At 36.9% G+C, this 70346-nt stretch overlaps 8 protein-coding genes, 1 long non-coding RNA gene and 1 pseudogene across 11 annotated transcripts; 4 read left to right on the top strand and 6 right to left on the bottom strand.

The window, feature by feature from the left end:
* Window positions 1-7454: 7454 nt before the first annotated feature.
* LOC117628101 lies at window positions 7455-8677 on the bottom strand. Its single transcript, XM_034360466.1, has 3 exons — window positions 8289-8677; window positions 8157-8207; window positions 7455-8066 (listed from the first exon to the last, which is right to left on the bottom strand). The coding sequence occupies exons 1-3, from the start codon at window positions 8587-8589 to the stop codon at window positions 7909-7911; spliced, it is 510 nt and encodes a 169-aa protein (XP_034216357.1). The 5' UTR covers window positions 8590-8677; the 3' UTR covers window positions 7455-7908.
* A 913-nt stretch (window positions 8678-9590) lies between these two features.
* LOC117626894 lies at window positions 9591-11567 on the top strand. Its single transcript, XM_034358686.1, has 2 exons — window positions 9591-9924; window positions 10702-11567. The coding sequence occupies exons 1-2, from the start codon at window positions 9794-9796 to the stop codon at window positions 11153-11155; spliced, it is 585 nt and encodes a 194-aa protein (XP_034214577.1). The 5' UTR covers window positions 9591-9793; the 3' UTR covers window positions 11156-11567.
* Window positions 11568-12202: 635 nt separating this feature from the next.
* On the top strand, window positions 12203-13787 carry LOC117628135 (dolichol-phosphate mannose synthase subunit 2). The gene is made up of 3 exons (XM_034360514.1): window positions 12203-12401; window positions 13209-13322; window positions 13420-13787. Exons 2-3 carry the CDS (start codon window positions 13233-13235, stop codon window positions 13570-13572), a joined length of 243 nt encoding a protein of 80 aa, XP_034216405.1. The 5' UTR covers window positions 12203-12401; window positions 13209-13232; the 3' UTR covers window positions 13573-13787.
* A 1413-nt stretch (window positions 13788-15200) lies between these two features.
* On the top strand, window positions 15201-17914 carry LOC117627744 (probable calcium-binding protein CML18). 2 transcript variants are annotated; one of them, XR_004585828.1, is made up of 3 exons: window positions 15201-15734; window positions 15836-16485; window positions 17628-17914. XR_004585828.1 is itself a non-coding variant. In XM_034359974.1 (2 exons), exon 2 carries the CDS (start codon window positions 15933-15935, stop codon window positions 16422-16424), a length of 492 nt encoding a protein of 163 aa, XP_034215865.1. In that variant the 5' UTR covers window positions 15201-15734; window positions 15836-15932; the 3' UTR covers window positions 16425-16591. The 2 variants fall into 2 exon arrangements, 1 of the variants encoding a protein (XP_034215865.1); XM_034359974.1 differs by lacking the exon at window positions 17628-17914 and having other exon boundaries at window positions 15836-16591.
* A 1560-nt stretch (window positions 17915-19474) lies between these two features.
* Window positions 19475-20930, top strand: LOC117627743 (nepetalactol-related short-chain-dehydrogenase/reductase 1-like). Its single transcript, XM_034359973.1, has one exon. It carries the CDS (start codon window positions 19798-19800, stop codon window positions 20608-20610), a length of 813 nt encoding a protein of 270 aa, XP_034215864.1. The 5' UTR covers window positions 19475-19797; the 3' UTR covers window positions 20611-20930.
* Window positions 20931-27053: 6123 nt separating this feature from the next.
* LOC117628309 (plastoglobulin-1, chloroplastic) lies at window positions 27054-30242 on the bottom strand. Its single transcript, XM_034360730.1, has 3 exons — window positions 29553-30242; window positions 27757-27952; window positions 27054-27562 (listed from the first exon to the last, which is right to left on the bottom strand). Exons 1-3 carry the CDS (start codon window positions 30104-30106, stop codon window positions 27251-27253), a joined length of 1062 nt encoding a protein of 353 aa, XP_034216621.1. The 5' UTR covers window positions 30107-30242; the 3' UTR covers window positions 27054-27250.
* Window positions 30243-38731: 8489 nt separating this feature from the next.
* Window positions 38732-39481, bottom strand: LOC117628387. Its single transcript, XR_004585948.1, has 2 exons — window positions 39099-39481; window positions 38732-38992 (listed from the first exon to the last, which is right to left on the bottom strand). It is a non-coding gene; the product is annotated as an uncharacterized LOC117628387 (long non-coding RNA).
* A 3863-nt stretch (window positions 39482-43344) lies between these two features.
* Window positions 43345-53899, bottom strand: LOC117627558 (annotated as a pseudogene).
* A 218-nt stretch (window positions 53900-54117) lies between these two features.
* Window positions 54118-55631, bottom strand: LOC117627557 (UPF0481 protein At3g47200-like). The gene has a single exon (XM_034359692.1). The coding sequence runs from the start codon at window positions 55629-55631 to the stop codon at window positions 54270-54272; it is 1362 nt and encodes a 453-aa protein (XP_034215583.1). The 3' UTR covers window positions 54118-54269.
* A 5937-nt stretch (window positions 55632-61568) lies between these two features.
* LOC117628869 (homeobox-leucine zipper protein HDG5) lies at window positions 61569-67027 on the bottom strand. Of its 2 annotated transcripts, none has more exons than XM_034361421.1 (12): window positions 66888-67027; window positions 66224-66498; window positions 65968-66143; window positions 65749-65866; window positions 65128-65316; window positions 64200-64688; window positions 63926-64027; window positions 63556-63768; window positions 63269-63437; window positions 62905-63173; window positions 62345-62440; window positions 61569-62236 (listed from the first exon to the last, which is right to left on the bottom strand). In XM_034361421.1, exons 2-12 carry the CDS (start codon window positions 66371-66373, stop codon window positions 61712-61714), a joined length of 2496 nt encoding a protein of 831 aa, XP_034217312.1. In that variant the 5' UTR covers window positions 66374-66498; window positions 66888-67027; the 3' UTR covers window positions 61569-61711. The 2 variants fall into 2 exon arrangements, with proteins under 2 accessions (XP_034217312.1, XP_034217311.1); XM_034361420.1 differs by having other exon boundaries at window positions 62345-62443; window positions 66888-67011.
* Window positions 67028-70346: the final 3319 nt, after the last annotated feature.

Raw genomic sequence — 70346 nt, 5'->3', positions numbered from 1 at the left:
AGCCGATGCTTTAATTAAGGTTAGAAGAGGCGTCTGTCCATGCCTAAGGGCATGTCCACCACAAAAGGCTAAGGCAAGGGCAAGGCAAGGGCTGTTATTCATGTGAATAGTGGCAGCCTTGCCTTTTTTTGTTCCACCCCAAAAGGCTAGGGCAAGGGCAAATACTATTCATTTTACTTTATTTTCTATTTTTTTAATACTTAAACCATTAATTTTGTAAGCTTTTTAGATAATATTTTCGGTTGTCATGTGTCACTATTTAAGATAACATTTTTTGGATAAAATTTTCAAAAAAAATTTCGGATAAATTTTTCAGTTGCCACGTTTGTTATAAAATTCACATCTCACTCATCATACAATTGGAATACCTACTCACTCATCATACAATTGAAATATTCTCAGTCCTCATAGTCCGACACAATGGAGTACAAGAACACTCAATCATTGGCGGAGGTGGTTCCACCAGATTACGATGTGGGGGAGTATTTTCCTTTGGATGATGTAATAGTGTCATTATTTCATGCACGGAACGCACCACTGGAACCGACTGCGGGCATTGTTCGCTTGAGAAGCCATGTGTAATGATTTTCCTCTTTTTTGTTTTGCCTTGACTAATCTATTAAAAAAATGAAATTGGAAATGCAAGAAATATATATATATATATATATAAGACATTAAATTGAATAAAACGGAATTATTATTATTATTATTATTATTTTTTACCTCGTTGCCAAGATTTTGACCTCTTTGAACGTTTGTCCATGACCCTCTGGCTTTGACGGAAGAGGCCATTTGTATTTTTGCACAAATGAAATTTTGTAGTAGAAAATTTGGTGTGGAAAGTGAATAAAATTATTAGGTATTTGTAGGGAAAAAAATCCAAAATTTTTTTTGGTATTTAAAAAAAAAAATCAAAAAAACCGTCGGATTTCTGAAAAAAATAAAAATAAAAAATCGGAGCGTCCGGGAAGAGCCACGTGGTGTTTTCCAGTTGGGTTCTGTCATGGATGATTTCGCGCTGACGTCATCGAGCGAAAGTCAAATTTTTTTTACCGTTTTGGATTTGCGCTCGCTGATGTCAGTGCATTCGGGCTGAAGCCTAAGCAAGATCTACCATTGGGCTTGCCGGGCTGGTGGAACACAGGACTTGCCCGAGCTCTCTTTCCTGCGCTGGAGGGCCTCTTGCCCTGGCAAATTGGGCTGCGATGGACATCTTTAAGCATGGCTCGCCGGGGTTAGGAGTGCATGTTGGCTTAGAAGGTGATGCGCTCTGGACGTGGAGATGTGGTCTGGTCCACATAGCGTGTTCTCGGTGCTAGTGGTCAATTGGCTCAGCTGGGAGTATATGCTAACAAGTTTCATTTTAATGTGCCCACACCGAGACAGGTCATATCCTAATATGATATCATCCATTTCAACTATTATCGTACTACCTATTGGTTAATTAGTATATAATTTTATTTTATGTGTTTGTGTTTGTGTGTGTGTGTGTGTGTTTTTTTTTTTTTTTTTTTCAAATTTCTATATAAAAGAATGGATATAAGAATTATGCTAGTGTTGATAAAATATTCTTTAAAAGTGGTAGACCTTGTTTTTCCATTGTTTTTGTAGGCACGATTGTCCCATTCCCCATTACTCGTGTATTTTTCCTAACATTACAAGTTTAAGACAAGGAAAAATCCAAAGCCTCCAATTAAATTTTTTTTTTTTTCAATTAATGGAGGTGTACTATATTATTTTAATTTTGATGTTAGACCGCTCCGTTATTATAACGGTCCTTTGTCATTGGCTGAATTATGAATGCAATCCTAAAAAAAAAAAATTTCAAATTTTTTTTTTTTTAAAAAAACAAAGTATTAAATGTGGAGTTTAAAATAAAGATCAATCACATCACATATATTTGTTAGAGACCAAAGAGGAAACTCGCGTTGCATAGACCACACGTATACACATATGATAGGAATCAGGATAAGCAAATTTGGCTTGGCAGTGGTACCATAGTTCTATCAAGAATGGAATACCTCAGAGATATTTTTTGTTTTCAAAATCTATTTTCTAATGTGGAATAGAGAATGGAATAACTAGTAAAAGAAATTTAAATGCAAAACTTTTTTTTTTTTTAATTGTAGCTATATGCTTAGATATTTGGATTTAGTTTCCTTGTATATAATTTTTAAAAAAATTGGGTTCAAAATATTTTTTTGGTCTTCATGTTTTATCTTATTTTTCAAATTTTGATTTATCTGTTTCCTTTAGCAAACATATGGCATTTAACCGAATTAGCATTAACTAGTTCAAGTAAAGGACATATGACTTGCCAAAATCATTTTTTGGGTATCAAATTTGCTAAACGGGAAACAAATGGTTACTTCGCATTCTGGGTTGCTCTACTCCTGGTGTTCTTCACTGAGGTCCAGGTTGAGGGTTAGTTGCTCATTGTTTCTTTTATGTCGAAAAGTTATCATTCGATAGGATGTCTGACCTATTTTAGTCCGCACCAACGTTCATGTGTCGAAAGTAAAAGAAAATAAGATTGACGTTTGATAGGATGATCGGATGACTTGAGGATCTCTGGCTGTGTCATGCCTCGAATTCGGGGGTTGGTGAAAATCCCGCGCCTGGTGCGTGAGAAAATAAAAAGTAAAATAAAATAAAAAGAAGTCAAAACAGGGTTTAAAATAAACTTCTCTTATAAAAAATAGCTCAAAAATCTTACAATTTTACAATTAATAAATAAAGCTATATCACTTTTATCTAATTCAGCCTTAACTGGTTTAGTCCTTGTCTTGCTCACTAATTCATCTGAAAAATTAAACAGGATGAGAGGTGAGGAACCACCTTTCAATAGGGACATGAGACCTTATCATAGTATATTGAAATAACTAAATTAAGTGACATACAATCATACAGCCAAATATCACATTAATAATAATAATGCATGAATACTCTTCATCTACTCCCGTTAATTCTTATAAATGGACAACAGACCTACACGTCCCATACCATGCTTATACCACTTGGTCCCGAATGCCCATTTATATGAACTAACACCCATCTTAATCATCCCATAATTCCCCCTTTGTTAATCATCTTGTCTAACTCTCTGTCGCCGGTCCCGAATCACCCAATAAAAACCATGTGCACTATGGGATCCCTGAGATCTGGTACCTGCAGAGAGTTAGACTCAACTACACAAAAGACTATTTCCATTACCCTCTTTTCCATCATTATTTTCTCCACCCAACAACTCCAACTAATTTCCATTACATGATATAATTATGTATTTCAGATATTCATATATCTCACAACAATGTAACATTTAAAACATCACTAATGTATATACAAGTGATTCAACCAGTCAAGAACACATAAACATTTCAGGAAAAATCATTCAATTGTGACAAGAATATTAATCAAATAATCATATCACGCATAATATAGTGTTCACCAAATTTAATTAAATCAATCTTTGTAAAAGGCCCCCAAGAAACCCCCTACCTCGACACTAATGCTTTTGCAAGAAATGTAAGACAATTTCCAGTTTTCCACCGCATTCACAAACTCAGTTTCCCATTCTATTTTTCTCTAATATTTCTTCTTCTCTGTATTTTATTTTTTTTCTTCGTTCAAACTTACAAATGCTTCACAACTTGGCTGAAATGAGAATGAAAAACAACGAAATGGAATGGTCTATTTATAGTGTAGTGAATACGGTAGCTACAGTACATGATAATATCAACATTTATGTAAGAACTTAATCTCCAAGTAATATATCAATATGACCTCGCACTCCAAGTCAACAACAGATAAGAAAAGAATTACTATGAAAACACGTTGTGGTGACTCCAATCCTATTCTAATTTCTTCATGGTAAGTTGACAAGGCTGCTAGCATGCCTTGTTGACACCTAACTACCCATTCTAGAATCATTCTTTCGTACTGCAAAAAAAAATATCCCTAAATCAAGAGCTAATTTGCCATCTGTAACTCTTGCAGAAATGTTGGACATGTGACAATAAATTCATATGAACATCGTAACCAAGGGGACTCAAAACTCACACTGTACTTTTTTCATATCCATGGACTAATCTTTGCCATTCAGAATGGCGCACTACAAAACACATTTGCATTTTTTGTTTGCAAAAAAGAAAGGTAAAGAAAAAAGACTTTTTGATAGGAAAAGAGAAAAGGCTTACACATGAAAGGTTGGGTAATATAGTTTACATTTTAGAAGCTTTTGGGTGTTGATGGGTCCATAGCAATGCATACTCCAATTATGGTACAGGCTCCACCAGAAGAAAACCAGGCTGTAAACAATCACGAGTTGATGTCTTTAAGCTCCACTTGTGACTGCAGGGGACCACCATTTTTGTTCAAAATTTTGGACCCAATATTATTTAACTATATCAATACAAATTTATGAAAATGAAACATTTGAAAAATATTAATGTGAAATTGATGGGGCAACAAATATAAAAACCTTGTTTATTCCCTCAATAATTAGCAATGTTAGCCTATCTTTACACGCTAATATTCTTGTGGAAACAGATTAGTTTACAAAATCAACATAAGGAAAAGGCATATTGCTCATCATCAGATTGTCATACTTACAAAGGAATTTGGATAACCTTTTTTTTTTTTTTTTTAATTTCTCAAATACAAAAATACAAGCTTGATTATTCCCCTTGCTAATGCTGAACAATTTCAATCGAGTGGAGACAACTATCACTATACAAAATATTTATATATATGATATCATTTAAAAGAAACGGCATCATGTGACATTTTTTTGGAAAGTGCTAATATTAGGAACACTATAACATTTGACCCTCAAATGCATAAGATATACACAAGCATTGAATGTATATGGTGCTCTTAAAGAAGAAATTTACCTCAAGTGATACATAACATTGAGAGTAAATTCCCTCCAGAAGAGAGGATAGGCTTATTACATTAAAAAAAAAAATACGGGAATTCCCATAAGTAATTGAAAAAATTGAGCGTGAGAGCCAAGCATTCTTAATTGGTTCATTGTAATTGAATTATATATGGATTCCTCAAAATATAATTTTTTTTTTTTTTTTTTTGGGGTTAAGAATAAGCAATAGTATTTTATTGATAAAAAAAAAAAAATACAAAGCAACGATGTGCCAAACATGAATAAATATTCTCCGGTGAGCAAACACAACAACATATTGAATTGATCTGGAGAGAATTACGCACAACTCAAAGATAAATAAAATCTCTGGTTCAACAACTAGAATCACATGTACTCAAACCTCCAATATAGATTCGTTGTGCAACGGCAGAAACGACAAATCTATATCGAAAGCCAAAGCTAAATAGAAATAAAACAACCTAAAAATAAGGCAAAACCACAACAACACATAAACAACATATAAGAAGCATAAGCACCGCTCCACATCCTCTACGACAACTCGAAGAGAGCAATAGCATCATACAAGCTAAACCCATAGTAACACACCGGCTAATTCCAAACTCGACATCTTCTTTGTATGCGTGGACCAAAAGACGACGACTATTTCATGGTGATGACAAGAGAAGGGAGGTTGGTAAGGAGGGGGGCCACTGACGCGCAAAGGAGCCGCGGCTAGGATATTTCCATTTGGTTTTTTTCCTCAAAATGGAATTATGGATTGGGTTGGATTTGCATACTTGATCGAATCTGATTGGATTCTAATGTGGCAAAATCCATTGTAATTGAATTAGAGATGGATTCCTTAAAAGAAGTTAGATTAATTTGGATTTGCAAAGGGCATGCAGTTCAAGTGGTTAAGAGTAGTTATTTCTGAACTTGAGCTATTGTGTTTGAATCTCCCTTCTCCCAATTTCACTTGTAAAAAAAAAAAAAAAAAAATTTGATGAGATTGGAATCTAATATGGATAAGGATTTCTAAAAAAGGTTGAATTATAACCAATTCAAACCCCTAATGAGTTCACGCTCATTGAATCCTTACCGAAACAACATGGTCAATTCAATTCAATTTCAATAGGTACATACACCTAGAAATAGTGACTTAGTTAGAGATGTGAAATTTTATGCACATTTGCATCCAATTTTACAACCCATTGAGATCGACTCCATAAAAGAAAAGCGAGAGAGAAAAATGCATGTGCAAAAATTATCAAGATTACCTTTCTGTTTCACCTGTAAGTATTTCCTTTCATTTCTTTTTTTCGGTTTGCTACCCATCTTTGTGGTTGGGGGCCCTATAACCCGAGGGTAGGGGAAGTGTTTTGTGCAACTTCACCACCACCACCAAGGTGAACAACTCAAAACCACCACATATGCCTCACTTGAGAAGGTTTCAAGCAACCAATCACTTTAATGTTGTGCTTAATTACAAGCCCATACTACTAGACTAGGCCTTCCATTTCCTTTATTTTTTTTTTATAAAAAAAACCTAATATTGGTTAACTTGATATAATTTAAATTTTATAAATTTATAATTCTAAAAAATATACCAAAATAAAAATCTCAATGAATGAGGGTAACAACCATTTTTTGGGGAAAAAAAGCAAAACCCATTTCACCCTATGCATTAAAAAGTCTATATTGATTTTCGAATTATATTATTAAATGAATTTTTTTATATTTCTTTTACAATCTTAAAAAAAATTATTTACACGTGTATCAAAATCAAACTTAATAATTTAATACTCAGCAGTAATGCATGCTAGCATACCTACACTTTGGAGAATTAAAGAGATTTTTGTAGAAATGTCACATGAACTTATATCTAAGTTTCAATTTGTCACTTCAAAGAAAATTTAAAAGAAATGTCACTTTAATTTTTTTAAATTCATGATTTGTCATATGACTTTAACACTATCCAATTTTCCATTCATTTTGAAGAGTATTTTAATCTTTCCATTTTCAAGGGTCTTTCCATTCCCCCTCCAATGTGTTTTAGGGGCGGGTGGGATCCTATGTGATGTGTTTTGGGGGCGGGTGGTGTTGGGATAGGGGAGAAAGGGAGAGAGGTCTTTTTTCTTCTTCTTGAATATGGAAAGACTAAAATACCCTTAAAAATGATGGAAAATTGGATGTTAAAGTTAGATAATAAATCATGGATTTTGATAATTATGGTGGCATTTCTCTTTTAAAAAATTTTGATAAATAAAAACTGAGGTATAAGTTCAATGATATTTCTACAAAAATCTCGAGAATTAAAATAGCAATTATTGAATTCAGTGTACTAAACAGTCGACATTGGCGATGTCTTTGTTTGCAAACCCATGGCACCAGGTCAAATCCCCTTGTGAGGGCGGCCCCTCCCCTTAGAATAAAATATCAATCATTTAAAAAAAATGAAAGCTATAAAAATTTAAAAAGTTTATAAAAGAGTCCACAAAAGTGACAACTTTAACGTTTTGCTATCCACGTGTAAGCAGGAGAAGCCAACACCACAGAAAACTCTATACACTGGCGGTGACACAGAACGCAGTTAATGTATCTACTCCTTCAATTTTCCAGCTAGCAAATTCCGACCGAAACCCGAGGGTGCAGAGCAACGGTCGAGTACGAAAATCCAGCTGCATCCCATCGGGCGCACGTTTACGTCCTTTCATCTAATTAACGCCTCCCTACCCGCTCACTTTAGCGTACGACGCACACGAAATTTATAAAAACAAAAAGATCTGTAAGAATTACGTTATTTCGCTGTTCGAAATCTTTCTCTAAGCGACTGAAGCGCTCAAGTAATATGTTTACACAAAAAATTAAAATAAATTTAAACAAATAAAAATAAAAAAGCTTGCTCAGCAATTGAATTTACACGTGCGAAAAAAAAACTGACGGTGACGCGCGTGCGAGTTCTTTCACCGAGAGCCGATGAGGACATAGTAGAGTAGAGTAGAGTAGAGAAGAGAAGCAGGGAATGCGGCTTAAAAATCGGCTATTTTCCGGTGGGAGCGAGATCTCGGAGGGAGTTTTCGGGTTCCTTGGGTGTCCTGCAAGTTCCTGAGGCTGCGGATCGCCAAAACATCGCTCTTCCGGATATCAATAAATCGGCTCAAGTCGCCGATTTCGTTGTCGGTGGCGTCTACAAAAACGAAAAGCACGAAAAATGAAACAGAAAATAAATTTTAAAAGCGCAAAAAAAATTGAGAACGATTATTTATCTGCATTGTACCTGCGCGCTTTTTCCCTGGTAGTTTCGTAAAGCCATTGAACTGAGCCAAATCTGAAACGGAAACGAAACCGACGGTCAGGAATGAAGATTAAAAAAATCGAGATGAGTGAAAAGCCGTTGATTGAGAGTTACCTGATTGGGAGGGGCTGTGGGAGAAGAGGAAGAGGATGAGGAAGCAGAGGAGGGTGAGGACGGGGATGACGTGAATGGATTTGTGTGGAGCGGTGGGGGGCGGTGATGACAGGCGGTGAGGCTTTGATGCTTTGTGGTCGTCGTCCGCGGAGATTGAAGAGGAGGTGGAGGTGGAAAAGACTAAAAGGTCCTTGTTACTGCGGTTGGGAGCATCGTCTAGGAGCAGAGCCTGTTCCTTGGCTCCGCCATGGGCCTGGTGGAGCTTGGAGCCCGGTGAGCCCCCCAGCGATTGTCTTTGCATGGTCACAGACTTGAATACACAGAGAAGGACAAAGAGAAAACGAAAGAGAGAGAGAGAGAGTGGGTGAAGAAAGGGAAGGAAATTATTAGTGAGCTGTATGACTCGAATCTGGGATTTTTAAATAGGAACTTTATTTTTCTTTTTGTTTCTATTTGTTGCTTTTTAAAAAATACAAAAAATAAAGACATTGTGGATAAAATTTCTTTCTTTTTTCTTTTTCAAATCAATCATTTTTTTTTAAATATTTTTTGTTTATATATTTTATATACAAACAATATTGGAGAGAGGAGAATTGAACCTAACACTTAGATGCATGGGTAAATACAATCACTTGAAATTATTATAATTTACTACGAGAGGGATTAGAACTTAAGTGCAATGGGTGGACTCCCTACCTTTGCCAACTATACTAACCCACATTAGCAATAAATTCTTTCTTGTAAAGTAATATTTTGACGAATGCAAGAAATTTGTAACTCATGTGATTAAGAACAATTACGCTTAAGCCACACTCAAGATCCTCTGTACGTAATCTCCCAACTCAATATCATTGTAGACTGGGCCAAAACAGAGCGGTTTGCCCTAGGTTGTAAGTAGCTGAGTGGGCTAGGACTTGATTTACTTATAAAGGTGAGTTGGAGCGAAATTATATAGTTGGGGTGCCATATATGGACCTTTTATGTGGACTTTCATGTTAGCCACATGATCATTACATTAAACTTAAGTGAAGTTACTATTCAGATGAATTATATTGCTAATATGAAAATCCACATCTATGGTTTATAAATGACACTCACCATAAAACTACTTGTGAGTTAGCCACAAACTGTTTTCCCTAGTGTGATGTATTTTTTATTTTTCTCAATACGTTGGGCCTGAAATTTCAATCCAGACTTAAAACTCTACTGACTTGGGCCTTTATGTAGAAGAGAGCCCAGCCTTACTGACTTCATCAACACCAACGAACGGTTGAGATCAACTTGAGTATCCCTACTCACACGATGACGCTTTGATCGGTGACGCGAAGCAGAGGGAAACTGAGAATGTTGTTGACGAGGATCGAAATTTCTGGCGGCCCGTGGAAAGCTTGCGAGAAACGAAAACCTAAAAACAAAACCATAATAACAAAAACTTCTCAGAGACAATAGCACAAACACAAGCTACGCACAAAGCGAAAACGAAGGAAGGAAGAAAGGAAGGAAGAATGGTGCTGTGGGAGATCACATTAGGAACAGCCTATTTCTTGGGGCTGAGGCGCACTTATAGACTGGCTCTGAAGATTCAGCGACGCCTCATAAGCCCTAAGCACCCCAAGATCCGTCAATTTGCTCACAGGTATTTGTTCTCTCTCTTATTTTTTCCCCCTTTAATATCTCTTTCAAATAGTTGTGATTTGGGAAGAGTTTGATGTATTTAATCAAATCAATAATTCTAGAATTTCCTCTCAATATGAATATAATTTTTGGTTTATTTTGCATGATTTTCTTTCCTTTATCTTTGCATCCATAAAATTGGTTTAATGCATGTTTTGCATCAGTCTCATTCAAATGTATGTGTGCTCTTTCTTCTTCGTGGTTTAGGAATTTTTGTAATCTTAATATATAATTTGTTGAATGTTTCTCAGATCTTATTTTCTTTGATGTTTTCAATTTCCTTTTATGAAATTAGCTGTGAATGGCCAGTGATTACCCCATTCTTTCAGTGTTAAAATATTTCTGTTGGGTAAATACTTAACCTTACGCATAAGTTTCGATGCACCAAACTCTGCAATTTGTTGTTGCTGACATCTCTAAACCCTTCACAGTTCTCATTTGTCTCTTGCAATCTTCATGTAATGTGTTCTTCCTGGATTAGATAAACATTTGATTATTATCCTGGACGTTTTTATTTGAATATTTAGCACAAATTCATAGCTCATCAGAACATATTTTGCATTCAAACTATCAGACGTGTTTAATCATCGGTAGGATCACTGCAGTTTGTTTGTTCCTACGGTCCAATTTTACTTGTTTCCTGTGATACTGCAATAGTTCGTCAAATAATGACCATTAATCATTTGTTGTTGTATTAGTTTATAACTGCTACGGCCATTGTGTTTTCTTTCATTCAAAGGCGAACACGTGCTGTGTTTGATGTAGCTATCAAGGTTCACAAGAGCATACAGGAAAGAGACATAGAAGTTGGTCGAAATCTTGGTAACCGGATCCTACGATGGCTTGATCGGATGAAACCCGAAGCTCAGATTCGGGGTCCTCAGGAAAAACCCCCCACCAGTGCTAGCGTGATGAATAAGGTAAACTCCTCCCACCTCAAAACTCCTGGAAGCACCCAGATAACCAGAAATCAGGAATCCGACAGGCATCTGTTTTCAACAATGACCAATATGTGGTCTAAACCCCTTCCTCCAATTACAATGATGATGAGATCACGAAAGCCTTCTGGGATGATAAACCAGTACAGGCACTTATGCATGAATGTGCCTCAACCGTTAAGATCGAACTACAGTGCAGGTGCGTTTGGGGGAGTTATACGGAAAGATATAATGCAGTGGATGCTGCAAAAATGATGGGGAAATATTTACCCCTATGTGTTTCTTTAGGAGCCAAACAATGTTGGGATCAAATTAAGGAGCAGATAGGTTTTGAGGATATTGGATGCAATACAGTTCCTCTGGGGTTGACTGCTGTTTTTCAAAATCTGCTTTCAGAGAAGTGTATTTGTTTTGTTTTCTTTTTCTGGGACAATTATATGATACTCTTTGTTTTGTCTGTTGTTTTTTGTTCTTTTTGGGAAGCTGTAGTGGCTTGTGGCATCAGACGGCTTTGTAATTAAATTACGGGGATTTTAAATCCTGATTATTGCTTTGTAATCAGTTCTCGCCGTAATTTGGCCAAAGATGTCGCTGCTTCAAAATGTGAAAATTCTAATGGATCACAACATGTTTATCAAACGAATATATGATATGAATTTGATGCTCAGCTAGTTTTTAAGTTGGAGCTTGTACACAAAATTCACATGTTTTTGTGTACTGAAATTGTCTCGCAACCGTCGTTCACCAATTTGTGATTAGTCAACAAATTAATGGACTGATGAAAAGAGTCAGGTTAGAGATTAAAAATGGAGACGTGATTAGGTCAGTTGGTTAAGGTATGTGTGCTCGTCTTATTACATTTGAGTTTGATCCTCCATACAATACACTAGAGTAGTTTAGAATATTATTTTGCCAAGATTGTAATAAATAAAAAAAAAAGAAAAAAGAAAAAAAAGAGAGAGAGATTAAAAATGGAGGTCCATCTTTAGCCACTTCAAATGTTTGAGAAAATTTCAGTATAGTTTATGAAGTTGAACAAGGTTGAAATAAGAAAAGCTTAAAACCCGCACACATAATGAAGCTCCTCAAGCCACAGATAGAAACCATGAAGATAATGATAGACAGGAGAGGCAATGCATCAATTCCTGAAGCCACATTTCGTTTTAATGGATGTGCGTGGTTTACAATGGTATCTTTCAAATAAGTTTTGACAGGCCGTAATTATTTTTTTGTTCAAAAAATTAGGCCGTAACTTATGAGTAAGGTTTTGGGCTTTCCTTCAAGGGTGCTGACCATGGGCTTTATGTTTGGAAAAGAGACGTATTAAGCCGGGGGCATGCAGGGTCTCTCTTCTGTTCTGAACGCGCCAGTCGTCGTCCTTCAATATCTCTTTGTATACGATTAGGGCTTGCAGACAGTGAGAGAGAGAGAGAGAGAGAGGGAAATCGAAATTGGCCTGATAGCGATCGTCGTTGAGGTTGAAAGAAGGACTTTGTCTCGGGTAAGTAAATTTGGTTGTGACAGTGTAGGAAAACAAATTGAAAACTTGAAATCCCAAATTTCGAATTGGGTTCGTTCGGCATTGGAAGGGTCAATATCATAATCCAATGTCCAATCTGTAGCACCAATTGGGGTTTTTGTTTGCTATAGAAAGAAAATCCAATTACTCCATGTTTGATTTTTCAATTGAGTGTGTGTATGCATTTGTGTATCTCATTGAATTTTTAGTTTAGGTGATGCCCTTTATGATTTTGGTCAATATGGTTCAAAAGATTGCATCTTTGAACCAGATGCCAAAAACCTAATGGTGCTTGGTATTGATGGTGGGTTCTCATTGAACCTGGGCGGTTTTGTTAAGTTGCTGCTGCTCTAAAATTTTTGTTGATTGCTACTTTTGAGGGTTTATTATTATTGTATTTTTCATGCACCCTTCCTTTTATATTTTTCATGTTATAAAACCAAATGCTTTGGTTGCATAATTGTTGTATTTTTCATGCACCCTTCCTTTCATATTTTTCATGTTTTAAAACCAAATGATTTGGTTGCTTAGAATCAGTCAGAACTATATTTGTAAATCTGATTTGCTACTGCTTATGGAGATAGCATATTGTTGGTTTGAAATGCTACTGGTTTTGGTGGTGGTATATGGTTCCCTTGAAAGTATAAAATCTATCCATTGGGTTTAGATACAATTTCAAGATGGTTTCCCTGTGTAATGTGATACATGTTCCTGCACTTGTACTTGTTTGTTGAAACTGTTCGCTACTTCATATGAAGTTGCTGATCCTCATCCTCTTTGTAATTGCAGGTAGCAGAAGTCACAGACATCACAATGGAATTGGCAGACAAGGCCGTTGGGTTTCTGTTATCCTATATCAGTTTATCTATATTCACTTATTACACATTTTGGGTTATAATCTTGGTCAGTTAATTACCTGCCTTGCTTCGCTACTTCTTTCTTAAATGCTTCTTACACTTATATTAACCTGCTGTTGATATTTACTCTCGTTGTGTTTCAGCCTTTTGTAAACAGTGATCACTTTATCCACCGGTATTTCCTGCCCCAAGAATATGCCATATTAATACCTGTGTTTGCTGGCATGGTGCTTCTCTGCTTCTTATGCATTTTCATTGGATATGTGATGCTCAAATCCAAAAAGAAGAAAGCATGATACAAAGGGTTGCGATCGCGCAAGGGTGAGCTTTTCTTTGGAGGTGAATCAGAGTATAGATTTTTATAGTCATTTTCTCAAATGGAGCAGATTACATTACTTGTTTGTCTGTATCATTTCTAATTCACCTTTCTACCCTTTTTTGTTTCTTTTATCTCCATAATTGTGATTAAGTGTTCATTTGACATTCAGATATGTGATAGTTCTTCCATATTTCTAAGATTGCAACACTAATTAGACTGCCTAGGTAGGCCTGCAGGTTTAAGAGTCCAAAATCTCATCCAACTCTGTCTTAGTCTCTCTTTATAAACCTTTGAGCCTGTATGCTTGAATTGGCATATATATGTATATGTATATCATTTACAGAAAACTAGGATCAACAAAGTCATATACTCTGGTCTCTAGCTGATTAATTCATTAAATATGACAAAACCCAATACTAATCCTTTTCTAGAAAATTAAACCTGCTTTTGGTAGGCCTGCAATTAGTCTCAGAGGCAGCTTGCTCTGTTTTTTTGCACATGCAAGTAGGGCAGTTGATTTTCTCCTCATAGGCAAAATAATGCATATCTTTATGTTCTTTGCCACATCAAATAAAAGTGAATATAATCAGAACCACTTCCTTTTGAAGTACCTTTTGAGTGTTTAGATTTTAGGTCCCACTTCCCCCAATATCGCTTGTATTAAAAAAATTTAAAAAAAATCTCCTGTCGCCAGTCCCTGCATCACACCCTGCAAGGTTGAGTCCTGTGTATTCCCATTTTGATCCCCAAGCATTACAAGCTGACCTACAAATATCCGATGACCACAAGATGAGAATCAATATTCACTATGAACAAGGCCTTTGTTCTTATCATAAAGTTGAACTTCCCACTTGTATAACTGGTTGCTGCAAAGTTTTTGGTATGCCAAGCTGCTGGGAATGAAGCAATTTATGCTTTTCATAAGCACGACATTTGGTCCGAAGTTTCTTTTACATCAACCACAGTTCAAACTATTTTGGCTTGATTGAAAAAGAGACACTATTTTGGCTTTAATTGGGATTAGAACTAGATTTACAATAGTGCTCCAAATGCTAATATGAATAAGCTCAAAACTTCCCAATTTTACTAACTTCTGTGTTGGAGAGTTATCTGCCAGCACCACACTAAGGCTCTTCATTTTGAGGTTTATTAATTTTGCATATTATTTTCAGAAGATATGAGGTCCAAATATCCACACTCCAACATTGTTTATAAAACAAACATTAGCAATTTAGTGTTTATCCACACTAAATTGCTTGTTAAAAAATAATAATGAATTTTTGGTCAACCCAGATAAATGAAGTAGGCACCAACACCGCCGTCCTCAGTCTTTAGAAATGCCCGACTCCCATTTGATCAATCACATAACATTCCATTGCCCCACTCCCCACCATTTCCAACCTGTAACCTACCAAATCAAAGCATGCCATCATCATAATCAAAACACAAATTCCGCAAATAACAAATGCATCCGTGCCATGACGTGGCAAAAGCTCATTGGCTTCCAAACCATTATTCAACGAAGCAAAAGGCACCCAAAAACTCCACTTGTTTAAAAAGCCGTTGACAGCCAAAAAAAAAAGACGTGCGAGCGCGGGCACCTGTCACATAATTCCCGCGTCTTTCACCTCAATTTCTCGCGTTAGATTCCCCATCAATCCAACGCTCACAATTCTCAGGAAAAATAAAAAGGAATTAATAATAATTTAATCACATGATCGAAACTCAAATTCCTACCACCTTGACCTTATTATTTGATCACCAACAAACATCATCATCATCATCTTTGAGATTTCAACGTTGTGTTATGTGTGTGATTGTGATCGCCATTCAAATATCGGATCCGATATTTGGGTCAAGACTGAAGGGCAATTGATTCGGAGGATCCACCGAAAGAGGAGGAATTAAGTAGGACATGAAAGGAGATGTTGGATTGGATCTTTGAAGCTTCCACCCTCCCTCCTCAGACTCTCTAATCTCATTAAACATGGATCCAATTTTCATGCAAATCACCATGTTTCTACACTGAATTCAATGAAGCTCAGCTCAGCTCAGATCATCGTCGTCTTCTTCAATTTCGATCCGAACCCACAACTTGAATTCTCAACTGACTAACCACAAATCATCAAGAACAGAGAAGTACAATTTGATCTCATTCCCATTTGCTTGTATGAAATTTTCCTGTCCCTTATTCTTTTTGGGCATTGTTTTCTAATGTGGTACGTGGACACTCCTCATAGGTCAAAATAGAAACAAAAGGATCATAACCATCGTACATATTCATCTTTGAGTCGGAGAATAAAGTTAGAGAAACTTTTTTAGCTTTTGGTCGTCCTGATGAGCAACAAGCAGCCAGTGAAGCTAGACGACGAGCAAATCGCGGACCTGCGTGAAATATTCCGGTCGTTTGATCGAAACAACGACGGAAGCCTAACACAGCTGGAGCTGGGGTCGCTTCTGCGCTCACTGGGGCTGAAACCAGGGCCTGATCAGCTGGATACCTTGATCCAGAAGGCAGACACCAACAGCAATGGCCTTGTCGAGTTTTCGGAGTTCGTAGCCCTCGTAGCCCCTGAGCTTCTGTCCGCCAAGTCTCCTTACACGGAGGACCAGCTGAGGCAGCTGTTTCGGATGTTTGACCGGGACGGCAACGGATTCATCACAGCTGCCGAGCTGGCTCACTCCATGGCTAAACTTGGACATGCTCTTACAGCTGAGGAGTTGACTGGGATGATCAGGGAGGCTGATACTGATGGGGATGGCAGGATCGATTTCCAGGAGTTTGCTCATGCCATTACTTCTGCTGCTTTTGATAATTCTTGGTCTTAGACAATTCCCAGCTAGTTAATTCATTTCGGAAATTCCATCCATCGGTTTTCTTTGTTTTCAGGTATAGTTTGTTTAATTTCTCTGTTTCTGCATTCTCTGTTGTTTGTTTTTTGTGTGCATATATTTGACCATGAAGTTATATATGCATCGATCTGTTTAATTTGTGATAGGAATGATTTACATAAGGCAGCCTTCACTTCACTTCAATATGATCTTCTCATACAAATTATAATAGTGGTCTCTAATTAGGAGCATGCTAGGCAATGTTGATGACGATTTAATTTTGAATGGAAGGATGGTGAAGAACTCATGATGGGAAATAATCTTTATTCACAAGAGACCAATGATGAAGCATCTTATCTTTTTGGTCTCCAAATTAATGTTGTGATGTGATTCATGGAATACTTGATGTGGATACAAATTCCACACGTTATGTAAAATGTCTCGTGTGACTTGAAACCAAAGAAAAAGAACTCCAATGCTTAAGTTACACGAAAAGAAATAACAACTTAGAGTTCTTGGACTCAGGTCGTATTCCCTTTCATGACCGGAGGTCTTGTCTATTTATTATGCTGCGAGTGAGCCCGATTGCTCCAATTGGTAATCAATGCGTGTCATTGACCGATTTTAATTCTCATCACCCCTGCCTAGCCATAAACTACTTAATAGGTGGAGTGATCATGCGTGATTTGATCTACGCTTATTCGTTTTGAGCATTTGAATTTAGGATAATCGTGCAAAGTCCACTTGCCCAATGCAGTTGGCCAGCTTAGGTCTGCAAAAGAAGAGAAAAAGGAAGGTGCAAGTTTTTTATTTTATTTTATTTTATTTTTATATAATACAAGCGATAGTTGGGCAGAGGGGATTCAAACACCGACCTCGGGTACATGGATTACGACTCTTAACCACTTGAGCTACAAGCCTCTTGCAACCGTAGTAGTAGCAACAATGAACAAATATATTTATAAACTAAATCAACACCAGCAGCTGGTGTGAGAGGTAGAGGCAGAGGAGCAAGATGCACATACAATTAGTTTATGTAGAGGTGTATGCATGTGATCAGCATAAACTTTGAGGTGCCATTTATGTATTGGGTGGAGGACACAAATCCATATCATGTGGATTCCTTCTACTGCGCAAATGTTATTGTTTTACAGAAGAGAAGATCTTGTTTTTCAACCATGTTTCACCTATTTGTTGCAGGTTAGACAATTTTCCTAGAATGACCCACCAGCCGAGTCTTCTGTTCCAGCATGATGCTCATAGTGCTTCAAGTATTTAATTATTCATGTTCTTCTTTTCTCTCCTGATGATAAACGTGGCATTTGTTTTTTTTGGCAATCTGATTTAATTCCAAGGTTCTGAACTTTTTCTTTTGTTGGATTTCATGGCCGTTCTGGGAACATTGCTTTTATTATAGGTGAGTTGTGTTAATCTACGTGTTATAATACACGTGGATAAATAGATACATGTATTATAACTTGAGCGAATTGATGCACAACACGTGGGGCGGTATATCCGCCAAGTCAAAATTTAATCAATTTCTCCCTTGTTGACTCGTAGGTGTAATTTGAATGTAATCCTAAAAAGTATAGGAGATTCATAATTGCATTAGTGTCGTGAAACGCGTTTTCGACCATTCTTCGGCTTAAATGTCCTAATAGCGTATTGGGCTTGAATGGTATCGCCTTTCCATGTTGACAAAGTTATACAGTTTATTGTCACGCAATCAGACTTTTTCTATGTGATAAAGTTTCTTCTTTGTTATATTATATTTGCATACCTGTAAATGAAACTTGGATTCCAATCTATATTGTCTTAGAACATCTCTTGTTGAGACTAAATTCAAATTTTCACCCTCTAAAGTACAACTATTCATGTATTTTTAGGACTCAAATTGTTTTTTCCTCTAACTTTGTAGACTCATAATTTGAATCCGCAACTTTATTAAATTGTTTAATTGTTAATTCCTAATTTATTTTTTTTATCGTTAATTTTTCTTAACATTATTTTTGTTTCAACATTCATGATTTAATTTTATGAACATTTTGATCTAAAAAAATCCAAATTTTTTTTTACTTAAAGAATTAAAGCAAGTATAACAAAAAGATGGATATTTGGAGTTTGGAATGAGTTTTGAGATTAGATCTAATTTAGATTAATTATAAAAATTATTTGACCATTGGATTTAAAATAATGGTGGCCATTGATTATATATAGATGTTGGAATTAAAAATAAAATAAAATGGGAAACATCAACTTCTTTGGAATAGCTGTTGGTATTTTTTTTTTAAAAAAGGATCAGGAGCTCTCAAAATGAAGCCGTTGGATTTCAACGCCTCTTTCATGTGCCATGACACTTGTCACACGGAAAGGAGGTGAGTGGTCGAAATCAGTATACAGCACAGAGCCTGCTTTTTTTCTCCCTTCACATGGGCTGCACAGCTGGCTATTGGGCTCCACATAAAATACTAGTCCAGGAAAAACTTGGACTGGAATTCCACCCAAAATTTGACATTTCTTAAATTTCCACCCCCCAAAATACATGGATTGAAGAATAATTTTAGACTCAAAACTGAAAATTTGGGTTTCCACCTCTTAAGTTGGAGATGGCCTTAGAACACTGCAATCTGCTATAAAAGTGCTTAATCACTTACGAAACCCCAATTCCGAAATACACCCAAACTTCACTCACAACATTATGATCTATTTCTCCATTGCTCTCGATATGTGTCCTTCAATCAAATAAGGTGCAACGCACACACCTTGTATTCTTTCCAAAATTGTGTAGTACGGAGAAACACTTGTGTGAAAGGAGAGAAACACTTTTATGTAACGGGAATAACATTTTTTGCTATTTCTGGCTAATAACGCAATAATTTGTAAGATAATTTTTTCACGTGTTATTATATTATTGGTTAAAGATAACAAAACAGTATTATTTCCGTTAAAAATAAGTTTTTTCAAGTAAAACGGATATAACACTAGTGCTATATTCGGCCAACCACAGTATTACATACTTAATAACTTTGTCAGCCCATAGTTTTTCTGAGCAGTGGTGAGGCTTGAGGAATGGCTGGCAGCAGCAGCCCAACCTCTCTTGATGACGTGGCCAAGTTAAAGCCACACAAACGAGTAGAGGTGGTTTTGGAGGTCTTCAAATATTTTGGTCGTCGTAGTAAGAAACTATATTTTATGTTGCCAAGCAGCCACTTAAAAATACTGCAAGTCAGTCAAATAGCTTGTATCTGAAATCATTATCTCCTTCATTGTTGAACTTTCAAATTAATTATAAAATTGATGCTCTAATTAAGCTAAGGAGCGTCTCTTAATTTGCAGCAAATTAATCGTAATCCATATACAATTGAAGAAAATGGCGGATCCGAAAGAAATTACCAACAAAAAGCTTCAAGGCAAGGTCGCGATCGTCACCGGAGGCGCCAGCGGCATCGGGGAAGCCACCGCGCGCAAATTTGCCTTGCACGGGGTGCGCGCCGTCGTGATCGCGGACGTCCAGGACGAGAAAGGCCAAAACGTCGCCGCATCGATCGGTTCCGACCGCTCCATCTACATCCATTGCGACGTGACCGACGAGGACCAGGTCAAGAGCTTGATCGAATCGACGGTCAGGATTTACGGCCGCCTCGACATCATGTTCAGCAACGCTGGCATCGGCTCCGCCGGCGAGCAGACCGTTTTGGAGCTGGACCTGGCCATGTACGACAGGGTCATGGCGGTCAACGCCCGCGGAATGGCGGCGAGTGTGAAGCACGCGGCGAGGGCGATGGTGGAGGGGCGCGTGAGGGGGAGCATCGTGTGCACGGCGAGCGTGACGGCGAGCGTGGGGTCGGCGAAGTTCGCGGACTACACAATGTCGAAGCACGCCGTTTTGGGGCTGATGAGGTCGGCGAGTGTGCAGTTGAGCGCGTACGGGATACGCGTCAACTGCGTGTCCCCAGGGAGTGTGACGACGCCGCTGCTGCGGTCGAGTTTTAAGGCGGGTGCGGTGGCGGAGGAGGAGGATGTGGGGAGGTTGGTGGAGTCAAGTTTGAGGTTGAAAGTAGGGAAGACGATCTCTGTGGAGAATATAGCTGACAGCGTCGTCTTTTTGGCTTCTGACGACTCTGAATTTGTCACCGGCCATAATTTGGTTGTGGATGGTGGGTTTATCAGTAGGATAACCTGAAGATTACAGATAGTTTTTTTATTTCTTTCTCAAGTGACAAATGAAAGATCCCAAGGGATATAACATTGAAACTACTCAAGATCCGAAAGTTGCAGATTCCTCATGGCGGAATTATGATGGTTTTGTTTTGGTTTGTCTTTCTTTTTATGGAGTGATGGTATGATTATTCTGCTTGTTTTGTTGAAGCCTAAAAAAGGGAAGAGGGATAGTTATATATTGACAATTTGTGGCCAAATTGATACATGTTTTGTTTAATCAACCTTCCTGAACGCTTGAACTTATGCTTGACTTCCTATTGCCCATCTTTGGGGCTTACACCACAGCCAGAGGCATCTAGACTTGTAATTAGATTTTTTATTATCTCTTTTTGGCTTAGCTCTGTCTGTGTGACATACATGCATTTATCTGTCAGTAATATTCTTTCTTAGGGTTCATTTACGAGTGGTTCAGGGACGGATTCAGAATTTTAAAATAGCGTGGACTAAATTTACCTTACGTAAAAAAACTTATAGAAAATTCGACAATACGATTGAATTTCATTGATAACAAAAAAAATATATAAGGGGCATAATGAGTCTTACTCTTCAAAATGCATCTAATACAAAAAACAAATACAAGTAACACTTATATAAAGTATAATCTATTGAATAATATATAGAAGATGAAAGTATATAGACTAACAAAATTCCCAATTGATAATTTATAAGTCTCAATTGTAAATCTCTAATTGATACTTTATAAATCCTAAATCTCCAAAAGTTCAACATCAATAAATTTAGAGAAGAAAATTAAAGAAGATGAATTTTGAACGGTAAGACTCATTATGACATGGGTGATGGCTTGTCCTGCATGACATGGAGGGCTGATTTTTTTTTTTTGGAACAACAGGGCTTGGGTAACTGAGCAAAGAGAGAATGAATGTTTTTGGCATAATTGGTCCCGTGTGGGGTTAGTTTGTAATTTTTATTAGTCAAACGTGGGATAGTGTAGGGTTGTTAATGGGATTTTATTTGTGTGGGGTTAGTTTTAAATTTTTATTGTTATTAACTTATTGGTCAGACATGTGGGGTAGGTTTGTTAATGGGATTTTAATTGGCTGGTTTTGGGGATGTCAAGTGGGCTGGGCGGTATTATTTTTGTCTACAAAAAATAAACTCAATTAGGCTACAGTCTAGGTTAGCCTAGGTGTAGGATTGTGCCCGGAGTAATTCAAAATATGTCAGAATTACTTATGGGGAGAATAATATTCTTTTCAATATAAGACTCGTTTAGGGGTAATTATAGATGTGATAAAATTATTTCTGGGGAGAAACATCTTCCACGTGCTTCTTTATAAAATCACTTAAAGTAATTATTTGGATAAATAATTCTCCACAAAGTGATTATTGGTCTCTCCAAAATCACTCCCAAATGAGCCCTTGTTATACACATGACTCAAACTATAGTTTTATACGAGTAACTGTTTAGGGGTTGTTTGATAACCATTTCATTTTCATTTTTCATTTGTTATTTTCTTTTTTTGTCAAAAACTGAAAACATGTTTGGTAAGAGATTTCATTTTCAGTTAAAAAAAAAAAGTGAAATCTAGTTTTCAAAATCACCCTTTATTTTAAAACAAATTGAAAGTATTTTCAATTTTCAATTTTTGTTTTCATCTTTTTTGCGCTCCGTGTTCCTTCATTAATTTTACATCACTAAAACTCGGTACCTAGGACATCCCAACTTGGACCCCGTCGCTCGATTCTTGAGTTCAACAGTGACCAGTGCAAACCTCGTGTGGTTTAGATCCAAAATTCACAACAACAAAAAAAATCCTAATTGTGAAATATTCAACGAAAAACACTATGAACTCTCTGTGACATGCACTTAATTCCATTTTCAAGTTCCACATAAAACTGAAATAGGTTACCAATCAACTTTTGTTCACTTTTCACTTCTTTTTATTTATTTATAATTTTATTTATTTAATTTTTTAAACTGAAATTAGTTACCTAATAAGTTTTCAGTTTTTGAAAAATCAAAATTGAAAACTTAAGGGCCTGTTTGATAGCCATTTCAGTTTGATAGCTATTTCAGTTTTTAGTTTTCAATTTTCAGTTTTCAAAAAAAGTGAAAATGAAAACTGAACAAAAGTTGTTTGTTAACTAATTTCATTTTTCAATTTTATGTGGAACTTGGAGATGAAATGTTTTGGAGTTCAATTCTGAATTTGAGATCATAGAATGAAAGTGCATGTTACAATAAGTCCATAACATTTTTTGGTGAATTTTTTGGAATTAGGATGATATTTTTTTGTGTGAATTTTGGATAGGGAGTTCTTGAGGTTTGGATTGGGACCATGGGCAAACACAAGAATCAAGAGGCCGGGTCCAAGTCCGAAGGTCCCAAATACCGAGTTTGGTAACTGGAGTGCATTTCATGTGTGGTGTAAATTAATGAATGAAATAGGAGTGCACAAAAAATAAAAAACGAAAACATAAAATACTTTCAAGTTGTTTTCAAAAAAATAAGGGTGATTTTGAAAACTGGATTTCACTTTTTTGAAAATTGGAAACGAAATCTATTACCAAACATATTTTCAGTTCAAAAAAACAAGTGAAAATGAAAATGAAATGGTTATGAAACCCCTAAATGGTTATCAAATGGATCCTAAGCTTTTGCTTGAGGGTTTAATTTTAATATGGACTTATTGTATTCCCATTTATACTCCATACTAAACCTCTTGTTGTTGAACCCACAAAAAATATATTGAACCTTCCATCTTTGCAATACTTCTGGCATCTTTCGGGACTTGTTTAGTAAACTTTGTTGGACCTATAGGAACTTTCAGATTGGAAATCAGAGGTCGTGGGTCCTACGGGCCTAATTGACCTAGATGGTGGGCCTCGTAGGTCCGACTAGGACCAAATGGTTGGGAGGTGCTTGGGGCTTAGAGGTTTGTTTTAAAATGGTATTATGCTATGAGAGTTTTATTAAATGTTTATGAATTATTATGCAATCGCTTTTACTTTCCAAGCATGTTATATTTTAGCATGAATAAATAATTAATTAAATGCATGATTATATGTTTATATTTATATGTATGCTCGGTGGCTTGAAATCGATGAATCATGAATATTAGTTTTCTCAATAGTATGTTGTACATATTTGAATGTAGTTTGAGAACAGTTTTGAAAGATTATGTATGGTCAAATTCAAGTTAAGGAATGTTGGGATTGATCTCGTTTTAAAAAGGGATTTTTGGTTATCTATTTAAGAACTAATTTTTTGAAAGTTAAGAAAGGATTTGGAAACTAGATTTGTGGAAAAGAGGAATTTTATGATAAGTTTTGGAAAATGGTTTTCAAACCCACCACAGGAGTACCCCTCCTTCCCCTCCCCAGTTGCCCTTGGAATAGTCTAGTCATTTATGACAACGTCCCATGAGTCACTGGGACGCCTGAACCGTGTGGTGCGGGGATTTGCGGTCTCAGGTTGATTATATCTTCCTAAGTCCTGTGAGGGAAAATGACGAATATGCGTTTCAGGCTTATCACTCGATTCTGCGAGGATATGTGTTCTTGGGCTGACTACGTGTACCCCGAGTTCTGCGAGAATGTAACATATATGGTTCTTAGAAGTATTTGAGTTTTGAGATGTTTTAAACTAAAATTGATGATTTTATCTTGCTCTTTATTGGTGAAAGTTTTAATACATGTTTTCAAATTTATGAAACAAGGATCGAGAGTTTTCTAAGTTTTAAGGATTTTATACAATTCACAATTATTTTCTTAAGTGATGAGTTTATTTTTACATGTGAAATATTGAAGCATGTTTTATTCAAACATTGACATTGATATTAAGGTTTCACGTGGCCAATGTTATTTTAATAATTTTCTAGTTTTCCTACTTATCTGTAATGAGCTACTATATATATGTATTTGTAGATGCACATATGTGATGGGTGGGAGATTGTTTGCTTAAGTTTCGCGGATTAATTAAAGTTTGAAGCTTTTGGTTTTAGGAAAGTGTGAAAAAATATTTAATTCATGTGCTTACATATGGGTTGAACTTTGTTTTCTTGTATAAAGAACTACGTGTGGTATGATCTCTCAGTAAGGGTACGTAGGCAATCTAGGCTAACTTAGGTGCAGCCGCAATGTTTATGATTGGTTTGTTATGTTCAGTTTTGTAAAGTTGATTTTGCTGAACGCTTGGGAAATTTTTTGAGTTTGTTGTGCAGGTAAATTTCTTGGTTTGAGGCTTTTTCAAGGGAGACTCTGCCGGTCTTTCAGTAGAAGTCAAACCCTAAAGCAATTAGGGTCATTCATGCCCAACACTTGCCAGGTGTTGGACACGCACGAGGTTCGACACGGATTCCAAAGTGGAATTTGGGTTGGGTCCTATCATTAAATGTCCATTTCATTGGTTTTTTATTTTAATTTTTTATGGCATATTGAATTAATTGAATTGAAGAGTTTATTGGGGCATAATTATTAAAATAGCGAATAAACCTTTTCAAATTTCCACATAGGTCAACAAACTTTTTTTGAGGAGTTTAGTTTGCTACTATCATTGAAGATGCTCAGAAGAAGAATATTTGGATTTGAATAAAAGAGAGTTTTTGTGGTGGAAGTTCGTGAGAGAGTTTAGGGAGAGAAATACATAGTGCATGTGTGTGTTACGAATGGTTATTATCTTATTAATTTCAAAACAAATAAAGAAACTTTTGTTTTGGTAAAGAATAAATAAAAATGGATATTACTAAGGGTAATATGGGCACTGAGAAAAGTCAAATTATGATCATGAATATGATAATTAATGAAAATTTTAATAAAAAACCCTAAAAATGGGCCTACATTGATCCAAAAAACCCATGGATGCTTGTAGTTTTGGGTTATTATCTAATTTTTTATTATATTATATAGAAAGGGTTATTTAGTTAAATGGTCCTCAAACTTATACCTAAGTTGTATTTTGGTCATTTAACTAAATTATTTGTTCAAATGGTCCACTAATTCTTTATTAATCATCGCATTGGTCATACCGTTACATTATGTCAATGTTGCCATCAAATATAGGGGTGAAACCGTCTAGTTAAATAAAAACAAAAAATCAAACGAAAAAAAAAAAAGAGTTCTACTATTTCCACTCACTTGTTCTATTTTCCCAACCACCTTTATCTTCAAAATTTAAAAACAAATTTATCCATTTATAAAATGACTTTTAAGGACTTAGATTATTTAAAAAAAAAAAAAAAAAAAACCCACATATTCTCTTTCATCCCTGTCAACCCCAACCCCTCCCTTCTCTCCCTCATCCCGACCAAACCCAAATTAAAGTTCCAATAAAGCTTCAAAATTTCCAACTAGGTCCAACACAATTCCATCAGATTTCTCCTCAGTTTCTAAACCCAGTACGCAAGCTTTCTGTTTCATTTACTCAGCTTGCTCTTCATCTTCTTTCTAATTCTAGCATTTCTCTCCGTCATTGTTTTTATTCAGTGGAGAGACGATGAACATTAAGAGCGATTTTCTTTATTTATTTTATTTTTAATAATACTTTACAGAGGATCCCACACGTTTTGATTGACAGAGGTTGAAGGTTTGAAGCATGTTTTGAATGAAAGTAAGGAGAATTTACTTGAATTAATAATTAAAGGATATTTTAGGAATAAAGGTGAGTGTAAAAATAGAATTGTGTTTTTTCAAATTTACATGGTGGGTGAGAAGATAAAGTGAGTGGGAAAATAAGACTGGGGGTGAAAATAGTGCATTAAAAAAAAAAAAAAAAAAAACCTCTCTTCCACCTCCTCCTCCTAACATTTTTTCTGTTTGAACCGTGCATTTGGACCTCATGAGTCATGATATTGTTCATTGAAACCAATAATTTTTTTGGGACCCTTGAACATTGACACCGTGATTCGATTTTCATCATATTGTATAATTTTTGGGTACAATCCCATCCCTTGGGAACTATGTGGAAATGAAGAACAGTGTGAAAAGGGCCCTTTAGAGCTATTTGTGATTTGGTCTCTCGCACAACCATCGCCCAACCGCCATCTTGTCCTCCTTGCACCCCATCTCTTCCCCTCCCTCTTCTCCCTCTATCTCTCTCTTCCCCAGCGAGAGGCCGTTGCAGACCGACGATTTCAAGATCTCGTCAGGTCAACTGGCCATGATTTTCTCGGCGACACTTTTGATAGAGATGATGACTGAAAATTCTTTATTTAGGAAATTGAAGGCGTAGGGGAGAGAGAGGAAAAGAGGGACACAGAGAGAAAGAGGCGGGAAGAGAGAGAGAGAGAGAGGAAAAGACAGGGATAGAGTGGGTTCGCCTGGATGGGGTACTGGGTTCAAATTTGGGGTCTATTGAGGTGCATGTGGGGTATGGCGGTTGGGATTGGAGTGTCAAAAGTCTTATTTAAATATTTTAGTCTTGTGCATCACATGTATCAGAGAAACTTGTAAATTAATCAAGGTTTTTATTCTAGGCCTCCAAGTATTGCAGAACGGGAGGTAATAAACAGGGGATACATCTTCCATATCTCAAAAACTTCTTGTATACAAGGATAAATGTACAATCATCTTCCTTTCATCGAAGTAAAATTCTATATGCATATATATATGCCTTGTATGGATGACACCGACGACATACCAGGTTACTGAACTATGAGGGGGCTGCCTTCTCTAGCAAGCACAAAAAGACCACCATCCCCCCTCGAGATCCGGAGATCCTCATCAAGATATGTAATAAGAAGCCAAGATTTCGTCCGCTCTCCTGGAATGGAAACCTTAAATGGTGGCTGACCAGAAATGGCTCTTGAGATACTTGCAACAGCTTCCTGCAAAGGATTGAGAGTTCGCTGGACAGGTGATAAATTGATTTTCTGCCCAAAGATATCCACTTCTTGCGGGAGATCAACACTTGACTTTATCTTTGGAGGCAAAACGCTGCCTTCCTTGAATTCAACCTGGATATTTTCAAACCCAGTAAGGTTCTGGTGCTCATCTACCATGTAATAACTTCTAACTTTTTTTTTAATTAAAAAATATATATTTATGTACTAATTAAAATTATTGATTAACTCATCACTTCACTACCACGAAACACTGTCCTGTTTTAGAAGAATATTATTCATCCAGATATTATCAGTGCAAGTTATACCTGAATTCTTGAAGGGCTTCTAACTTCAAAGCTAGCGGATGCACTGAAAGAGAATGTGGCAAAAGGGCCAGACAACGTGGTTGAGTTCACTATGGTTAAGCTGCTGGTGTCAATCGATTGGCCTATTTTACTCACTTTCAACAAAGGTGTACTACCTGCAGCCAGAAGTGGCAACAGCTCAGAGGATGCAGTGTACCTGAATTATGGAGATCAAACCAAATAAGTAAAATAAATGAAATCAGGAGCAGTTGAAAAGGATAAAAGAGAAAGAGAAAACCATGAACCATTTTTATCTTTCGTAAGGACAATCGTCAAATTGTTCAAAGCATCCAGGTCGAAAGCAACCAGAGAAATAGATGTGTATATCATTCGTAATGTATATAATATATTGTGCGAAATAAATTATGGATACAGAACTTGGTTTTCAGTTTCCCAGTGGCTCTAAAAGAATTTCTGCCATACTACCAATACTTATACACTATTGGGGAATATGAGCTAAATGAAAAGCATAACTCCCACTAGCTTTATCACTGATCCTTGGTTCAAGTTCAGATACATATAAGGCTGGTACAATCATAAAAAAGGAGCAAAAATAGAAGACGAAAAAACATATTTATGAAACTTGAAGTTGCAAGTTCAATTAATATTTAGAAAACAGATGAAGCCCATGCATGGCTACACATACCCTAACATGATACAGTAGTAATCAATTATCAAATTGACACAAAGATTATATATGTATATATATATATAGATAATTACATGATAAATGTTAAACTTGAATTTAATTTGCAAACAGGAAGATAAGAAACCAGGAAATAAATAAAGAGAGGGCATGGATATTTTAGGAGTAACTTTACTGTGCAACAACTTTGACATCATTGAAAAGGTTTAACTAGAAAAAGAGAATGACGAAAAATGGAAATGGAAAGGTTATTCAAGCACAAACTATCACCTAAACCCACAGCCTCATAGGAGCTACGAAAATACCTTAATAAAGCTCGGATGATTCCTCCCTCAATACCAATAAAAATAATGGGGTGTCTTGAAGCATGACCATTACACCATTAATTAGAAAAAGGAAAAACAAAAACTAGTTTTTCAAATTTTCTAACTCAAGGAAAAATTAAATGTGTTTATCAATGTTGCAAAGGGATGCAAAGACCAAGAACTTTCATGCTGACAGAACTCAACATGTTGGAGACACCCTAAAAGATGTCCACCTTCATAATTATTTTCAATTCCAACCAAAAACCAATTCCCGTAGACCTATGAAAAGCATGTAGGAAACAAAAAATATGGTCAATTACTGCATCAAAATCAAATCTGTAGATTAATCTAAGATTCTCAATACTACGTTCAAAGTCTACAAAACGTATTATAAAAACTTATGCACGATATTATCACCCTAACAACCAAATAGGATGTAAATGATCATCACTGTAACGTGATCAAATTCGGACATGATTGACGCAATATTCAAATAAGATAATTCAACTTGGATTTAACAGCTATTGTTAGCTCTGTTGATGCTCTTCTTTATGAAATTTTGTTTTCCTAACTTTTTCTTAAATGACTTCAAATTTCTATAAAAACGCTCTGGAGAAGTTCAATGACAGTTCGAAGCAAATGCACATTTCATCTTTATTTGTAAAGACTTATGCTTTTGCTTTCAAACAATGTCATTTAAAATACACATATATATATACACACACACACTCTATTTTGAGTTTTATGCTATTGCATTCCTAATTTAACTCTTTCTAATCAAATTTCAGAGACAAAATTGAACTTACAGCAAAACCCAGTTGCCATCAAGAAGACCCGGATTCGCCGTCGGAGCCGGGTTTGGATTGACCGCCTCCAACTGGTTAACCAACTCTAAGACCTCCGCCCTGACCTCAGACCCGGCCCGAAACCCGAATTCAGTCCCATAAACAGTGTCTGCCAAAGCCCTCTTGAGCTCACTAAACTTACCATCCACCTTCTCCTCAATCTCAGCCTCAGCTTTGGCCGGACTCCCATTCCCAATTTCAACGACATCATCTCCTCCACCTCCCCACTCATCCTCGTTCTGCGGAGGGTCCGATTCGGAGACTTTGGATGCGGGTTCGGCCTCCGGGGCGGCCTCCTCGCCCCACTCGTCAGTGATCTTCGTCGGACGGTCGCCGTCTGTGGGGGTATCGTCGGAGAGAGAGGAGCGTATATGGAGTGAGGGGAGCTTAGGGTTAGGGTTTGGTGAGGGGAAAGAGAGGAGAGATAGAGATTGGGATTTTGGGGTTGGAAATGAGAGTTGGTGGGTGAAGCTTTTGGAGAAGAGAGAAGAGTGTGAGGTGAAGATGAGAGCCATTTCTTTGGGTTCGAATCGAATTGTTTTGTGTCTACGTGAGTGAGACGGGCTTTCTTATTGTTGATATTTTATGATAAACGTCATCGCTAATTGAGAGGGACGGATTTTGGACATATTCCAATTACGGTCGGCAGGGTCCGGTTTCATTACAAAATTGAAATTGAACTGATTAGTCTACTCGTTTTGGGCTTGAACGGATTCCAGATTTTTTGTTAGGGTGATGAACTTCATGCTTACAACTCCTGTACACAAATTCCTTAACGTACTCAGAGAAAAACAATTGAAACTAGGACTTAGTATAAGATTCATAAGAAAAAATGAGTTATATGAGCTGATATCATATAATTGGTCTGGTTCGGTTTTTAAGTAGCAAAAACCAACCAAACTAATTCAAATCAAAACAAAATTTTCCAATTTTTTCATATTTGGTTTGGTTCAATTCGATTCACTGGGTTACATGTTCAAATGTCCACCCCAAATTCCAACAAACTAAATACTACATTACCAATGGCTTGTTTATGAATATAAGGGATTTCTCTTTAGATTCTGTTTATGAGTAAAATCAACTCCCTTATTTAAAGACTTTATAGAAGGCTATATGATTTGATTTGATTCTTGGTGGAGCTCCTGCAAATGGGTCTTTATAATTTTTTAAGAGCAACTCCACCCCTAAGGGCAAAGTCTAAGGCAAGGGCAAGCTAGGGCAAGCAAGGGCTGATACTATTCACGTGAATAGTGTCAGCCTTGCCATTTGTAGTTCCACCCACAAGGGCAAAGTCTAGGGCAATTACTATTCATTGTACTTTATTTCCTATTTTTTTATACTTTAAATCATTAATTTTGATAATCTTTTGTAATTAAATTTTCGGATAAGATTTTCGGATGTGAATCTCGGTTGCCACGTGTCTTATTCCAGATAAAATTTGTGCTTGTATGATCTATTCAAAATAAATAATTGGAAGTGCATTCAAAAAATATACAATGCAAGAAATTATAAACTATTTTCAAATGCAAGAATAAAATTGATTATGTAAATAAATATAGACAAATTGAAAATGCAAAAACAAAAATAAAGATTATGCATGAAATTATAAACTATTTTGAAATGCAAGAATAAAATTGATTATGTAAATAAATAAAGCCAATTAGGAAATGCAAAAATAAAATAAACATTGTGCAACAAAAAGAAATAGAATATGCAAAAAAAAGTTACATTAAATTGATTAAAATGGCAATTAAAAATATTTTGGTGTGGAAAATGAATTATGTGAGTGGAGAGTAGAAAATATTGTATGGAGAAGAAATTGTATGAAGATTTGGTGTTGAAAGTAGATAAAATGGTTAGGTATTTATAGGGAAAAAAATACATAAATTTTTGGTATTTTTTTAAAAAAAATTTCAGAATTTTTTCGGATTTTTTTGGATTTTTTAAAAAATTTTTTGGCCAAAAAAAAGAGAACCGTAGGATTGCTAAAAAAAATCCAATCGGAGCCACCCGGTGACGACACGTGGCAGTCAACAGTAAAAAAAAATTGATTTTAGTGCGCTGACGTCAGCGAACTCGGGCTCGAGCCCAGTCTGATTTCGCCCTTGGGCCAGCCCGGGCTCGTGGGACCCGCAGCTTGCCCGGGCTTGTTTCTCTGCGCTGGAGCTGGACTCGGGCTTGTTCTCCCCTTTTGCCTGGGCCAACCCTCAGCGATGGACATGGCCTAAGGGGTAATGCTAGGCTTACAAAAATAGAGATGAATCCCTAATTTTTCTCTATACTGATAGTAAAGATTCTTTGTTGTACATTTACATGCCTTTGTGAGCTTATCGAATATCCCAATAATCACCTTCAAGCTATGCCTTTCGATACGACCATACACTCAAAGATAAATGCCTCGTTCACAAGACAGCTTTGATGTCTTAAGTATGAGGAATAATTTGCATTCTCACAACTTAGAATTTCATTTTTGACATTGTGAGTAAAACCTCCATACAAGAATTCTTAGTCGATCGCGTTCAATGAACTCTATCTCTATTAAGCACATACACACTTGTGTCGGCGTCTCTACACGAATCACTTCAAACTAGTCATGTTCTCAATTAGCAGACACATCGTGTACCTTTTTTTGCGGATCACCATTGTCCAATTGGTGATCCTACGACTAGGTACATTTAGAATAAGATATTTCGTAATGAAAAGGCCTCATGAATCTAACGTCTTTAGATCGCTTTCCATTTATATTGTAATCTATGGACTTGTCACTTTGTTGGTTATGCATAAGTTTTGCCTCATTAGCTTGATTAGATTAAGTATTATGTCCTTAGAAGTTTGGTTTTCGAATTGACTTCTAAGTCATATTTCTAACAATTTCCTAATAGTATCATTCGATGACCAATATCCCACTTCCTATGTATTTTTCTTTTCGTTTCTACTTTATATTTTTGTGGGTGAAACCAAATTATAAGGTGTGAAAGATCATCGTCTTATAATTAAACAATATTTATTTTGCCCCCTTCTATATGTTTTCCATTTCTGAAAAAACAAATTCAATCAATTCTGAATAGGAAATGCCTAATACTTATTATTATTTTTCTTTATCTACATATCTATAGTAAAAAAAAAGGTATTTCATACGAAAATTAACAACTTAATCATACAAAAATAACGCCCCTAGTCTTCTTCTAGTATTTACAATGATATTCAATCTACCGTAAAAGTTTTTGAGAGAAAAGTGATAGTTGTAGGGTTGGCCATGAGCCTTGGGCGAAAGTAAAGAATGAGGTCTACATGCCCCTTATTCACACACAAGGAAAATTATCTTTTTTCTTCTGCTTTTTTTGTTTGGGGTTTGAATACAAGAAAAATTCTTGGTTTACAAAATATTTTTTCATCTAACCATTGAAAATAAAAAATATTTTGTAAACCAAGAATGTGTCTTGTATTCAAACCCGCTAAAAATACGTGTGTAGAATATTAAAAAATATATAACATTTTATAACCATAATTAAAAAAATTTGACCTTAGAGAAAATAAATTGTATTTTTGGTATATCTTCATATATAAGAAAATGATTGAAGACCCAAAAAAAAAAACATTAAAGTACTAAAAAGAAGAATCCCAATGCTGGGATTCGAACCAGGGATATATACTTGAATAAAAAATGAAGCTTAACCATAGTTGCTAGCATTAATTAATGTGTAGGTTTTTTTTTTTTTTTTTTAATAGGGAAAAAAAAGAATTACAATCGGAAATCACAGGGGCACGCAGGCCCAGCCAAGTCAAAATAGAAAGGAACATAACAACTTAACGGAAGACCCCTGTCCCACAACCGGGACGGAGTAAGACTATGGCCTAAGCTAGCAACAACATCTGCAGTAAAGTTGGCCTCCCGAAAAAAGTGCTTAAAAGAAATCTCTTCGTAGTAAGAACTGAGCAATCGAATGTCTTACACAAGGAGACTTATGCTCCAGGGAACCGAAACCAGATTATTAACACAATCAATGATAAGCTTTGAGTCACCTTCCACAAGGATCTTTCGCCAACCCTTATGAATAGCATGAGCCAGGCCATCCCGAAGAGCCAAACACTCTGCGACTGTAATAGAAACTTGACCAGAGTTTTTAGTGCCAGCTAAACGAACATTACCATTCTAGTCACGAATCACAAAACCAGTTGCAGCCAGATTACCACGCACCGAACCATCAAAATTCACTTTAACCCAGTCTAGCGGTGGTGGTTCCCACTTGATATTAACCTTTCCAGTAGATTTCTGGGGCGGGCAAGAGTTAATTTTCCAGTAATCTAGCCCAATGCGACCAGCCACATTTAGTACTCTAACTGGATGGGGATCGATGTCTTTAAAAATGCAGTTGTTCCTGGCTTCCCAGATCTGCCAGCATAAAAGAAGAGCTTTGGAAAGAACATTTGGGCCATCGGCAGCCTTGGTATGAGGTAGCGAAGCCAGCCACTCAATGCCATCAAAATTCTGATGAGCATAGTTAGGGAAAAAATACGTAAGTGGTTAATAGTCTCCATATGATTCTTACACAGAGGACATTCTGGATTGATATTAGGTAAAAATTTGTAGAGATGGCTTCTAACTTGCAGTCTTTTTCGAATGAGAAGCCACGAAAAAAGTTTGACTTTAGGGGGGAGGATTAAACTCCACATTTTCTTCAAAAGGGGGGCTTTTGGGTGACTCTGTTCATCCTGCAGTTGTAAATTGTAAGCAGACTTTATAGAAAAATTTCCATTAGGGGCAGGCCCCCAGATAAGCTTATCTTGAAGAGGATAAAAGGGCAAAGGAATGGTCAGAATTTTTTCTATCACATCATCATCAATCACTTGAGAGAGCTTGTCATAATTCCAAGCTTGATTTTGAATAAAGTCAGACACTTTAGCATTTAAATTAAGATTATTTCTAAGGAAGACAGGAATTAGATCTAACAAAGGAAAAGGAAAGACCCAATTAGCAGTCCAGAAAGGAATAGATTGCCCATTACCAACAATCCACCTTATACCTTTGTGAAGCACAGAGCGCGCCTCAAGGATGGCTTTCCAAGTCGAAGAATGTGAAGTCTTTTTAGCAGTCACAAGAAAACCCTCATTCTTCAAGTACTTCTTCAACATAATTTGAGCCCACCAATTGGAAGAATCAGTTAAGCAGATCCAACCTAATTTTGCTAAAGCCGCTTTGTTGAAAAGAGCCGCAGATCTGACCCCAAGGCCTCCTAGACTTTGAGGCAAGCAAATGTATTTCCAGGCCACAGGGGGAACTTTAATGCTATTGCCCTAGAAGAAACGTCTACAACAGGAATTCATTTCCTTACAGACTTCTTAAGGGCACTTGAAACACGAAAGAGTGTGGTTGGGGACACCCGTAACACTAGCCTTGATTAAAGTGAGCCGCCCCGCCCTAGATAAAGTTTGGGCCTTCCAGCCGGCAAATTTGGATCAAATTCTATCTATCATCATCTTGGCATTAGCAGGATCTTTCCAAAAAAATGATATTGTGTATGCCAAGGTAGCGACCAAGAGTGGTTTTATGCTGAATCTGCAAGAGGTTGCTTAGAGCATTTCGAGCTTGAGAATGGACATTACCCGAAAAATAAACAGTGGACTTATGAAGATTAATTCTCTGCCCTGACACTTTGGCAGTTGATATTTCTGGCAGCCATAGCAGTTGACTTGGCAAAAATAAGACAGTCGTCAGCAAAAACCAAGTTAGAGATCCGATCACCTCCCTGGGAAGAGAGAAGACCCACATGAGTTTTAGGATTCTGAGCAAGTAAATTAAAATGTCTTATAAAAGGTTCCATGCAAAGAATAAAAATGTAAGGAGATAGGGGATCTCCTTGACGAATTCCTCTAGAAGCCTTAAAATGGCCATAAGGAGAACCATTAATTAGCATGGAAAAAGAAGTGCTAGAAACACAATTCATAATGCGATCACACCAATCATTGCTAAAACCAAACTGATTCAAGCAACCTCTAATGTACTTCCAATCAAGTAAATCATAAGCTTGTTTCAAGGTCAATTTTAATAGCCATAGCACCCCTAGAACCTTTCTTACGTTTAAAGTCATGGAATAGTTCATGCGCAATAAGAATATTGTCAAATATGGATCTACCCAGGGGCAAAAGGCTCCCTGGTTTTTGGAAATGCACTTCGCAAGGATAGGCCTAAGCCGACTAACAATTATTTTAGTGATAATCTTATACAAAACATTGCAAAGGCTTATCGGTCTAAAGTGGTTAACAGACTCTGGAGAGGCCACTTTGGGAATGAGGGCAATATTGGTATGGTTGATGTCCTGAAGGGAAATATTGTGGAAAGGAAATCATTGACTAAACATTTAATTAAATGTTTAGTCTTGTCCCAACACTTCTGGTAGAAGATAGCTTGTAAACTATCCAGCCCAGGCGCCTTAAGAGGGCCAATACTCTTTAAAGCACACTCCAATTCTAAATTTGAGACAGGAGCCAAGAGATTCTCATTATCTAAACTGGTGACACAAGGCTCAATTACTCGGAGAAAGTCCATCATCAAGTGATGATTAGGGGGCTGCTCAGCCGTAAATCTAAGCTTAAAAGCTTGAACGAAAGCTTCTGGAAGGATATCACCTTCAACCCACAGACCATTAAGATCTCTTACTCTAAGAATTTGATTTCTTTTTCTTCTAATAAGAGCTTGAGTGTGGAAGTATTTAGTATTTTTATCACCCAACTGTAGCCAGCTGGCTCTAGCTTTTTGGGCATAGAAAACCTCTTCCTGTTCAAGCAAAATTTTTAACTCAGTGTTCAATTTGAAGTCTTAGTCTAACAAAAATGGGTCATAGGGATTTTGAGCCAATTGCTCTTGAATTAAGACTAAGTTTTCTTGGGTGATCCTGAGCTTATGAAAAAGGTCTCCAAACACACTTCTATTCCAATTTTTAAGTTGGTGTTTGAAAGTATTACAACAAGTTTGGATCTGATGGGCAGCATTTCCAACATAAGAGCAATTCCAAACATGTGAAACAACTTGGTCAAAATCCTTATGGGCAAGCCACATGGCTTCAAACTTAAAATTTTTAGGGATTCTCCTAAAGATTTGATTACACTTAAGGAAAATTGGACCATGGTCCGACCTCACAATAGGCAAGTTTTGGAGCTCAAAATGAGGGAGAAGTCTCATCCAATCCGGGTTGGCAAGAGCACGGTCTAGTCTTTCATAAATAATGGTGTTGTCATGATGCCCATTACACCAAGTAAAAGGGACACCAGTAGCAGCCAACGAAACAACTTCACAGTCATCTATAAACTTATTGAAATTTCTCATGGCCTGAGAGGTTTCAAGAGAACCACCCACCTTTTCATTCATAGAACAAATACTATTAAAATCACCTAGCATGAGCCAAAGGTGATTATTTGTTGGTTTTAAACACACAATTTCTCTCCAAAGATTGCTCTGTTTGGCTTTTTGAGGGTAAGTATAGATAAAAGTTGTAGTCCAGCTCTTATTGGTAGTTATATCTTGTAACTCACAGTTAATATAACGCTCATGATAATTCAAAATACTTATATTAAAGATAGCAGGATTCCACATCAAAATAATCCCCCCACATTGCCCAACAGAGGGGATACAAAAACTACAATTAAAACCCAGCCTCTGGACCAAGCGATCAGCCTGATCACGAGAGGATCTGGAATCTAAAATGCACAAAACATCTAAGCAAAGAGTACTGATATAAAACAGAATTTGGAGAATAAAGCCACGCCAGGCACTGCCTCGGCTATTCCAGACTAAAATCTTCATGGATTGGGGTTGAACTCTTCGCGGTCAGAAGGGTGAAAAACCCCCAGAATTTCAACACTAGGTTCTGACTCCTTCGGTGCTTCTTCAAAGAGCTATCTAGCTCTCTTCTCAGGGCTCTTAAAAGCCTTAGCATTAGAAGAGCTATGCTCCTCCAGAGAAAGGCTCGGATCCGACACCACCATCTTACCCTTATCCATCCTACTAGGCCCGTCATCCTTAAAAAGGACTTTAGGAATCGGAGCAGAGCTCTCATAAGTAATTCTAACCCCTCTCGCCACTTCCTTGAAGGTTCTACCATCCCTCATAGCTTCTTTACCTTTCCCTTTGCGACCCGACACCACTGTCCAGCCCACCTCTTTTTTCTCAGTATTCTGCAGATTGTCTTCCTCAACCTCTTCACCATTCTCATTCTTATGGATATCGTCAACCGTAATCGGTTGTGGAAACACAAGGATTACATCATCTTGCAGATTCCTACGAACATCCTCGTCCAACACCAACTCCCTAAGGAAGAAACTAGGTTCATTGTTTAGTCTCTGCACTTGGAATAATTTTTGTTAGAGATTTTGAAAGGGCAATCATGACCCGACTCTTTTTTCTAGCTGCAATAAAAATAGATCGCAAACAGAGCCTCATAACTGATATAAATATGAGTTTCTTTTGGTTCATCTCCAAGAATGAGACACCCTTTTCAAGGGCTTGGTTAAATCCACTTCCAAGCAAACCCGAACAACCATACTCTGTTTTCCTACCATGGAAACTTGGTCAACTCAAATCGAGGTCCCAAGGATGGAGACCAAATCACTTAAAACTTCATGATCCTTATAGTGTAGCGGCAAGAAAGGAATTCTCGCCCAACAAACAATGGACTCAACAGCTGCATGGAAAGGAGTGAAGTCAGGTCTCCACCTTTGCAACGCAAAAATTTGACCTTGGAAAAACCAAGGTCTGTGTTTAAGAACAAACTCTACATCCTCCACAGCTCCAAATTCAATCTTATACCAGTATCTACCAATGTGATTGACAGAGACTTCTTCTTGCAGGTCTTTCCAATCACTTTTCAGTCTATTCCTAATGGCCTTCCTAGGAATAGGAACTCCAAAAACTTTCCCAACAAGACAGAAGGCTTCGTAATGACTCTGCACCTTAGAAGCCAGCGCAGTGGTAGACACCCTAGTTTCATTGTTTTCCATGGTGAAGGTAAAACAGCCCTTGTGAATTCTGGAAGGTTCACGAGGAGGGGTCCTCCTAGTATCAAGGGGGATCTAGGACTGGTGCTACGAGACCTAGTTCGAGAAGAGCTAACAGCAAGTTGGGGATTCATATTGACACAGAAACACAGCTTAAAGCAGAGGTCGTAGGAACAAAGGAAGTGTTTGAAGCATATAACAAAACATCTCCACATAACAGTATAAATAAGGAACGAATGCATGAAGTAATGGTTAACCCAAACAATCAACCACCAATGCATGCAAATGCTTGCAAGTGAGAAAGAAGGAACTTCCCCCAAATCTTGAAATCTCCACATTGTAGCAGAGCACGCCTCATGACTCAACTGGTTTATCATGTAAAACTGGCTATTGGTGTTCTCCGTGTAATCCTGGCCATTAGATTGAGTTTCCATTAGCTTAATTATGCAAGAGTAATAATTAACCACTTTTACACAATAATAAAAATAGGAGATTAGGATCCTTCCCCAATAGAACCTATCTGAAACGTTCTCGAGGGGAGCAACCAACGCCATCGAGTTCTTCACCGCTGCAATTCTGTGCCCTGCTGTCCCTTTCCATCCAAGAATTTTGCAGTTCCATACGTTTCCATGATTGTATCCTTTCTGAAAGAAGAACCTTGAGCAAGTCGAGACCGACCTGAGATATTTGGCACCTCTTGAGATGGTCCTCCAATCGAATCTTTCGACTCTTCCTCTTCTCCTTTCTACGCCTTTTTCTCTCTCTTGTTTTCCAAATCCCCAAATTTTTGAGTCCTAATCGTGCCCTAGTTCCTTTGTCCTCTTTTCCCCTCCAGAGAGTCTCTCTCATATCGCCTATTACCCTAACTCTGTGTTTTCTCTTGACTTTCTTTGTTTACAACAAATGTTGAACCTTTAATTAATGTGTAGTTCCATACATTTATTTATATAAGCACTTAAATATGACCTCATATAAAAATTTAAAAAAGTGTTGGGGTCCTCCCTTGAGCCGGGGAACAGGGCTATCACCTTTTCTGCCTTTGCTTAGGGCCATCATTGGATAGTTGTATTTATAAATTAGGTACAAAGACCATCAGCTATAAGGAAAAATACCCATAAAGGGGTATCTAATACAAATATGGAAGCATAGTAACCACGTAGGGTTAATCTAGATAAAAGTCTAGAGAAATTTCAACATAAAAGTCGCATGCATGGACAAAGCAAAGATGAATCACAACACCCAAATCTACCAATACAACACCCAAACATTATTTGCTCAATGTTTGATCACAAAGAAAAGTCCATATATGGATTAAAATTTAAATCGAAACATTTTTCGGTGGCTTTGCTCATATATCTCTCTCTTATAAAAGTCAGTAGGTTCCTCTCTCTAGCAGACCATAGTCCTCCAATGCTTTTCTTCCTTCCATCAACACAATGGTTAGTAGTATAAATAATAGTGCAGTAGATAAAATTATGCATGAGAGCTTCTCGTGCTGATAACGTGTTGTAAAATGAACGATATATACGAGAATATTGAGCTGCACGTAAATTAAATGAGACACAATATTTAACGATGTTCGGCCATGCCTACGTCCTCTGAGAGCAGTAGCTGTAACTTTTCCACTATGTAAAATAATAGGGTTAACACTTTAGTGTTTACAATAACTCAGACTCACTGATATTTCTCTCTTGGAGAATTTCTCTTTGCTCTCGTTTCTCTCACTCTCCTTTCTGTCTTCCTTCCTCTCTGCTTGGGCTCTCATTTCTCTTCTTTGATGGTGTGTCACATTACAACGAAGGGAGGAAGTCCATTTATAGGCAAAGCCTCTTGGCTTCCCGTGGATGTGCAATTATTTCTTCCAATATGTGAACTCTACTTCTACAGGCATCATCACTTTACCCACTCAAACAACAAGTCTTCAAATGAATAGTTAGTGGGCTCCACCACATTCTTTACAACAATTTCAAGTAAAATGATGGAAGTGGGCACAAGTCACTGTTTAGGGCCCAGATACGCTCATATTATTATTCTTCTCCAATATGGAGGTATTTATACAAGTACGAAAATGAGTTAACCCTAAATAAAATAGGAAATATATCTAAATTACAATAGGAAGTAAATCTCTATTGCAATAGGACTAAATAATAATTGGTAAGTAACCAAAATTCTAATAAAATAAGGAATCAAAATCCTAACTAAGTAATGACTCGCCAACACTCCTCTTCAAGTTGGGCAAAGATATTTCGCATGCCCAACTTAACAAGCGAGTCACAGAACACCATACTTGAGAAGCACCAATTGTAGAGAAGGTCTTTTCGTCAACCATAAGTGAAACAAGTGATAAACTAAAGCAAAGTTTGCAGCAGAAACACAAGAGCAAACCCTAAAAAATAGGGCACATAGCAGAACACAGAGCACGGCAATAGGTAAGGCAGAACACAGAAACCTTGTGAGCACGACAGTAGATAAGGCAGAACACAAAAAGACTGTGAGCACGGTAATAAGTAAGGCAGAACACAGAAATCCTGTGACCACGGCAGTAGATAAGACTCTGAGCACGGCAATAGGTAAGGCAGAACACAGAAACCCTGTGAGTACGGCAGCAGATAAGGCAGAACACAGAAACCCTGTGAGCACGGCAATAGGTAAGGCAGAGCACAGAAACCCTGTCAGCACGACACCAGATAAGGTAGAAACCAAACCCTAAAAAATAGGGTAACGCAAGGTAAAGCCAAACCTCGAAAAAATAAGGTAAGGTAAGGCAAAGTAAGTCAAGAGCAAAGGTAAGGTCAACAAGCGTGACCACAACGGAAACACACCAGCAAAGACATGAGCAACAATATTGGCACCATAACAGGCAGGAGTAACAATATTGGTGCCAACAACAGCAATACAAGGCACTGGCACTAGCAAGAGCAACAAGGCATGGACATAACAGGCATCATCAACAGTAATCAACATTATCCCCAACAAGAGTCATAATAGGTATGAGCAATAACATTGTCCCCAATAAGAGACCTAACAAGTATGAGAAACGGTACTGGCACCAGCAAAGGACATAGTAGTCAGCAGCAATAACAATGACAAATACTTCCATTATTGCAAAGACAACTTTTCTTCACTCTCCCTCTCCCCTTGAAGAAAAGGGGTAGTCGGAACCATAAAAAAATTGGCACTTAAGAAATAGAAGCTGACTGACGCTCAGATGTAGAAGAATCAGATATGGCAGATAGATAGCCGAATTGCAGCGGAATATATGAGCAACGGTGTCACTCCCCCTCAAATCCGACAATGTATGAGAGTCGAGATTTGGAGAAAGCAACAACGAAAAATAAAGTTGCAGCATCCAAATAAAGTTGCATCTATCTCCCCATCAAATCCGACACTGGTAAAGGGTCGAGATTTGAAAGAAGAGAAATTGAAATAATAGTAAAGAGACTCAAACATGCCAGTCTCATGGCAGAAACAAATGCAAGAGGGGAAGGTGGTAGCATACGGTTGTCCCATGAAGAAAAAACTTCATAAAAGGAGAATAGTAAGGGAGGAAACCCAGCAAATCATGAACAGAGACAAAGACAAAGATAAGGTGCTCAAACTGAGAAGCGGAAAGGCAACTCAGAAGAGCAGCCGAAGAAGACAGAGACCCGCAGAACAGTCAAGGAAAGGCTCGGCGAGCGGTGACAAGGCTCACGGAGTAAAAAGACTTGTTATGAAGTTTCAAAGATAGAGAAGCTGAGACATCAAGAAAGACCATCTAGCATACAAAGATGAAAAATAAAATTTTTGGAATAATAGCAAAGAAGCATGTGAAGGCTAGGTGCAGTGAAAACACATATGAGAGGATGAACAAAAAAAAGATGACTATACAAGATGAAGACCCATGATGGGTTAGGAATGAGGAGTGCCAACAACTCTCAATTTGGCAGAGGTTATCACAGGTTAGGAACCTAGCTCTGATACCATGTCAAACAAAGTAGGGTAAATATTCAGTTATGCTAAGATACGCTCATATTATTATTCTTCTCCAATATGGAGGTATTTATACAAGTACAAAGATGTGTTAACCCTAAATAAAATAGGAAATATATCTAAATTACAATAGGAAGTAAATCTCTATTGCAATAGGACTAAATAATAGTTGGTAAGTAATCAAAATTCTAATAAAATAAGGAACCAAAATCCTAACTAAGTAAGGACTCGCCAATAGTATGGCCATCATAACTTTGCACTTATCAACGCTCTTGGATTCTCCAAGTCTACTGAGCATCCGCCTCTTGGGTGTAATGCAACCGAACCCAAACTCTCCCCTATCATCCATCACCTTCTCTTCTTCTGTTGCCCCGTCAACGAATTTGGAGTGCCATCTCCATTTGCATCCATTTGTCCGTTAATTCAGTTCAATTCAATCAACTTTTTCTTCTTATGTATGGAAATGGAAGCACTACTTTTTTTTTTTTTATACACTTTTCTCGTAAGAGCAAAGGTTATGGGGTTAATATATTACCACAACGACGCGTTGACCAAACATGGTGTGTAAGTAGGTACAATTCTGGCAAGAGAATAGCAAGGTTTCTTTACTAGAAAATAACTGGGTTTTTACCTTGATCAGAACAGAACACACAAATATTAAGTAGGCTAGCAGCAGCTGCTGTTCACAAGTTTCTAAAGCTCACACACAAAAACAGATTATTACATATAGGGATATCCAAGCTTCTTACGCGTTGGTAATTAGTACTGAAGGAAATTAAGCAAATATTAATTAAGGCCACTGAATAGTATATAAGGTCTGCACTAGGGTGAGGACCAGGAGGATAAAGGCCGCGATGACAGAGATGATTGTCCATAGGGTAGAAAAATAGTCACGCCTCAATATTTCCATAAACTTGTGCCATTTAGTCTTGTAATAGTTATTCACATTATCGGAGAGATCACTGTAGTAATACCCCATGACGATGGTGTCATTGTAAAGCTTGTTGAAGAATTGGGCAGCATCGTCCGGGTTCAACCAATTGGCCAACATTCCTTTCTCACAAAGAAAATCTATATCCTCTCTAGAGTCGATGGAGTTATCCATCAAAACTGCGTAGGAAGCTATCTTGTGCAGGTAACCGTGGTAGCATTGTTCAAAGGCGATGAGGTTCCTGAACAGAGGCTCTGTCCTCTCATCAATTACCAACGGTGGAATTGTAAAACCCCCATTTTTGAACTTTACGTTCATTATGCACTCTCCCTTTCCCTCTTCCTTGTTTTGGCTTGTTTCGAACTGAACGCCTGCCTTAGAAAGAGATGTCGGGTTTAGGATCCGTTGAAATAATTTTGGCCCCTTCTTTTCATGTTGCTCTTCCACACGCGACGTCTCCTTGAATCCAGTAACAGTCGCGTCGGCGCTTTTAGCCAATTCCATGATGACTTTGATCAAGCTCTCCAAACTCACATCCTTGGATGAGGAGAGAAGCAATTGTAAATATCAACGTTTCACATCTTCAAACAGTTGGAATTTTTTATTGCCGTGGTGGAAGGGTCCGATGGAGACAATGCCAAGTTCATAGGCCTATTTCTTTTGTCTACGAATGACCTCAAGAACTTTGAAGATGCAGCACGAAGGAAGCGAGGGTGAATGGATAAGAAGTTTTCTTTTTCAATTCTTCAACAGTGGGTCCATAATCAACTTCACTGCATTTTCCTTTGTCACCTTCCATGATTGTAGATATATGCTTTGCTTTCAATATCTGAAAATGATTAATGCTAAACTATGCTTCTTCTCACAAAACATAAAATAGTAATTAATGCAAAAATTAATACAATAAAACTTACAAAAAATCTTGATTGAAAGATTTTATTGATAGCTTGTAGTAGCATACATAGTAACACTAGTAACACTCAATACTTTACAATAGTTTCTCAGGGGAGGGCTCAGAGAAGACTTATGAAAATTGGAAATTTCACTTGCTGAAAAGAACAGCCTTCTTCCAAAGAGGCCAAGAGGCCAATATTTAAGAGTCATTCCAGCGGACGGGCCGTGCCCGAGGCGAGGGGAGAAAAAAAAAAAATTTCGTTCCACCGCCTAGCCCAAGCCCGGGGGGGTGTGGGACCCACCAACTCGGGTCAGCCCGAAGGCGAGACGAGCCCGAGCTGCAGCCCGCGGTCGCTGACGTCAGAGCTCGCGTCACGCTGACGTCAGCTAGCCCGTTCAAAAAAATTTTACCGTTGGCGCGTGCAAGTTGCCATGTGTCGCATCCCCAGCCCTCCGATCAGCATCTCCGAATCCATCCTACGGCTGAGGCTTTTTTGGGCAATAAAAATATGAAGAAAAAAAAATTGTAAATTTTTTTTAAAAATTCTAAAAAATTCTAATTTTTTTTTTCTATAAATACCTATCAATACCCTTCACTTTCAACACCAATCCTCATACATTTCATTATACTTATACTATTATTCACTCTTTACTCAACATTTTCCTCTTTTTCATCCAGTATTTTGATTTCATATTTTTATGGCTTCTTCTATCGAAACCGGAGGGGCTTGGAGCACCATGGAAGATGTTTCCTTGTGTGAGGCTTGGCTCCAAATTTGTTATTGTCCCGTGTCCGTCAATGAGATGAAATTTTTTCATATGTGGAAAAAAACTCATGCCGAATTTTGTGAAAAAATTCCGGGGTCTACTCGTACGGAGATGGCATTATCCAGTAGGTGGAAAATTCTCAATAAAGAGTTGGGAAAATGGAGAGATGCCCTAGCAAAAGCGATGGACAACTATAGAAGCGGGGAAAATCGTACTAACGAGGTAAGTATTTTATAATTTTTGTTTTATTAAGTTTAATCTCCTAATATATATATTTTGTTAATATTGCTTGCATTTTCAATATTTTGTTAATATTTCTTGCATTTTAAATATTTTGTTAATATTTCTTGCATTTTAAATATTTTGTTCATATTTCTTGCAATATCAATATGTTGTTAATATTTCTTGCATTTTAAATATTTTGTTCATATTTCTTGCATTATCAATTTTATTTTAAATATTTTGTTCATATTTCTTGCATTTCAATATTTTGTTAATATTTCTTGCATTTTAAATATTTTGTTCATATTTCTTGCATTTTAAATATTTTGTTAATATTTCTTGCATTATCAATATTTTGTTAATATTTCTTGCATTTTAAATATTTTGTTCATATTTCTTGCATTTTCAATATTTTGTTAATATTTCTTGCATTTTCAATATGTTGTTAATATTTCTTGCATTTCCAATTGTTTCTTAATTTTCTTGCACTTCTAATTTATTTGTAAGGTTAATTGCATTTCCATTATTATTTTTTTTTGTTACTTGCATATCCAATATATTTTAAATATTTATTGCATTTCCATTTTTTTTGTTAAATAGATGATTCAAGCACAAATGTGGTTCGGTGCAACCGGGGGTGGCAAAAAAAGTTTCAACCATCATGAATGTTGGGAGGTGGTGAAATATTGCAAACGCTTCATAATTATTCCGACGGGTCCCGCCGTTGTGTTAAACGAGACGCCACTCCGTGATTCAATGACATCGGATTCACCTCTCGATTCTCCTATGAGTCAAGACTCACCCATCGAAAAGGAGCCGAGGCCCATTGGCCGAAAGGCCGCGAAGGCAAAGAAAGCGGGTAATTCAAGCAATAATAATTCAAAATTTTTGGAGGAAATTGCAAGGCAAAACGGCATAAGAATAGAAATGGAGCAAAAACGCCAAGATAACGAGTTGGCCCTTCAAGCTGAGTATGCACGAGAAAGGGAGTATTTGCGCAAAAAAGATATGGACAAGACGGATCGGGAAACCATGGCGATGGATACAAGTCATATGTCCCCTGAAACAAAACAATTTTGGAAGCTAGAACGAAGGGATGTTATGAGAAGAAGACTTTTTCGGGATGATGGGCCTAGCAACACGGATTGGTTAAATGATGGAAACCATTAAATTAGTTAGCATACCTTTTATGTATTTGTATTTTTCATGTTTTCTATTAAAGTTGTTGTAATTCATGTATTTTATTTTAGTAGTAGTAATTCATAATGACTTGTATTACATTTCGTTATTTAATAAACAAAGCATTCAATAAATTACCTTTTTATTCAACATATTCCATACTTCAAACAAAACAAAATAAAAATAAAAAAAAGTACAAACAAGGCACAATAATAATAACAAACCACAACCAAACCATAATAAATAAAAATACAACACAACCTAACCATAACTAAATAAAACATAACCAAAGCATCTATGCTCCATCATTCATCTTCATTGCCTTTCACCGCCCATAGATGCTCCATCAAGTGAACTTGACGCATTTCATGAATATACGAAGATTGCATCTCTGTATATCGATCTATCATTCGGGTCATCAAATGACCATCCCTCACCAACGGTTCCGGCTCAAACGGTTCTCCACTTGGCCCCATGGGCCTTTCATAAATCCGTGTCAAGGCCGTGTTCATTGGATCCGGTTCGTAGACCTCTAAAGCATCATAATCGTACTCATCCTCCACAATCATATTATGGAGGATGATGCAAGTCATCATAATGCTTCTGAGGATCTCCTCATCAAACATACGGGCCGCACCTCGAATAATCAACCACCGAGCTTGAAGGATGCCAAAACACCTTTCGACATCTTTCCTGTATCCCTCTTGATAGGTAGCAAATAATTTTTGCTTCTGGGATCGGGGATTCGGAATGGATTTGACAAAAGTGGTCCACCTCGGGTAGATGCCGTCAGCTAGATAATACCCCGTCTGGTACACTGTATTGTTGACTTGATAGGTGATATTGGGGCCCTGGCCTCTCAATACATCGTTGAAGACCGGGGATTGACCCAGCACGTTGAGGTCATTTTGGGATCCTGCAACTCCAAAGAAGGCATGCCAAACCCATGTGTCGAAGCCAGCAACGGCTTCAAGGATGATACTTTTTTGGCCTTTTCTATTTCCGTAATCACCTTGCCAGGCAGTTGGGCAATTCTTCCATTGCCAGTGCATGCAGTCGATGCTACCAATCATTCCTGGAAATCCTCGAGCTTCGGCTTTTTGTAGAAGCCGTTGGAGGTCCCTGGGAGTAGGTCTACGCAGGTAGTCCCTAGTGTACAGAGTTTCAACAGCTTGACAAAATCTTACCAAAGCCTCCAACGTAGTGGACTTCCCCATCCGGGCAATCTCATCCACCTGATCAGCAGATGCTCCATACGCCAACATTCGTATAACAGCTGTAAGCTTTTGCTCCGGAAGAAGCCCCAAAACCCCAGTAGCATCACACTTTTGAACAAAGTATGCATCATAATTGCAAATATCATGCATGACTTTATTGAACAAATGAGGTTGCATTCTAAATCGCCTTCGAAAATCAACATCAGAGTACAAAGAAGTTGGGATAAAATAATCTTCCAAAAGATTCTTACCCCGAGAATGCCTATGTCTTTCCACATTCCGGCGGCGGCCGACTTGTGAACCACGGCGGCGACCTTGGTTCTCTTCATCTTGCAAAGCCACTGCTATGAGAACTTGTTCATCGACTTGTCTCTGCAACTCATTGATTTCATCTGCTCTACGGTTTCTCTCATTTGTTTCTCGCTCTTGCCTCTCCAAGCATCTCCTAAAATCTTCCATTGAGAATGAATGAAGTATGAATTCTAAACTCTGAGAAATGAAAATATAGAAAGATGTGGTGTGAGAGGTATGAGCTGAGCCTCTGGTTTTATAGAAAATTTTGGCAAGATAGACATGCCACGTGGCTTGATTTTATTGGATGAAAATCTTATCTGAAATTTGAAATTCATCCGAAATTTGAACCCAAATTTGTATGAATTTTGAATTTTGAAATTCATCCGAAATTTGAACCCAAAAATTTATCTGAAATTTGAATTTTGAAATTCATCCGAAATTTGAATCCAAAAATCTTATCCGGAAATTTTATCCGATTATGAATAGTCTTGACACGTAGGAACCAAAAATCTTATCTGAAAATATTATCCAAATTAATTATTTTCATTAAAAAATAGGGGGAAAAAACAAAAAAAATGAATAGTAATTGCCCTTAGCCATGGCAATGGGTGGAAAACACAAAATACTATTTGCAAGGGCAACCACTATTCACGTGAATAGTAGTTGCCCTAGCTCCCCCCTTGCCATGACTAAGGGCAAATCACTCATTTGGGAGGCTTGAATCATGAGTTGCCTTGCTAATTCTTTAATTTATAATTTGGTTCTTCCTTCAATTGGGAGGAAGACTGAGAGGCTTCAGAAATTGATGACTTGTGCTGTGCGACTTTGACTAGAGGAAATTCTGTATAAACTTGACCAATGACTCTTTCATAATTGAATCTATCCCACTATTTGACTGAAATCTGTCGGGAAAGAGTTCTTGTTTCCCAGTTAACCTGATAAGACCATTTGAGGATCCAAGGAACTTTATATTTGGCGACAAAAATTAGGAGACTGGGGAAGAAAGCATCTTCTTCTCTGAATTTGTATTTACTAGTAAAATAAGTAACAAAATCTTGGAGATCATAAGGAAGAATTCCAATGACTGGGCCATGCTTTTCCCACTAAGAAGAAAACCAGGAGGGAAAAGGACTTCTAAATTTACTATCAAAGTTGACAAACCATGAATGACTGAAATCTTTAGTTTGGTGAAGGAATATGTTATTCTAGGCTTCAATATAATCATAATAACTGTATTGGATGTTTGATTTGAGAATTTTGAAAGAGTGGGGGCGGTTTCCCCAGTCGGATTGGCTGAGAATTTTGTGGATATACATAGAATGATAAAGGATTATGTTTGGATCATTTCTGTCTTTAATTGGTCTAATTTTTAGGGTTTGGGTTTCAAGAAGAATATCTCTGTAGAATTTGAGTGACTTTTATGGGTGATGAGGAACAAAGTGATAGTTGGGGGGAAAGTAGGCTTTAGCTATTTTGACTGGATTGGAGAGATTATTATAGCAAGGTTCAATTATGAAGAGGTCGATGTTACTGCGGGGGTGATGGGGAGAAGTTTTCATGTAAGAAATTGATGGCTGAGAAGAAGAAGGGGTTGTGACTTGGAAGGGATCATAATTGGAGATTAGGGTTGACTGATAATTGGGACGAATGCTGGGGACTGTAGAACCAAGACTAGTGAATCTATTGGTAATTTGAATTGGAGAATATCCCGAATGGGGGACGATTTGGGAAGGCTCTGTTTTTACTGGATTCATAGAAGGGGGAAGTTTTCTAGTAACTGATTGACTACCTTGTTTGACTGATTTGGATTCTTTTCCTATCATTTCTTTCCCTGTAGAAATTCCCGTGTTAGAAAATCGGGAATACGATTCTCACTGCCTTTCAATCAAGATTGTCTATCAATAAAATCTATCAATAAAATAATGCTTAAATGAGTGTTACTTTCTATCAATAAAATCTTTCAGTCAAGATTTTTTGTAAGTACTCTCATTTAAGCATTATTTTGATTTACGTACTCTCATTTAAGCATTATTTTCATTTATATATATTACGCTACTTAAAAACTGGGGAAAGACCACGGGCATAAGAGCACCCAAAACCGCATCAAAAAAAATAAGAGCACCCAAAAAAGAAAGTGGTGTGCAAGAGTAAAACATGTTACCACAAATATTTAATTGTTAAACTTGGTTATTAATTTGTGCTTTAAAAGTCAAAGAACACTAACAGAGCACAAAAAGAAAACAATGTCCTTTGACCAATTTTGTATAAGGTTTGCCATTGCAAACCGAAAAGAAATTTTCCACGCCAGACGCAGTAAATATACTTATACAACATAGTCCAACCCTTATACAGCGTACAAATTTATTTATTTTTTAACCTGGCCAGCATAAACCATGTAGCCTTCTTTTGCAACTTTCACCATTTTTCTATCTTAAATTCTCAAAGTTTTAGTTCCCTTTCTTGAAGAAAATCTCTAAATCAATCAGATCATTCTCATAAGATCAAGACAAATAGAGGTAAATAATGATATATCAATATATATGGTTGAATTCTAATATATTTGTTGAAGTCTTTGTTTTAGGATGTTTCATTGTTAATTTTGCATAAGACGCGTAAAATCTCATAGCAGCCCATCTTTTATAAACATAAGTACTTTCAATTATTTTCTTAATATACAAATAGAGTGATGAATCCAAGATTTTACTATGAGAAGTCAAGGTGTAAAAATTACAACAACAAAAATTAGAAGAAAAATAAATACCTTGTCTCAAAACAAACTCATATCAATCAATGACGACACAAATAATCATCAATGTTCGAATAAATCAAATCAATATCAACAAATCATTAATTCTATACATACTAATTTCAATTAAATTAAAAACATCATACATTATGATTAATTGGAGCTTAGGGTTTAAAACTTACTTTAAATTTGAGATATTTCACACTAATAAGCGGCGGTAGCTTTGGTGGGATGACGCCAAGAGCCCGACGACAGTGGAAGCAGACGGTGGAAGTTGGGGCTTAGTGTTTCTACAATTAAGGAAGAAATTAGAAACTGGGGCTATTTCTATGTGTGTGTGTGTGTGTGTGTGTGCACGTGCGTGTGTGGTGTGGAGGGTTGGGAGCTGACCAAAATGTTGAGATAAAATGGGTAGTGTTATAAAATCAAGAATGGAGCCTAAAATGGTAGAGCCCACTACCAAATTGATTGAAGAAAAATGATGATGCTTGTCTGCCAAACATTCGAGTGAAGCCAAAGGCTTGTGAGTGAACAGCTAATTTTTTGGCCTATAAACGGATGTACTCTCACCATCAACATTTTTCGGTGGCTTTGCTCATATATATCTCTCTTGTAAAAGTCAGTAGGTTCCTCTTTCTAGCAGACAACATCTCCTCCAATGCTTTTCTTCCTTCCCTCAACACAATGGTTAGTAGTATAAATAATAGTGCAGTAGAGAAAATTATACATGAGAGCTTCTAGTGCTGATAACGTGTTGTAAAATGAACACTATATACGAGAATATTGAGCTGCACATAAAGTAAATGAGACACAATATTTAACGAGGTTCGACCATGCCTACGTCCTCTGAGAGCAGTAACTGTAACTTTTCCACTACGTAAAATAATAGGGTTACAACTTTAGTGTTTACAATATCTCAGACTCACTGATATTTCTCTCTTGGATAATTTCTCTCTGCTCTCATTTCTCTCACCCTCCTTTCTATCTTCTTTCCTCTCTGCCTGGGCTCTCATTTCTCTTCTTTGATGATGTGTCGCATTACAATGAAGAGAGGAAGTCCATTTATGGGCAAAGCCTCTTGGCTTCCCGTGGATGTGCAATTATTTCTTCCAATATGTGAACTCCACTTCTACATGCATCATCACTTTACCCACTCAAACAACAGTCTTCAAATGAATAGTTAGTTGGCTCCACCACATTCTTTACAACAATTTCAAGTAAAATGATGAAAGTGGACACAAGTCACTATTTAGGGCTCACAAGTTGAAGGGCATAAAATAAATGAGGGGCCCATATTGGTTTGAGAGTCAATGAAGGCCGGATGACATGAAACGAAAGTTCCCTAATATGATATGCCATATAATCAGTCTAAAATATCGATAATATCGACGAAATATCGAGGATATTATCGTTTTTTTGGGTCACGGATATTCGGAACGTATACATATACATATCGTATAAATATTGATAATATCGAAAAATATTGATGTTGATAATTTCGCTCATACTTCAGCAATATTTTGTCAAAATATCGCTATAATATTGTTAGAATATCGAAAATATCGAAAATATTGATGTAATGGAAAAAAGGAAAAAAAAACACAAAGGGAATTCGAACCTTTGCCATTTCACTCCTCCAATGCCTTAACCACGATGTTGCTTATGTTTTTGTAATAATACACAAAGGGGAACTCTATGTGATACTAAGTCACTTATGTATCTTACCAAGCAATGTATAAAGTGTAAAATATTGTAATAAATCATTATATATAAATGATTATAGTGTGTTTAATATTCTTTTATTAATTACTACATATTTTCTATACTCACAGCGTTTGTCAGCTCGCTATATAATCAACTTAAATCAGTTAAACCCATCATGCAATGCATTTCCTTCCAATTTTTTTGTAATAAACTAATAGATAATTGACTAAATAAACATCCTCCGAAGTTTCAATAAAAATTTTCAAGTTTTTCTTACAATTTCCGTGGTTTTTATTTAATTTTTATCGATATCGATAATATCCCGATATTTCCATTGAAATTTTCGTGTTTTTGGACTACCGATATTTTCGATACCATTGATATTTTAGACCTTGCATATAATAAATGAGGCCACACTTTTGGTTATATTTCCTTGTTCAAAAGAGTCAAAAGTTTAGACATGTCTCTTATAACATCATTTGTGTGTGAGAAATCTCTCTTTCTTCTAATTTAAATTAACTTACACATTTTTATTTTTATTTAATAAAAAATAAATTTTATTAAACATGAGATATGTTCTTGTAACAGGGAACAACAAAACCTTGCCAAAATTACATCACCACATCAATGCTCTTGGATTCTCCAAGTCTATTGAGCATCCTCTTGCAATGAAAGGAGAAAGTCCATTTATAGGCAAAGCCTCTTGGCTTCCTATGGATGTGCAATTATTTCTTCGAATACGTGAACTCCACTTCTACAATACCTTCATCATCACTAACAAGTCTTCAAATGAATAGTATGGGCTCCACCACATTCTTTACAACAATTTCAAGTAAAATAGTGGAAGTGGACACAAGTCACTGTTTAGGGCTCACAAGTTGAAGGGCATAAAATAAATGTAAGGGGCCCAAATTGGTTGGGAGTCAATGAAGGCCGGACGACATGAAACAAATGTTCCCTAGTATGATATGCCATATAATAAATGAGGCCTCACTTTTGGTTATATTTCTTTGTTCAAAAGAGTCGAAAGTTTAGACAGGAGGGCTCAGATAACATCATTTGTGTGTGTGGTGTGAGAAATCTCCTTCTCTTTTAATTTAAATTAACTTACGAATTTAAGTTTTTATTTAATAAAAAATTATATTTATTAAACATGAGATATGTTCTTGTAACATGGAACGACAAAACCTTGCCAAAATTACATCACCATTGAGACGTATGGGCATCATAACTTTGCACTCATCAACGCTCTTGGATTCTCGAAGTCTACTGAGCATCCGCCTCTTGGGTGTAATGCAACCGAATCCAAACTCACACCCATCATCCATCACCTGTTATTCTTCTGTTGCCCCGTCAACGAATTTGGAGTGCTATCTCCATTTGCATCCATTTTTCCGTTAATTCAGTTCAATTCAATCAACTTTTTCTTCTTGTGTATGGAAATGGAAGCACTACTCTGTTTACACTATTATGCTTTCTCGTAAGATCAAAGGTTATGGGGGTTAACATATGACCACAATGACGCGTTGACCAAACGTGGTGTGTAAGTAGGTACAAGTATGGCAAGATAATAGCAAGGTTTCTTTACTAGAAAATAAGTGGGTTTTTACCTTGATTAGAATAGAATAGAACAGAACACACAAATATTAAGTAGGCTACCAGCAACTGCTGTTCACAAGTTTCTAAAGCTCACACACAAAAACAGATTATTACATATAGGTTTGGTAAATAGTACTGAAGGAAATTGAGCAAAAAATTAATTAAGGCCACCGAATAGTATATAACGTCTGCACTAGGGTGAGGATCAGGAGGATAAAGGCCGCGATGAAAGAGATGATTGTCCATGGGGTTGAAAAATAGTCACGCCTCAATGTTTCCATAAACTTGTGCCATTTAGTCTTGTAATATTTATTCACATCGTCGGAGAGACCACTGTAGTAATACCTCATGACAATGGTGTCATCGTAAAGCTTGTTGAAGAATTGGGCAGAATCGTCTGGGTTCAACCAATTGGCCAATATTCCTTTGTCACAAAGAAAATCTATATCCTCTCTGGAGTCGATGAGGTTATCCATCAAAACTGCGTAGGATGTTATCTTGTGCAGGCGACTGTGGTGGCATTGTTCAAAGGCGATAAGGTTTCTGAACAGAGGCTCTGTCCTCTCATCAATTCCCAACGGTGGAATTGTAAAAACCCCATTTTTGAACTCCATGTTCATTATGCACTCTCCCTTTCCCTCTTCCTTGTTTTGGCTTTTTTCGAACCGAACGCCTGCCTCTGAAAGAGATGTCGCATTTGGGATCCGTTGAGTCAAATTTAGCCCCTTCTTTTTATGCTGCTCTTCCACACTCGCCGTCTCCTTGAATCCAGAAACGATCACGGCTCTTATCAGATCAAGTATGTGCAAAATCTGACATGGGAGCTCGAAGCTGGGGTTCAACATCAAGTTATCCACAACGGATTGCCTGAAAAAGTTGAGCACAAGTGAAGTGAGGGAGGCGCCTCTTTGGCTGAGGCTATTGGCAGTCAGGTTGTACAAACACTCCAGCACAGACCAAGGTAGCTGATTTTCTAGCAGCAGAAGGTCATGGCACAAATATGTCCGCATGCAGGACGCGCTGAAAATGGGGTCGTTTTCATTTTGTGGCTCATAGAGAAGTGCCTTCCGAAATAGTTCTAACAGGAAGCAACCGTCAAGTATCATCATTTCTACAAAGTATTTTTGATCGAGATCACCATCCAACGGGTCTGCTACGTAACAGTCGCGGGCGCTTTTAGCCAACTCCATGATGACTTTGATCAAGCTCTCCAAACTCACATCCTTGCATGAGGACAGAAGGCATTGTAAATACCAACGTTTCACACCTTCAAAGAGTTGGAATTTTTTATTGCCGTGGTGGAAAGGTCCGATGGAGACAATGTTAGGTTCATAGGCCTGTTCCTTTTGCCTCCGAATCACCTCGGGAACTCTGAAGATGCAGCACGAAGAAAGCAAGGGTGAATGGGTAAGAAGCTTCGCTTCTATGTTCTTTTTCAATTCTTCAACAGTGGATGCATCGTATATAATAATGGACCTACTCTCACCATCAAATTTACTGCATTTTCCTTGGTCAACTCCCATACTAGAAAATGGTGAAACATTCAAAATATTAGAAAATGTCATTGGTTAATGCAAATATTAAGAATTGAAATTATTAATTAAATGAGGATAATATGGTAAATTTACACTTTTTCATATTTAAAAAACAAAATTAAAAGAAAAAAAATCAGATAATGGATTCTATTTTTATGGAAAACAACTACTCATTATCTTTTTTAATTCTAAAATAAATTTTTTAAAAAAAAAAAAGCCTCTCGCAAGCGAGGAAGCACGTGCAGAGAGGCTAGTGTATATTAATGTTATTTTATTGAGTTTAGTCCCAATTGAGTTTATTTACTTATTTATTTAAGAATTAAGAAAGAGAATCCAACAAAATAAAAGAGAAATAGTGACCCATGAAATTAAATTCGTTCTTGTTTTGGTTTTTATTTTCAAATTTTTTAATATGGAAATTATTATATTATTATATTATTCTTATTTAATAAAAAGTTTCAATGCTTAACTAACCAATGATAATTTTTAATTTTTTAAATATTTTACAATTCTCTACTTTTTCCATATATATATATGTACAGTCCCCTTCTATTGAGGGATTCATCAAATCATTTTATTTGAGGGACACCCTTTAGGGTCCTTTACGAATTTTTTTTCAACGATCGAAACTATCTATTTTTTAAGTCTATATTCATAGATCATCCTTGAAAAAAATTGGACAAATCGGAAACTGTTTCGATATCCAATTGTGTCCTACAGAATCAATGAACATGGTGCTTCAAGAAAGTACTAAAATTTCAATAATTTAATTGAGTGGTCAAATGATATCGAATTCAAGTGATTTTTTGTAGAGATGATCTTTGAATGAGTATCTACAAAAGAGACGGTTTGAATTAGTGAAATACAATACAGAGTGAGCCCTACAATGGTCTCCCTCAAATAAGCTAATTTGAAGGATCCCTCAATAGAAGCTATATATATATATATATATATATATATATTACACTACTAAAAAAAACTGGTAAAAACCATGGGCATAAGAGTAACCAAAACCGCATCAAAAAAAAATAAGAGCACCCAAAACAAAGAAAAAGGTGGTGTGCGAGAGTAAAATATGTAAGCACAAATATTTAATTGTAAACCGTGGTTATTAATTTGTGCTTTAAAACTCAAAGAGCACAAAAAGAAAACAGTGTCCTTTGACCAATTTTGTACTAGTAGATAAGGTTTGCCATTGCAAACCGAAAAGAAACGTTCCAGACCAGGCGCAGTAAAAATAGTCCAACATAGTCCAACCCTTACACAGCGTACAAATTTATTTATTTTTTGACCTGGCCGGCATAAGCCATGTAGTCTTCTTTTGCAATTTTCACCATTTCTCTCTCTTAAATTCTCAAAGTTTTAGTTCCCTTTCTTGAAGAAAATCTCTAAATCAATGAGATCATTCTCATAAGATCAAGACAAATAGAGGTAAATAATGGTATATCAATATATATGGTTGAATTCTAATATATTTGTTGAAGTCTTTGTTGTAGGATGTTTCATTGCTAATTTTGCATAAGACGCGTAAAAACTCAGAACCACTCATCTTTTATAAACATAAGTACTTTCAATTATTTTCTTAATATATAGATAGAGTGGTGAATTCAAGATTTTACTATGAGAAGTCAAGATGTAAAAATTACAACAACAAAAATTAGACGAAAAAGAAATACCTTGCCTCAAAACAAACTCATATCAATGACGACACAAATAATCATCAATGTTCCAATAAATTAAATCAATATCAACAAATAATTAATTCTATGCATACTAATTTCAATTAAATTAAAAACATTATACATTATCATGAATTGAGGCTTAGAGTTTAAAACTTACTTGAAATTTGAGATATTTCACACTAATAGGCGGCGGTAGCTTTGGTGGGACGAGGCCAAGAGCCCGACAGCAGTGGAAGCAAGTTGGGGTTAGTGTTTCTGCAATTGAGGAAGAAATTAGAAACTGGGCTATTTGTATGTGCGTCTGCGTGGTATGGAGGGTTGGGAGCTGACCAAAACGTCGAGATAAAATGGGTAGTGTTTCGAGTCTTCTTATGATAACAGTGACTCAAAACACAAATCTTCTTGCTTTATTTGAATTTTTCTTTTATTGCCAACAATTTTAATCTTCTCGATATTGATGTCATGTCATTAAGCAAGGACTTGGGGAAGCAAAGAATACAAGCAGCCGATGTTTACTTGCTGGAGCCTACTTGCTATCATTGCAATTTGTAAGTACAATCAATCACAAATTCATGGGTTTTCTTTTTCTTTGTGCTTTTGCAGCTTTTTTTTTTTTGGTACACTACTTTTGCTGGTTTGTTCTTTGTGCTTTTGAATAAGTGCTGCTATTTTTATATATAATTCTTCATTTGCTTTTGCTGTTTTTTTTAGTAGAGTGCAATTTTGGTTCATTGGACAAATTATTGATAAAAATCGCACTCTAAAAAAAACAACAAAAGCAAATGAAGAATTGTATATAAAAATCGCACTTATTTATTCATGGTTCGGTCAAAAGCACAAAGAACAACTCAACCAACTCAAAAGCACAAAGAACAAACCAGCAAAAGTACTGTACCCCAAAAGAAAAAAAAAGAAAAAAAAGCAGCACAAGCACAAAGAAAAAGAAAACCCATGAATTTGTAATTGATTGTACTTACAAATTGCAATGATAGCAAGTAGGCTCCAGCAAGTAAATATCGACCGTTTGTATTCTTTGCTTCCTGAAGTCCTTGCTTAATGACATGACATCAATATATTGAGAACAGAAAATACCTATAGGATAGCTTAAAACACTAAAAAGTAAAGTCTATGTTTTGAATAGTCAAGAGTAATATAGTAATATATAAAAACACACCAAAGGGATTGATATGATGTATCAATCCTCTACAGTACAGAACATAAAAGTAGATAAAAACAAAGAAGTTATTTTACGTGGTAAAACCCCACCTCTGGGGAAAATTCACTGGACCTGATAGTCCAAGGCAAATCCACTATAGAATGATGATTACAAGAAGTATACAAACTTGTCCTAAACACTCTAGACAACGTATCAACTTCTTCACAACTCAACTTCTTGCGAGATGATCTTTCGACACTCCTTATGTTGAATGCAATACTGATCACGATTGCTTCAAACTCGCCGGAGTTCTTCCAACTCTCTTTATGTTGAATCTGATACTGGTCACGATCGATTCAAGCTCACCGGAGAAAAACCGCCACAACGGTCTTGGTGCCCTCAACCGTACGAGTCACCGAACATGCAAATGAATGCAATATGAATACGAAGATAAATCACCAAGATAATCTTACTCTTGATGATTTATCCTTCTGGAAAATAAAGCACAACAACTTTCTTTTGTATATATGAAAACTCAAGAAATACTCTCTAGTCGTTGAAAGTTGTTGAACGAATGAAAACCAAGCCTTGCTTTTTATAATGGTTTTCAAAACTGGAAAGAAGATCAATTACTTCCTAATCAACGTATTAATTTTCCAAAAACAAACTAATTGATTTTCAATCAATGAAGACTTTTAATGTTCAAAACTGGAAAGCAATTTATAAAATAAATTAATCTTTCTTAAAATAAAAAGTCTTCTTAATCAAAATGTTAATCAGATTGTGAGTTTGAAATAATGCTTGAAATACCACAATCAGGATGCATGATTGAATGAGGAATTTACCTTAGTGATCGTTGGTTGACATGTAAGCCTTCAGAGCATATCTTGGAATTTTGACAGCCACCATCACAACTAATTTACCATCTATACTTAGTCTAATTTGTCTCTAGGAAATGCCAATCACAAAATCAATACTAACAACATTAAAATTGTTAACAATAAACGAAAAATTCAAAATAAAGCAAGAAGATTTGTGTTTTGAGTCACTGTTATCATCAGTAACAAGGCAACATTTGATATATATATATATATATATATAATAAAAGATTTCGAACGCTAGAGAGCAATTAGGGTTAATCATTTTATTAGTCCCTAACAAGATTTGTATTTGAGTCCCTCAATTTCCAAAATCGTTCCCGTGGTCCTTCAACTTCAGTTTCGTTATGACAAATGATATTGCCATCAATTTTGTTAATTTTTCTGTTAAATGCAGTGGCAAAATGGTTTTTTTGTTTGTATTAAATTGATAAAAATATGAATATAAAATTAAAATTAAACTCTCTCTCCCCCCCTCTCTATCTCGATTTCTACCCCAAAACTTGAATTTTTTTTTTTTGGGGTTTTTTATTTGATTTTCTTTTATTGTTATTTTAAAGATATAATTTTTTATTCTTTTTTTTGTTTTAATATAAAAATACAGCATTCACAATGGGCTCCCTAAACCACCTCCTTAGATAAATTTTAGGGAGGAATTGTAAAAATACAACTCCGACCATGCTCCCTATCCACCTCCTAAAATAAGGAGACCTCTAGGAGCTCGTAAATCTGAGGAGAGAGAAAGGACTCCTAGTGACTCCCTATAATTTAATGCTACTTTATTTAATGAGTATTTCAAACCTTTATTTAATACTAACTATTGTTTATTTTAATTTTTAATAGAGATAGACCAATCAAAAAAGAGTTATAGCATTTATGACTCCTTAAACTAGAGAGCATGATTGAAGTTTAAATTTTATAGAGAGCTCCTAAAATAAATTTTATATGTTTTTAGCTAAAATTTAACTAAAAAATTGATAGTATGATTATAAATGCTCTTAGAGCATCTCCAAGGGAGATGTCAAATACCAAACATCAAATTTAAATTTGATGGCTGATGTGGCAATTTGACATATTGTAAAACTCTTTATCCAACCAAGATGTCAAATATACATTTTATTTTATTATTTTTAAAGGCAGGTGGGCTCGATATTTAAGAGAAAAATATTAAATAGGGTTAAGAATTGTACATGGAAGAGGAGAGAAGGAAGTGGGCTCAGCATTAAAATAATAAAAAAACAAAAACAAAAAGACGTCTCAACATGTTGGCGTCAATTTTGACAGCAAAAGTGAAGGACGTCAATCCAACTAGGATTTGGTATCACGGTTGGAAGGCTTAAAATGTCTTTTTTTTGGGTTAAAACTTGCCACGTTGGAATTGGTATTTCGATTGAAGATGCTCTTAGTATTTATACTTCCTACTAAAATGTCTCACACCATTTCACATTTAAAAAAATACTTCGAAATTTGCAAGTTTTTGAATACCATGAGACTTTTTGTTACTTGTTTAAAGTTTAAATTGAATACCGCTAAATTTAGACACTCTCTTTTAAAAATCCTAATAGTCTTAATGGATATCACAAGATTTGTTTAGATGATTTAAAAATCTTAATTGAATACCACAAAACTTATTTATTTTGAATTCCAATTGAATACTCCCTTGCAGTAATTTTTTTTCTTCTTTTGTACACTTTTTGTTTGTTTAATCTACGATCGCTTATAATTAAAAAATTCAGAAGATGCAAATTTTCGTAATTGAAAAAATTCAGAAGCATTGAATCCTTATCATAAACCCAAAACCCAACACACAAGTCCGTCCAAAAAAAAAAAGGGCAAAAGACAAGGAGAAGTCAATACCCGAACCACCACCCCTTGCAGAGACTGGTGAGGCCCATTCTCTTTAATTTCTGAACCTCACCGCAAAACCAAAGGGTCTTCTTCTGTGGTGCGCTCTTGACTCCCTCTTAACTCCTCCACCTCCACTTACCTACCAACTACCAGCTACCAGCTCCTCTAGCTAGCTCCACCATCTTTCCTTTATTTACCTAGAAACCACTGGCACACCTATTAACTTCCTTTGACATCCCTACCCCTCCCATTACTAAGATATTACAAATTTAACAAATCAACAAGCAAAAAAAATCATGCTGCATTCCTTATGGTACTACTTACTGAATCAGTAAATAGCTGTAAAAGGAATGCTGGATGATTTTTTTTTTTTTGGTTTGCAGTAGAAATAACAACTCCCAGACACAAACCCTAAATTTAGTACAGAAAAGCCAAACTGCTGGGAGAGAGGACAGGTTGTTTTTGGGTAATTTAGCACGTAGCTCAATGTCCCGGCCATCCAAGCTATTGCCTGGGGCTGGAAGCAGTTGGGTCGGAGCAAGAGGCGCCGCCACCAACGCTGCCATTCTCAGTTGTAGCAGCGGCAATGCACGTGTCGCTGCCGCTACTGAGAGCGGAGATAATCTGCTGCACCGAGTTGCAGAGATGGTTGTTAATGGCGGTGACGCTGGAGAGGTTGAGTTTTGCGGAAGGACTTGTGCTGGCAAGGACTTGGAGTCCCACAGTCAGCAGACAACCTGAGTTGATAACATTGCTGGTCGTGGTGGTGGTGGCAGTGCTGTCTTCTTGACGATGATCTGGCGATGATGAGGTGAGGTGATTGGGTGTTGGGCCAGTAGATTCCATATGGTGCAGTGGGACAATGACAAAGCCGAGAGGAAGGAGGGGAATGCAGGAAGGGTCCTCTCCACTCATTGCCAATTGGATGCCTTCCACGTCCATGGTTGTGTACACCACAAGGCTGCCCGACTCGTCGGTGCAGCTCTCTTGTAGCATTAGCTCTACGTTCTGTGCTGAGTTGCTCGCTACCTGGAATTCAAAATCAAATTTCAAAGATGTGAATGAAGTATTACTTTGGCAGGATATGGAAATTTAATAAATAAATTGGTGTAAGGAAATTTCAAAGGGAATGCTTACGTTTATGCGAAGAAGAGAAATGCAATTGCCAGGATGAGAGCCATTGGCAATGTGAGCCACTTCGTGCAAGGAATTCCCATTGGAAAGAACATCAAGCTGCTAAATTTAAACACATTTACAATCAGTTGTTACCACATCATAATTTGTGCCTTTATATACCCAAATATTCCAGTCACATGTTTCATAGCATAACATACATCTGCCAAATTGTGAAGTTGAACTATTGTTTAGATTAATTTTCTCAGTGTATGGTGATCCAGAGGAAAAGAGAGATAAACATATAGGTGTAACCTACATCCTATATCGTGCAAAACCAACAAGAAGTGGGAAAGAGAGCCAGACTCATGGCCCTTGAAAAGAAACGCTCTGATATCATAACGAACAATAGCCTTAAAAATTTAAGGTGTCAGAGAATGAGTCAACAATATATATCAAGCTTACACCTCTAAGGATTGAGAATAATTGTGTAGAGTTCATCAATATGGTTGACCAATTAAGATGGTCATCATATAATACTAATCAGCACACAAATTAATTAACCTAGGTAGCAAACACCATACCTGAGCTCTGCGATGTTCGTCCCGTAGGAGTTCGAAGACACGGTAGTGAGAATATGGGAGCCAGGTTGTGGACACAGCACTGAGAATAACACCAATGGGTTGACCAGGGTCTGTGACCTTCCTTGTGGTTATTCTAACAGTGTCGTCTGGGGAATCAGATAGAGCCGTCCATGACTGCCCATTGGAGGTGCACATGTTTACACAAAATGTTCTTATCATTCTATGTGACAGTTTCATTAAATTCTTTCGTGCTTCTGGGGAAGGTATCACTGCATATATATAAATCCCATGTAAGAATAATACATTCTAATTAATCTATGAACATCACTTTATTATAATAAGGAACATTATTTATTTATTTAACCTCCAAGGTCTGATATATTTCTGGCCATGAGACTTGCAACCCTTTCACACTGCCTTTGTAAGATTGCAAGCCAGCGTTGCGCCCCGAAAGCCATCCCACTGTAGACATAGTGGCTTAATATTTGGTGGACAGGCTTCTCCTCTATCTCTGCATGTTCTACCCATGTAATCTGTTCAAAAGCCAGTAAAATAATATAAGTGATACATGTATAATATATTTCAAGATATATAATTAGGGAAATAGAAAAACTCAAAGTTCATAAATTGAGTGAAAGCAGCAGAACACACTTTTGAGTATCCATTGGGCATGTCTTGGATAAGGCAGCCGGAGGGCAATCTCTTGTATCGGGGAAACGAGGATTGGAGGTTGTCATGGAAGCTATCTATGGGAAAATCTACAATTGCCCAACATCCCTCCTCCGCATTTTGCTGACAATAACGTAGAAAATGTGCTTCTCTAGTTGGCACCAGAGGAGAAAGAACTTGCAATTCGGCATACATCTGCACAAAGTAACAAGTACCCAATGTTTGATATTGATTGAGCATCCTAGTACATAAAAGAAATTTAATTTCCTAATACAACTTATGAATTTGTGCCTCATTTTGTTGATCAAAATTTTCATCATTTGTGAATTTGAGGCACATTTGAGATACCTACCAGCTGAAGAGAACCATTTGCTTGACCAGAGGGGTCTGCTTGAATAACTTGAACAGTTTTGGCTCTAGAAACAATAGAAGGAAACAGCTCCATCCACTTATTCTGTAAAGTTAAAATTGAAAAAACAGATAACCAGAGAAGTTAGAAGGTTGGTAATAGTTGATTAAGAGAGCTGAAAGTAAAAGATATTATAGTACTTTGGCAACTAATTAGTATATCCACTTCTAAGGTTCTTAATAAAAAAAAGTTACGAATTAAAAACAAGGGCACTTACAGCATCAAGGAAGCAATCTACAAGATTGATGCTATTCATGATAACCACAGCACTATCACGAGTAGCTTCTGTCCTAAACTGATCACTTGAGTGGTGCTTGAGGTTCAAAGGCCACGGTGGGAACATCCGGGTATATTCTTTAACATTAAGCACTTCCTTCCCAATTTTACTGTTCCGGATCCAAAGAGGCTCACCAGCTTGGCACATCTTAACAAGTTCATCCACCGATGAAGCGGCAAGCTCCACTGCAAGAGACTTTTCCTCATCTAACAATACACCACCCTCATTGTAGTGGGAAGGCACTTCTGGTGGCAACAAAGGCATGGGGATCATGTCCCCACAAGAAGTCATTGGGTCTTGGAAATGCCTTGAATAGATGTTCATATCCAAATCCAAACTGGATGCTGACATGAGAGGATCTCCAGGTGCCATTGTTTGGATTTGCCGGCCAGTAGTATATCGTGAACTCAGACAACAAACTCGTTCCAACTGTGAAAAAGATTAATGTCTTAATAACCCCTAAAAGCAGCTACTAATTCAACTACTCAAGCATCCACAAATAAAGCTAGAGATTCATGTATTTAAATAATGATATTGTTTTTTAAGATCCAAAGAATTCCATTGCTTTTTTTATGACCAAAATCTTCTCTCCAAACAGACCTTATTTTAAGGAGTGTACATAATATAAATTCTGAGGATTTAAATTTACTTACTCAATGATGATATTTCCTTTCCATGCACACAAAAGAAACGGCGAGAACAACAATTCAATTTATTTGGAATTTAACGCCAAAAGAAAAAGAAAATGCAATGAATTCAGACAAATGAAATCTCCAATGTTCTGTTCACAAGAAAGGAAAAGAAAGAAATCACCCAAATTTTCCAAATTTTGTGACAATTAAATACAGCATTGCTGAATTAATAGTACCTCTTCTCTGAGTCGAGCATTCTCAAGTCGAAGTTGTTGTTCATCCAAGCCAATGTCCGCAATCATAGATGGTCCGCCACAATTAGGGCATATAATATTGCGCAGCGCCGTCTGTAGCCGGTAATTCTCGTTCTTCAGGCTATCATTTTCTGCTCTAAGCATCACATTATCCGACCGGTCTTGTTGTGCCTAGACAAAATAAAACCACCACAAAAACAATTAGTCAAACTTAAGCCCAAAGATAGCCAAGCCTTAAGGTGCTAGCACCATAATCCTATTCTGCCACAACCCTAAAGGGCAAAGCTTTTATTGCTGAGCAAGAGTCCAATTAAGCTTTGGGAAGCACGTGTGTAGGTAAAGGGGTTATTGTGCATATTAATGAGGTGCAGACTTCATCATAAATTAAAGCCTAAAACTAAGCAAAGAGCGGATCCAGAATAAATGAGATTCTTCTTGATCCTTCATACGTTAACAACGTTAAGGCGTTTATTAGGGTTTTGAAGTGTTTAAATGACGAACGCGGTTCCTCGGGACTCGTGTGTTGAATCAAAGGGTGCGCAGTGTGAACCGTTGACCATTCCCCCCCCCCCCCCCCCCCCCCAGCCCAGCTCCTTACTTTACCTTCATTTGAGTTCGTCGGTTTTGGAACCAGAACTTGACCTGGCGTGGCTTCAGTCCCAGCTCCTGGCTCAGTTTTTGCCTCTGCTTGTCGTCTGGGTGAGGACACTCCTTAAACAAACTGTATGTGTTTATATAAGAACGTGTTGTTAAACTCAAATTAACACGTTTGTTAACACAGAGAGAGAGAGAGAGAGAGAGAGAGAGAGAGATGATATATACTTCTCCATTTCTTGGATCTGATGAGCAGTGTGGCGATGATAGCGTTTCTTCTTAGGGGGCTGTTGAAGTTGATCAGCCTCTTGCTCGTTTCCAGACTTTTCTTCAACTTGCTCACTTCCAGAACCACTCTCCATCATCTCCTCCTTGCCTCTCATCAGCAGCCCGTTTTCTTCTTTCTGTTCATTTTTCCATTAAATACAAAAATACTTAGAGAAAAGAAGAAGAAGAAGAAGAAGAAGAAGAAATAGTAGCTTACGGGATTGATGATGGAAGAGAAAGGTTGGAAAGGGAGCTGGGAAGGCATGAAGTTGAAGTTAGGGTTTTGGATCGGAGATGAAAAGAGGGTTTCCGAGGTGACTACGTTCCCACCTCCCATGGTTGACATTACTTGGCAATCCCCATACATTTTCGCTTGCTTCCAAAAATACAACTTTTTAAAAGAGATAAATGGACTTGTGGAAAATAGATATGTCAAAGTTTGTCAGATATAGGTTTTGCCTCTTCACTTCACTACTTCACTTGACCCAGAAACTGCATCAAATTTGGTATCACCAAAAAAAAAAAAAAACAATATCAGGATTCAGAAACTATTTTCAACCCAAGAAATCTTTAACCCTAGCTCAAACAACATGCACTGGAAGAGTACTCAAAACCCAGAAGATTATGAAATCTTTAACTCTTTGAAGTGAAAAACAACAAGTAATAAATTAAAACGCTGAAATTAGAATGTACCCAAGTAATTAACAAAACTCTTTGAAGTAAAAAATAACAGAATAAATTAAAAACTTGTAGAAAAAAAGGGAAAAAAAATATTTCCAAGAAGAAATAAACGAAAAAAATTCATTAAATCAGAACAAAAATAAATAAATAAGACCTCAAAAGAACTAAAGAAAAAGAAGTGAGAGAGAGAGAAGGATCACCAGCATGGCATGCAAAGTTGAAGAATTGTCGGTGTTATTTGGAAAAAAAAAAAATATTAAAACAAAGCAAGAGCTCTGGCCTTTTGCTTTGCTCTGGTTTGGTTTGCTCTGCTGGGTTCAGACTTCAGAGTCTCTTCATCTCTCTAGGTTTTTGGATTTTCATAACACTTCGCCATAAATCCGGTAATTTATTGATTTACTGTGCGTGGTAAATGCGGTTTGACAGAAACCGATCAACGCCAATTAAGTCTCGTCGGCTGTTTCGGTACACGTGTCACTCTGTTGATGGACGAGCAGGCGTTTCTCCCAGACAGCCTCATCCCAAAGTCAAACGCCTTTCTTGCCACCTACCCTACGAGACTTCTGATCACGTGCAAAACACGCGACGCCTTGTATTGTAAATTGTAATGGGGTTTTTACTGCTTTTACTATTTTACTGGCACGGTAAAGTCAGGGGGTGGAAATAGGTGGACCGAATTGAGCAGAGATCTAGGTAGAATGGACTGGAGAATCGTCGCCGTCCATTTATCTGACTGATTGTGGACCCGCCATTAAGTCTTGAAAATTTGTCTCCCACCACTCAAGCAGAGCCGCAGAGTTGGAGGGCGAGGCATGATTTTGGTACTTCAAATCAAATCTCATATTCCACACGTCCCTCTTTTGCTCATAATAAAAAAGCGCGTAAAATTACTGTTTATATAATTTATAAATTATATCCATTCCTCCTAATGCATCAATATCACATGGCCATACAATCTTTCTTTTCTTATATTAATTAGTGATTGTAATAGGTCCTACCACTACCACAGCAAAAAAAAACTTACATGTAATGGAGATAGTATTGTTTTGCTATCTTTGGGCAATAACACAATGATATGTGAAAAAATTATCGTATGTGTCATTGTATTATTGGTCAAAAATAACAAAAAGTAATATATCCCCGTTGCATGAGAATTTCTCTTATACCAACTGATGGCAAGTTAAGCTATAATTATGTAAACAAAGGTCATGCATAGAAGCCAAATATGGCAACCAAAAAAACAAACTCCAAGTAAACAAGGCCTAGGTTGACGGCTCAAAAAAAAAAACACAAGGTCTAGGTTAAATTGGAGTCGACCCAAGAGATGAGGCTTACCAATTTGGGATTACAAGCCCAAGTATGAATTCATGGGCCAATTTGGGTTCTATTGTTTCCGCTATGAATTCATTGACCAATTTGGGTTCCGTTGTTCCCACTATTTGAATTCATTGACCAATATGAATTCTTTCTTGCCCGTTTCTAGATTCCACCTATGTGCAGGGGCGGATTTATGAATTTTTCAGTCAAGATGCAATTTTTAAAAGCTAATCGGGATTATAATAAGTTATTGGAGGTCTAATGTAAGATCTCACATCAACCAACGGAGAAAGGGTGATGTGCCTTATATGTGCACATCCACATCCATCTAGCACGAGGCCTTTTGGGAGCTCACTAGCTTCGGAGTCATGGGAACTCCGAAGTTAAGCGAGTTGGGGGCTAGAGCAATCCCAGGATGAGTGACCCACTGGGAAGTTGCTCGTGAGCTCCCATAAACAAAACCGTGCGGGCAGAGAGGGGGCCCAAAGCGGACAATATCGTGCTACGGCGGAGTTAATCCCGGGATATGACAATTTGGTATCATAGCCACTCTGCCGTGTGGTGCGAGTGTGCCGACGAGGACATCGGGCCCTTAAAGGGGTGGATTGTAAGATCCCACATCAACCAACGGAGAGGGGGTGATGTGCCTTATATGTGCACGCCCGCGTCCATCTAGCACGAGGCCTTTTAGGAGTTCACTGGCTTCGAAGTCATGGGAACTCTGAAGTTAAGCGAGTTGGAGGCTAGAGCAATCCCAAGATGAGTGACCCACTGGGAAATTGCTCGTGAGCTCCCAGAAACAAAACCGTGCGGGCAGATATGAGGGCCCAAAGCATACAATATTGTACTACGGCAGAGTTGATCCCGGGATGTGATGTCGGGAAGTCCACAGAATCTGCCTCGGTTTTTGGGAAATTCGGGCGGGTCCTTTCATCTAAGTCCAGGGTCTGCAGAAGATTAGCCAATAGTTCATCCAACTCAATGACTTCCGATCGTTTTGGACTACCCGAATTATTCAAGGGAGGATGTGAACTAGCTGGATTATTTAAAGCATGTTTTGAACTAGCCAGATTATTTGTAGAAAGGTTGGAACTAGCCAAATTATTTGATTTGAACTACCCGGATTATTTGGAGGATTTAAATCTTTCTCTTAAAGTACCGTTCCATAACTATATAATTAAAACAAAATAAAGTTTTTTGTGAGGACCTGTAAATAAATATATATATATATATTAAATAATTATTCATACCACATATTAATTATTTATTAATATGAACTTTTTTTATTTAAATCTTTATTGTGAAGATTTATACGTTATTAAATCTTAAGCCTAGTATGAGATTATCCCTTTAGTTGAAAGATGACACCATTCTTGTTGTCCATGTGTAGAGACTTAGAATTGATTTTAATCAAATCATCATTGTCATGCCACCTTACATGCTAGTAACAAGTGATGTTGTGATATCATTGGCCAAAGGTGGATGACTCACATTATTCCTTACCTTTCTACCTTATCTTTTGGTGGTGGTGTTGTGATTTCATTGGCCAAAGGGGGATGAGTCACATTATTCCCTTTTCTATCTTATCTTTTGGTGGTTTAAAATATTGTATATATAAAAATTATTTGGGTGCATCCATAGCCTCTCTTATAAGTATCATGCTTCCTTACTTCAAACATTCATTCCAATCCTTTAAGATAGATTTCTACCATGAAGTAGTATTAGAGAGAGAAAGAGAGAATGAAGAAAAAGGAAACACGATGAAGAACATGTGTGTTTGTCTTGCAATATTTCATACTTATCATGGTGAGTGGGTTATGTAATATGTTCTAAAAGTTCTTATTTTGTGATAAATATGAAAATCATGGGTATATTTTATTTACAAATCTCTCTCTATTTTCAAGTCAAGCATGTCTAATTTGTGCAATATTTCACACAATATATATTATTTGGAGTTTTTGTGAAGTATGTGTTAGGGGTGGGCACGGTTCGGTTTGGACCGGTTTTTGCCTCAAATTAGAACCGATCCGGTACTATTCATGAGGTTTGGTTCGGTTCAGTTTTAATTAAAAAAATTCAAAAATTGTCCGGTTCGGTTTGAACCGGTTTCGGTCCGGTTCCGGTTCCGGTTCGGTTTTGAACCGGATTATAAAAATTATTTTTTTAAATTGTTTTGTAATTCAATTCTCAACTGAAATATTATTTTTTTACTTGAAAATTAACAAATTATTCAATTTCATATAATTAATAAATATTAAAGTGAGAAAAGAGAGATATTTTGACATTGAACTTGGATAAATATTAGGTTTTTTTTTGTGAAATTAAAAATATAGCATTAAATA

The sequence above is a fragment of the Prunus dulcis genome, chromosome 5 (genome assembly GCF_902201215.1).
Source record: "Prunus dulcis chromosome 5, ALMONDv2, whole genome shotgun sequence".
Classification (NCBI taxonomy): domain Eukaryota; kingdom Viridiplantae; phylum Streptophyta; class Magnoliopsida; order Rosales; family Rosaceae; genus Prunus; species Prunus dulcis.
Note: the sequence above shows the minus strand (reverse complement) of the source record. Positions and strands in the feature narration are given on the sequence as shown.

Excerpts from the sequence above, each read along its gene's own strand:
- LOC117628101 (XM_034360466.1), bottom strand. The coding sequence starts at position 8,589 with ATGCAAAGACAATCGCTGGGGGGCTCACCGGGCTCCAAGCTCCACCAG. Across the intron at positions 8,208-8,288 it reads CCACAGCCCCTCCCAATCAG|ATTTGGCTCAGTTCAATGGC; the intron begins GTAACTCTCAAT and ends TTTCCGTTTCAG. Across the intron at positions 8,067-8,156 it reads ACCAGGGAAAAAGCGCGCAG|ACGCCACCGACAACGAAATC; the intron begins GTACAATGCAGA and ends TCGTTTTTGTAG.
- LOC117626894 (XM_034358686.1), top strand. The coding sequence starts at position 9,794 with ATGGTGCTGTGGGAGATCACATTAGGAACAGCCTATTTCTTGGGGCTG. Across the intron at positions 9,925-10,701 it reads ATCCGTCAATTTGCTCACAG|GCGAACACGTGCTGTGTTTG; the intron begins GTATTTGTTCTC and ends TTTCATTCAAAG.
- LOC117628135 (XM_034360514.1), top strand. The coding sequence starts at position 13,233 with ATGGAATTGGCAGACAAGGCCGTTGGGTTTCTGTTATCCTATATCAGT. Across the intron at positions 13,323-13,419 it reads CATTTTGGGTTATAATCTTG|CCTTTTGTAAACAGTGATCA; the intron begins GTCAGTTAATTA and ends GTTGTGTTTCAG.
- LOC117627744 (XM_034359974.1), top strand. The coding sequence starts at position 15,933 with ATGAGCAACAAGCAGCCAGTGAAGCTAGACGACGAGCAAATCGCGGAC.
- LOC117627743 (XM_034359973.1), top strand. The coding sequence starts at position 19,798 with ATGGCGGATCCGAAAGAAATTACCAACAAAAAGCTTCAAGGCAAGGTC.
- LOC117628309 (XM_034360730.1), bottom strand. The coding sequence starts at position 30,106 with ATGGCTCTCATCTTCACCTCACACTCTTCTCTCTTCTCCAAAAGCTTC. Across the intron at positions 27,953-29,552 it reads GATGGCAACTGGGTTTTGCT|GTACACTGCATCCTCTGAGC; the intron begins GTAAGTTCAATT and ends TCCATAATTCAG. Across the intron at positions 27,563-27,756 it reads GAAGCCCTTCAAGAATTCAG|GTTGAATTCAAGGAAGGCAG; the intron begins GTATAACTTGCA and ends GAAAATATCCAG.
- LOC117627557 (XM_034359692.1), bottom strand. The coding sequence starts at position 55,631 with ATGGGAGTTGACCAAGGAAAATGCAGTAAATTTGATGGTGAGAGTAGG.
- LOC117628869 (XM_034361420.1), bottom strand. The coding sequence starts at position 66,373 with ATGTATGGGGATTGCCAAGTAATGTCAACCATGGGAGGTGGGAACGTA. Across the intron at positions 64,689-65,127 it reads ATGCTCGACTCAGAGAAGAG|TTGGAACGAGTTTGTTGTCT; the intron begins GTACTATTAATT and ends TCTTTTTCACAG. Across the intron at positions 64,028-64,199 it reads TAGATTGCTTCCTTGATGCT|AATAAGTGGATGGAGCTGTT; the intron begins GTAAGTGCCCTT and ends TTAACTTTACAG.